The 72,089-nt window shown below is 33.6% G+C and overlaps 5 protein-coding genes across 6 annotated transcripts; all 5 read left to right on the top strand.

Moving 5' to 3' along the window:
* The first annotated feature begins 3,694 nt into the window (after positions 1 to 3,694).
* On the top strand, positions 3,695 to 6,278 carry LOC114409783 (two-component response regulator ARR6-like). The gene is made up of 5 exons (XM_028373369.1): positions 3,695 to 4,004; positions 4,110 to 4,186; positions 4,306 to 4,383; positions 4,537 to 4,607; positions 5,765 to 6,278. Exons 1-5 carry the CDS (start codon positions 3,866 to 3,868, stop codon positions 6,012 to 6,014), a joined length of 615 nt encoding a protein of 204 aa, XP_028229170.1. The 5' UTR covers positions 3,695 to 3,865; the 3' UTR covers positions 6,015 to 6,278.
* A 5,184-nt stretch (positions 6,279 to 11,462) lies between these two features.
* LOC114409782 (formin-like protein 4) lies at positions 11,463 to 14,322 on the top strand. The gene is made up of 2 exons (XM_028373368.1): positions 11,463 to 12,525; positions 12,788 to 14,322. The coding sequence occupies exons 1-2, from the start codon at positions 11,669 to 11,671 to the stop codon at positions 14,112 to 14,114; spliced, it is 2,184 nt and encodes a 727-aa protein (XP_028229169.1). The 5' UTR covers positions 11,463 to 11,668; the 3' UTR covers positions 14,115 to 14,322.
* An 8,920-nt stretch (positions 14,323 to 23,242) lies between these two features.
* On the top strand, positions 23,243 to 26,433 carry LOC114409780 (protein EDS1L-like). The gene is made up of 3 exons (XM_028373367.1): positions 23,243 to 23,845; positions 24,082 to 24,873; positions 25,487 to 26,433. The coding sequence occupies exons 1-3, from the start codon at positions 23,510 to 23,512 to the stop codon at positions 26,195 to 26,197; spliced, it is 1,839 nt and encodes a 612-aa protein (XP_028229168.1). The 5' UTR covers positions 23,243 to 23,509; the 3' UTR covers positions 26,198 to 26,433.
* Positions 26,434 to 49,833: 23,400 nt separating this feature from the next.
* LOC114410842 lies at positions 49,834 to 59,002 on the top strand. The gene is made up of 3 exons (XM_028374759.1): positions 49,834 to 49,896; positions 57,763 to 58,167; positions 58,247 to 59,002. Exons 1-3 carry the CDS (start codon positions 49,834 to 49,836, stop codon positions 58,922 to 58,924), a joined length of 1,146 nt encoding a protein of 381 aa, XP_028230560.1. The 3' UTR covers positions 58,925 to 59,002.
* A 6,276-nt stretch (positions 59,003 to 65,278) lies between these two features.
* LOC114409779 (TORTIFOLIA1-like protein 3) lies at positions 65,279 to 71,006 on the top strand. 2 transcript variants are annotated; one of them, XM_028373365.1, is made up of 5 exons: positions 65,279 to 66,305; positions 66,638 to 66,746; positions 67,016 to 67,566; positions 67,795 to 68,212; positions 70,223 to 71,006. In XM_028373365.1, the coding sequence occupies exons 1-4, from the start codon at positions 65,508 to 65,510 to the stop codon at positions 68,203 to 68,205; spliced, it is 1,869 nt and encodes a 622-aa protein (XP_028229166.1). In that variant the 5' UTR covers positions 65,279 to 65,507; the 3' UTR covers positions 68,206 to 68,212; positions 70,223 to 71,006. The 2 variants fall into 2 exon arrangements, with proteins under 2 accessions (XP_028229166.1, XP_028229167.1); XM_028373366.1 differs by having other exon boundaries at positions 65,280 to 66,305; positions 70,226 to 71,006.
* The last annotated feature ends 1,083 nt before the right edge of the window (positions 71,007 to 72,089 follow it).

Raw genomic sequence — 72,089 nt, 5'->3', positions numbered from 1 at the left:
AAAAAGGTTATACTTAATGTTAGTGAAAAATATTAGTGGCACCACCGTAACTTGATTTTTCATGATAGTTCCTAAAAGACTATCTTAAAACAATTATCATTCTAAGACGATTTTTAGACAAATAACCAAAAATAGTCTTAGAATATCTTTTTTTTAAAAAAAAATTAAAAGTTGAGAATTCTAAGACGATTTTCCCAAGAAACCGTCTTAGAATGTCTATAATCTAAGAAGGTTTTTCAAAGAATCGTCTTAAAATATTTTTTTTTAATTTTAAAAATTGAGAATTCTAAGACAGTTTTTCTAAAAATCATCTTAAAATGTAAACATTTTAAGATGACTTTTCAAAGAATAGTCTTAGTATATATATATATATATTAAATATGCTGCCATATAAACACACTCTAAATAAAAAAATGAGATTTAGTTACATAATGTTCTGAAGCATAAATAGTTATTCATGATTTTCATAACAATTAATTAAATTATTGAATAAAATAAAATTAAAAATTATTAAGTTCCATTGTTAAAGTATAAAGAATAAAATTTTCGTAAAAAAGTACTAGTATAAAGAATAAAATTTTCATAAAAATGGACTAGTATAAAGAATAATCACATAGAAAAGTATTAAGAATAAAACCTTATGACAAGTCTGAAATTTTTATTAATGAGCATGAAAGAACTTGGCTAATACACATGATAATAAGTGCTAGAGGCTCTAGAGAAAAAAAAACTTATAATCTTTGATGAGTGAAACTATAAGAAGAGCAAACTCATTTTCTACTCTTTCCTAAACTCTTGTTGAGTTTTTCTAACTTGTCTAGTGTACTTTTCTCTTGGGCAAAGATTTTTATTTATAGTGTTAAAGAGATATAAATTTGAGTTTTTTAAAATAGAGATTTGATTTCAAAATACCTCATATCTTCTTATTTTAAGACACTTTTTAGTTTAAGACAAAGATATTTTCCAAATAATCCCATGATTAATTGCAACAACTAATCATATGATTTGATCATGATAAGTGTCAATAGAATTTTAATTCTTATAAATGTGGACAACTTACACATTTAAGTAATGAATACTCTTTAACAAATAATATAATAATATTCTACTAAAATATTTATTTGATTAAATTAAATTCTATAATTTAATTATCAAATAAGTTATTTTCTTATGCAAAAATTGGAACACCCGTTTGTGTGTGATTTTATATGTTCAATGTTAAGCTAATAGTAAATTAATCGTTATTAATTCACTAATCAAGGTAAGCTTCCAACAACATTCCTTAACATTCAGATAACATGAAGTAACAATCTTTACTTTCAAGAACCAATAATAAGTAATATTATTTTCTTCCATCATTTACATCTCAATTAATATTAGGGTCAAACTCTAATAAGTTAACATATGCCTTAAGAAATTCATTTCTCCTCTCATTCAATTGTCTTAACCAAGGTCTTAGTAGAACTCAAACTCATTGCCTAGTATTCATATCCAATGTTCATTCAACTAGTATTCTAAGACATTAGGTGTTTGAAATTAAAATATAGTAAATATTTTTTTTACATAATAATGAATAACTTGTTATTAATATGATAATCTCAAACCAAAGAAAACTATTATATTTCTTCTTGAGAATTTTTTATTGACAATTTCAAGTAATGTTAACCATTAAAAATTATCAATTGAGTCAATTCAATGATCACATTCACATGTACATAATCTATATATGTAATTTAATAAATAAGATCTATTAATCTTTGTCAAATAAGGACAATTGCATATATATATTGATCTATCTAGATTATTGATGTTCTATTCACAATAATTCCATGACCAATAACAAATTAAAATCATAAACGACTTGTTTCTCATTATCATAATCTCTATTTTGATAATAAGTTCATAATTTTAATCAAGAACCTTATCAAATCAATTATTTTGTAGTTGAATATGATAATGAAATACTAGTAATACTTTATTATTAGAATTGTAATTGGTTATACGATGGATTAAGTCTTGGACATACACACTTATCCCTAATACCCCCCAAGACTGATATCTCCGAGGTCGATTGCTCCAAGGATGACATTTGTAGGTCGATCTCTCTTGGTCAGAATATTTGGAACCAACCTCTTTGGACTAACCACCTTAGTCTAACACTAAGTATCCCACAGACAACATGTGAGGAACACCCCTCCCGCGATATAGGGTTAGTTCCTATCTCCTTCCACAATACACAAAACTAACTCTGCATAATATGGAATCATCTATTAGCCTAAGTCGAGTATTTATATTCCTTTAAGAACCCTAGAACGGGGGTCACACACTTGAATGCTTGGACATGTCGTCTATATCGAAACAAACACAATCATGTTTTTGATTTTGGAATACAATTTTAAATTCTTTTTTGACTAATTCAATACATAAAATTTGTTCAATTAGTGTTCTTACCAAAATTTGAAACTTGGATACGTTAGGGCTAACACGGTTAATGTGGGGTCCCAGACCTTACACATCGACTTGGAGAGATGCCTTTGTCAAGAGGATATGAGTGGAGACCTACAAAACAAAAGACTTTACTACTCAAATAAGAATATGGGAATAGGTGCAAGTATGCTTAAGCTCGAGGGATGAGCAAATGTGTGTAGAGGATTAGGTGGAACTTGTATTTATAATAGTAGAGCATGACTGTCGGTCTTTGTTTGTAGGGACTGTTATAACCTTTGTAAATAATTCTTTGCTTGTAGATAATAGTCGAAAACTTATAAATAATGTTAGAAATAAACATTTATTTATAGATAAAAGATAGAAAATAAATGTACATTGTAGATAATATTTAACCTTATAGATAATTAATTACCTGTCAATAGATAAGGTTAGTCAAACATATTTAAATATTAAGAAGTTAAAAATGACTTGTTTATTGGGAAGTCCAATTGAAGACCGACTATTTGTGGGTCCTGAACAATATAATTAGATTTACATATATAAAACTATAAAATCTAACTTATGTTCAAATCAAAATAGGACATAAATACACATAAAAAAAATCTTTTTCTTTTCCTGCTGCAATGTAATGCAAATTTACAACTGCTGAGAAAGAGAAATTGCATGTGCTCAAAAGGCAAATAGTAAAAAGAGAAAAAAAAAAATTCAAACGTGTTGTATTGTGTTGTTAAAGTCGTATGCTTGTTCAAAAGTTAGAAAAAAGAAAAAGTATTGGATTGTTCTTAGTAGTTGGTTGGACTTCTCCTTAATCCCAAAAAAATAAGTAAGACAACCAAATCTCATTTTTTAAATAAAAGCATTCTCAAAAATATAATCTTAACCAACTAAAAAATCTGTCTCAATCATATTTAATAATTGAAAAAAATTAATACGTCAACGTAAATTCCACGAAATTGTAATAATAAACGTAGGAAGTAAAAAAGGTGATGATCGATCTAGGATCTAGGTACGCGTAATAGATGGTTCAAAATCTGAAGTCTGAACCGTGTGAAAGTCAAAGATGGCTCTCGGAAGGATGCAGAGAGAGCGAAGGTGGACCCAAAAAAGATACGTTTGGTCTTGTCTGACCATCAATAACGTTACTGTTTGTTAATTTTTAATAAATAAAATAAAAAAGAATGATTGTGACAGGAGAAGCGACAAGTGCAGGTGGGATAATCCTCTCTGCTTCATTTCCAAAAACAACAAACAAGATCTCTCTGATTTGGATCCTCCGAATCTCCCCTCTTTTCATTTTCACATTCTTCTTATTATTTATTCACCCTTTTCCCCTTCCTTCACCATTCATTTTCTTTTATGATACCATTCTTTTTTCTCTTTATCTCTTTCATCAATACTTCATCGTTTTCGTTAAGGGATGGCTTCTGCCGGCGATGTTTTCAGGCAGGGTTTGCCGGAAGTTTGTGCTGCCGGGAAGTTACACGTGCTTGCTGTTGATGACAGCCACGTGGACCGCAAGGTCATTGAACGGTTGCTCAAAATCTCGTCTTGCAAAGGTTAAGAGCCAAAGATGGAGACTTTGAGTGTCTTTTGTTTTGTTTTTTTTTTTTTTTTTTCTCTCTTGGGTTCTGATGGTTGTTCTTGGATATGGGTTTTGGCAGTGACGGTGGTGGAGAGTGGAAGCAGGGCTCTGCAGTATCTGGGGTTGGATGGAGAAAAAAGTTCCATTGGTCTTGATGTGAGCAAAATGCAAACTTGGCTTTTGAATTGTTAAAGGCACTTCTTTTTAGTGTTTTAAACAATAGGGCTTACTTGGAAGTGATGCTTATGTTGTTATTTTGATGACTGTTTCGGCAGAGTGTGAAGGTTAATTTGATAATGACGGATTATTCCATGCCCGGGATGACAGGATATGAATTGCTCAAGAAGATAAAGGTGAGAAATGAGACATGGTCGTTCTTGTTTTAATTTCTTGTCGAAGATGAATGTATTAGAAGAGAGAATTGTTAATGTTTTCCTGATTTCATAGTGGTGGTTTCCCCCCTTTTCTCCTTGATTTTTAATTCTTCTATCTGTTAATATCTGCAGGAGTCATCTGTTTTTAGAGAGGTTCCAGTGGTGGTTATGTCGTCTGAGAATATCTTGACCAGAATTGATAGGTAAGCTCTTGATTAAGATAAGATGCTGTTTGGTTCTTCTTTGGTTTTAGGAGATAGAAGCCTTTATTTTTCTGGCTGATTTCTTTGATAAAATTGCTTGATTTATGTGATGATATTTACTAGATTGTGATGATGTTTGTTGATTTGCCTATGCTAATGGCTTGGTGAGCTAAAATATCAGAAAGTTGATGAGTTACACATTGCTGCATCCGTATCTTGTTTTCCCGGACTTGATTCACATCTAGACTTGAATTGCATTGATGAAAGACATGAATATGTTTTTGGATATGATTAGATCACGTAGGGTTTGGACAAAATAGGTGTATTTTGGGATTAAAGTTGAGAGATCTTAAAAGTACTTTTAATTCAAAAGCAACAAATTTTTCCTTCATATGTTTATACATTGGAATTCACAAAAGTACTTTTGTAACTTTAATCCAAACATATATGAGATCACTGAGGGCTTGGAGTTTGGACACATCGATAGATCACATGGTGTTTAGTCATGCGAAAAAGGGAGGGAGAGTGGAGACAAGGATATCTGAGGAAATTATTTAAAGAGTCCAAGGGAATATTATGGTGAATAATTTTGATTTTATTAGAGGTCAATGATATTGTGTATCCTGTGTAGTTGATCTCACCTAATGGGATAAGGTTATTGATGTTGTGTTAGATCCCCATGCTTTCTCATTATAGGTTTGTTCTAGTAAAATTCATCTGTTAAGACTTGATTCATCAATAATCTCATCATGTTAGTCACATGCAGCGTTTTGGAAACATGTTACTTCCAACTTGCAATTGTGGCTACAAGGATTGAAACATGATGAAATCCAGATTTCCTCTTGCCTAATGGTCAACTGTTGTAAAGGATCCTGTTGGCATGGCAGCAATTATTGTCACTATAATTGCCACATAATTATACATCTAATCAATACTTCTATTCATCTACACATGAAATTATTGGCCAACACCGTTAGGTTGTGTTCAGTTGTTCACCCTCAGTGTTTCTATGGATTATAAAATTCATAGTTTGTTAATAATTACTTCAAGATTTGAACAAAGTTCTATACCGTATTCTTTATCTTTACCTCTCAAATTTGATAATTATTTTGACTTGTAGACCCAATTATTCATTGTTTGTTTTTACTGATTGGCAGTTGCTTGGAGGAAGGAGCAGAGGAGTTTCTGTTGAAACCTGTCAAGTTGTCAGATGTAAAACGCGTAACAGATTTCATAATGAGAGGTGAAGGGATGAAAGGAGTAAAAATATCTAAAAAAAGAAGCCGATCAGATGATTGCATTCCATCTCTATCAACTGCATTCTCATCAGTTTCTCATCCCTGTGATATATCATCACCTCCATCGCCATGTGTATTGCAACCGAAGAAATCTAGATTGAGCATATAGATTGAGCAGTGATGTATGTCTCCTCCATTTTTGCCAAACCATTGTTCATATTCAAAAGCCTCAGATGTAATTTGCGTTTTTACACTAAACATTGCTGACAACGAGTACTAGGATTAGGAATGAGGAAGAGGATGACAGAATCATTTTGTTCTTTAGTTCGGTGGCTTACATATTTTTTTTGTTCATTCTGATGCTGTACAGAGAAAGTTCATTAAATTAATGAAACCCTCTATTTTGAGGGGTCTTACCTCAAATATTTGTTTACTATGTCTCTTTATATTCACTTGACTAACATTCTGGATTGTGTGAAATTTTTGGACCCTCTACTTAGCCTATGTTTGGATGGGAGTTGAAATAGAAAAGTTAGAAACTGAAGTGAATTTTAACTGAAAAATATATTTTGTAATGAAAAGAGAGGAAAAAATATTAAATATAAGAGAAGGACAATTTTGCCCCTAGTAATGGAAGACCAACTTGACCAGAGTTGGCTTTGACAGACTGCACAAGAGAAGTAATGGAAGACAAAATAGAGAGCTCTGTACAGTCCAATTTGACTGCATTTTATACTGAAGAGAACCGTTTCAACTCTTCTTCCCTCTTTCTATTTAATTCCATGCCAATTCACTCCAAACAAACACTCTAGAGTTGTCATTTTTCTCTCATTTTTTTTATGTATTTTATTTGTTTGATTTATTCCCTTTTGGAGCTGCATAGACATTGTTGCCGTAGGGGTTTCACTTAAAGGTGCCTTATTTTATGCGAAATATTGATCACCATCCCAACTAGCATTCCCATGTTTAATGAATGTTTGCCTAAGTTGTGGTTAAGGGTCTGAGTCTAACTAATGGGGATTTGATTCTACATTTATCCCACACATTTAGGTAAATTTCATGTTAACCGTCTTAGCGCATGCATATTTGGACACTCATTAAGTGAAAAATCACTTCAATTTAATTTAAAAATGTGAAAGTTATAACTATTAATTCACGGTTAAACATGATAAATTACAAGGACAATGTGCATCTGAACACACCGCAGAAAAACTACGCCATCTTGTTTCAAAGTTAGGCGCATCCAATCATTTACTATGCATAATCAAACACCCATAAGCCTCTGCCTCTATCTTACCAAGCATTCTAATTTTTAATGTTCAACACAATTTTGTTTTCAACTTTGTCATATGAATAAGAAACACCATCTACTGGTTTGGAGTACATGATTTGTCCCTCAATTCTAGCTTTAAACATACTGCTTTCTGAATTCTCCTTAGGATATGGAAGCAATCGTACTTGAAATTATTTTGATGAAGAGCATATATAACTGAATCATCCGACAAGGCATTTACACCTCTCCCCCAATGTGTATAGGTAGTACAGTAAAAAAGCATGCAACAATCAGCAAGTGAACGTGAAATTGTCTAAAGTCACTCGAAAAATAAAAGGTTGTACATAGATTTGGATAGAACATCATATTTGCACGTCATGACTCATGCAGGTGTAACTAGCAGCATCCAGCGTGTAACATTCGATATGGGAGATCTTAATTGATTATTGATAATTAATAATTACTATTGACCTCAAATCCGCAAATATTGTTAGGGTGATCTGTATCTAAGATATTGTTTTCTGTATCTAAGGTATTGTGTGCTTAGATTCTTGATGACCTTTACAGTTTTATTCCTGTAAAAGACGTCTTAGTGAGTGAGTTAAAGAGAAAAAAATATATATAAACGACTTTTAACTTAGACTCTTAAATAATATAAAACTTTATAATTACATAAACAATTGTACTTGTAAATAATATAAAACTTTATAATTACCTAAACAATTGTACTTGTAGGTTGTTATATATCAAAGAGTAAATTATACCTCAATATTTAGATATATTAATAAATGTTAGCTCTATTTTAATGGGAATGAACATTTTTACAAGATATTCATAGTGTTTGGCATTTTCCTTTATTCCTTGGTGACGTGCTAGGAAGGTTACTTCTCAATTCTCTAAAAATTCTCAACTGAATCACCTACAGTTGTTTATCACAAATCCCGTTTCTGTTGAAACTTTCTAATGTAGTATCTGAATAAAACCAAAAATCTAAAAGCTGAGATGCCACTCTTGTCGAGTGAACATGGTCAAACTAGTTTTCTTTTCTCCACAATCATCAACAGAATTGGAGGAATAATAAAGATTATATTATAGTAGTATTCCAGGAAGTTCTTGTTGTCTCCAACAATGGGGTAATACCAATGTATTTTACTGTAGTTGTTATCAAGCCACAAGTTTTGCATTGATAACAAAGTTTCCAGTTCTCCTAGGCTTAGGGCCTAGAATTTTATATAGCAATTCTTTCTGTGTGTATTTGGGTTTAGGCCGAAAAATTGATTTTGAGTCTATAGTTAATTTTAGATAAATTTTTATATTTTTAATTTTAGGCTAAAAAAGATTTCAAAATTAATTTTAGATCTAGAATTAATTATTAGTTGAAACAATTTTAAGTAATTTTTTATTAAATAAAAAAATATATTAAATTTTAGATTTTATAATAAAAATATCTAAACATAAATTACGATTTATGTAATTTTAAAATTAATTTTCACCGAAATCAATTATATTTAAAATTAATTTATATCCAAACACATCCTATATGTCACAGAAATTATGTTATGTTCCTTTAATCATGTCACACGGCAGCTAGCAAGTGAGTCCAAATTCCGTGATCTTTCTCATTGTCCAGCGTGATTCTTGTAAAAAAAACAGTAACACCATAAATAATTACGTTGTATCTACCAAAGAGAGCATAGGACAACCATTACTAACCAGTTTGAGGCACACTACCAACCAAAAGTTATACAATAAATAAGCAGCATTCTATTTCGACCCCTTCAAGCTAAGATTCCGACATCCTTCCCTCAGTGCAATGCAACAACAGCTGGAGCAAGATTGAGCCTCACAAGTAGTAACCATATTTTCATAGACGGCAAGCAAGACACAACATAGGAGCATTTATTATGTCTATGATAAACGTCAATTAGTATGTGTGCCTAAATTGACAATTGCAATAAAATTGGAGGTGGGAGGGCACAACCACCGTCAACAGAGGGAGCATTTATCACTGCCCATAATTTTCTTAATAATAAAAAACACTGAACCGGTGGTTACACTCTTAAAACTTAAAAAAGCATTAATTGTTTTGCGATTTACCCATCCTAGACCCTGATTGAACTTTGATTCAGTAAAATTTTAAATTATTACTATATTGCATTATACTTCTTGTAAGATAGTGAACAATAATAGTACAAGTGACTAAGTGTTATCGTTGAGAGAAACGACTAGGACCGGTCCTTGGGTCTTGTAGCATTAAAGGATGTATTCTATGTCTCTACGATGTGTAACTTTGTCTTGAGTTTCTTATCAGCATCTCCAACGTCCTTACATGTTCCTTTTTTTTTTTAACATATTAAGTGAGTTTCAATATTATATATAGTTAGTTTTACATTCTGTTATCCCTTGAAATATTTTAAGTTAGCCCGGATGAATTGGAATGAATATTTAATCGAAAGGAATTTGTTGTGATTTCGGATACAGTGATGAGATTCGACCGATATAGAAGATAATTCGATCAATCCATTTCAGTTAATTGTTAATATTTCTTGCGGTAACATAATTATAAGTAATTCTTACGTTTTATTAATATTATTTTTATTATGTTATAATTAATGAAATTATGAAATAATAAAATTAAAAAAACCAAGAATATCATTTGTACTATTTTTTAAGAAATAAAATTTGAAAATTAAAAACATAACCAATTTTCTTGAACTAGAAATGATTTAAAATGATGAAAAATAGTTAAATCAAACTAGTAAAATAATACTTAATTTTGATGATTACGTTTCCGAAAATGCATGATTGAATTGTTACGGCAATTCCAACCTACGTTTCCAAAAACATAACTTTTGATGCTTCTGTAGTGAAGTGGCATTGGACTTCGTGCTACAACAAGTCCACCGTTAAAACAAACATGTGCTAAGTAGGCATCCAACGAGGATGACCGAAATAACACCATAAACCGAAGATAATTAGACTAACTTCTTAATGCATGAGTGTGGTTTGAAGTGGATCGACTGAGTTCATTTACAGTCTCCTAAATGCTAACCCTAAAAAGTGAAGGTTTATGTCATGTGCTAACTGAGATGTGGCTTGGTTGGAACTTAAAATGGTACAAAATCTGAACTTGAGGTGATATGCCGTATCTCAACCAAGTCCAAGGTGTTACTCGAATAAGATTTTCCAATAAAAGTAAAAATAATTAAGTTACAAATATCTTGTAAAATATACTTTTTGCTTCAAAATCACATACCGAATCAAACATTGTATATACGGCGTATAAAAGTTAATAAGAAAAGCATACTTACAAATTTTACATGACATAACATTTAAGAATACAACATATTGAAAAAGGGGGGCGGGTGAAGGCGCCGGGGAGACAAACCTTCTCGTGCTTTACTTAACCTAGTCCTCTCTAAGTGGTTTGTATATTGTAACTTCAAATTGAACTTGTATTTAACTCCAAAAACTATTTTTTGAACAAAAAAATTGATTCAAACTAATAAACCATTAACCTATAGGATTAACGTAGTGATGGAAGATTATATTAAATTTACACGTGAAAAACAGTCTATTTAACAGGATAATTTATATTTTATTTTTTCTGTTTGTAAAATTCTCTACCGTTGCGCGTTTGGTTTGTTTTTAACGTTTTCTTTGGCTTCTCTAATTAGTGGGTTGAACAAATTCAACAAATTACAAAATGGATATAAGAGTCTTCGATAAAACGGTAATAAAATCAACTTTTTTAGCCAACTAAACTTATTTTACTAGTTAAAAGAACTAGTTCAAGTAAGATAAACATGTTTGATAAAATGGAAATAAAATAAAATAAAAATTATCTTTATTTTGAAGATAGAAAATGATTTGAAATAAATTAAAATATTAAATTTTATAATTATTTGAAAAATATATTATTATCAAATTTCAAGTTATAGCCTAATAATTAATGTCATTCTGTATTTTTTTTTTACATTTATCAATTAAATTAATAACTATATGAATTTATTAAATACTTTCAATTAAGCTAATTTTTCTCATCTTTGAACTAACTTACCTCTTAATTTTGCCAAATGCACCCTATATGAATTTTTTAGTATAACTAACTAATTCTGTCCCTTCTTTTTCACCTTTGCTAACATCCAAATTTTGGCCGACTAATATATAGTTTCATTGGTAATGAACTTGGAATTGCCCTTTATGGCCAATTTAAGCTCCTACTGACATGGCACCTATGACAACTACCTCATTGAAAATATCAACAACCATGACCAAGAACATTGAAAACATACTACACAAGTGATATTTCGAGAGTTCCATTTTATTTTTCTTGTCATCTAACTGTTCAAATTTTTGTTATCCTTTGGACTTTCCTTCAGTCCTTCAACTGGATAATTCATAGTTGGCTGATGAACAAACTATTAGTTCAACCAGATAATTCATAGTTTGTTCTCCTTTTCACTTTCATTGCTAATCCATGCCCGTGATTAGCTAAAGATCATCAACAAAAACCTTTAGTCTGCAAATTCTCATCTCAAAATATATCAATGTCAGCACCTAGTCATGCAATTGTAAAGGCTGTGGCTGCCACAGCTGGTGCTATGTTACTTATTGCTGCGATATTTGTTTACCTTTTTTACAAACATGTTCTTGCTAGATACCACCAGAGACACAAAGTTGGTGCAAGTTTGCTTCGAGAATCAGGAGTGAACCTTGAGTATATAAACAAAGTTGGTGGCAATGTGAAGGGACTAATTGTTGAAGAAAATGGGGTTGATGTTCTTTATGTGATGGACACAGAAAGAAGGCCATTGATTACTGGTTTCTCTAACAGTATATTCAATCCAAGTTATGAACATGATGAGGAAGAAAAGAGAATAGATATAATGGTCCAAAGGTCCAAAGTATCCAAGCCTGAAATTCCACAGGCATGTGAATCTCCAAGTGTTGTTGGTCATGAGAATCAAGTTAAGCCAGTGTCACAAACATCATCAGTTTCAACATCACTAGCACCAAGACAAAACTTGCCACAATCACCTCAGCTAGCACCTCCACTTCAACCACTTCCACAATCTTCACCAATGATTCTTGAGAACAAGAAAACTCAACCATCATCACCACCACCTCCTCCTCCTCCTCCTCCTCCTCCTCCAACTCGCCCTCCGCCACCACCACCTGGTCCACCTCCACTTCCTAAAGCCAGTGGCTTCATTTCATCCCTGAAACCCCCACCCGCTCCCAAAGGGAAAACAAACATAAGAAGCACTAAAGAGGGTATGATAGGGGAGAGTTCAAGAGAGAAGGGTGTTGGTCAAACAAGGCTGAAGCCTCTACATTGGGATAAGATTGTAGCAAATGTTGATCATTCAACAGTGTGGGATCAGATCAATGATGGCTCTTTCAGGTATATCCTCCTCATTGTTAATTTGACTAGTATCTGTTTTCCAAGATTTTAAATTAAGGTCATAGTTTCGTTATAACTTTCGACATTACAATGCTGCTGATGTGGTTACAATTGCAGTCATGGTTTTGCAGTCATGATGAGTAAAAAAAATCTTGAACTTGTAGCCGAAATTGTAGTCATGAACCATTTTTTAAAACCTTGACTGTTTTTTTTATATCACTGCATTTTCAACTTGACAAGAAGTTCTTTCCCCCTTTTACAGGTTTGATGATGAACTAATTGAATCACTCTTTGGATATTCAAGCAGCTACAAAACCCAAGAAAGAAACAGAACACTTTCCACTTTGGCCAAGTCCAATTCCAATGCGCCAACTCAAATATTCATTCTTGAGCCAAGAAAATCTCAAAACACAGCAATTGTGCTAAGATCACTTGCCATTTCTCGCAAGGGAATCTTGGAAGCAGTTCTTGATGGTCAGGGACTAAGTGTTGAGACACTAGAAAGGCTCAGTAAAATAGCCCCCACCCAAGAAGAGGAAGCCAAAATCATCCAATTCAGTGGCAACCCGGATCAGCTCGCCGATGCTGAGTCTTTCCTATACTACATTCTTAAATCAGTTCCTACAGCATTCAACCGTTTGAAAGCCATGCTTTTCAGGTCGAGTTACGATTGCGAAGTTCTGCAGCTCAAGGAACACCTACAAACACTTGAAATGGGTTGCAAGGAGCTGAGAACTAGTGGCCTGTTTTTGAAACTCCTTGAGGCCATTCTCAAAGCCGGGAACCGGATGAATGCCGGAACTTCAAGAGGCAATGCACAAGGTTTCAACCTGAGTTCTCTTAGAAAACTTTCTGATGTGAAAAGCACAGATGGGAAGACTAGTTTGCTTCACTTCATAGTGGAACAAGTGGTTCAATCAGAAGGAAAAAGACAAGCAATCTATCAAAAGCACAAACTTCACATAAGCAATGGTGAAACAAGCAATGTGAATAGACCTTATTCATATAGCCTCATACAACAAGAGGCAGAAAAAGAATATGTAATGCTTGGTTTGCAAGTGTTAGGTGGGCTAAGTGAAGAGTTGTCTGAAGCAAAGAAAGCAGCTAGTATTGAGTATCATAATTTCATCACTATGTGTTCAACTCTCAATGCTCATGTTAGTGAAATTAGACAGATTATAACTTGCTGTGGCAACACTAGAAGTGGCGAATTTATCAATGAAATGAAAGGGTTCCTAGAGGAATGTGAGGGAGAACTTGAGGTGGTGAAAGAGGAGCAGACAAGGATCATGGAGCTTGTGAAGAAAACAAACGAGTACTATCTAGCAGGAGCATCCAAAGACAACATGGTAAATCCTTTTCAACTGTTTGTTATTGTAAAAAGTTTTGTTGACATGGTAGATCAGGCTTGCATAGAACTAAAAAACAAGGTAGAAAAGAAGAATATTGTGGGAGGAGAGGCTGTGTCAACAACACCACCTTTGTCACCATCAAAGAGGACGCCACTCAGATTCCCTAACTTTGATTTGTATTTTCTGTCAAATGTGTCAGAATCTACATCTTCTAGCCAATCAGAAGATGATTTCTGAAGCTGGGTTTGAGTTTATTTCAATTTGGTTCCGCAAAATGTTCCCTCATCGATCATAGATTTGGTATATAAAATCTTTAACTTTGATGGATTTCGAAGGTGTACAAAAGATATGACTATGAATATACTCTAATAAGCTTGTTAGAATGGTGATCTGGTTCAATTGAAATTAAGGGTACTAGTTTTGAGTCAGAAAATTGTTGCAGACATTATGGAGTAATGAACTTTAATATATTTCTTCCTTTTATATGAGATTTAGATATGTTTTTTTATATAAGATAATATACTCATTTTTTTAGTTTATTATCTAATATATATATATATATATATATATATATATATATATTACAACATTTTCAATTTTTTATTTTTACTATTTGCCTTTTAGTTAAAAAATATTAAAACGTAATATTCTATTAGCATGTCACAATATTACTTAACGAATGATGTGACATTTTATTATTTTGTTACATCATTTTTTGATCGATCAAAATTAATAATAAATACTAAAAATAAAGGTTTAAAAATCATAGTAAAATAAAAAAATACATTTTAGGTAGTAAAAATAAATTAAATCTTTATATAATTGTATTTCTCGATGTTTCCAGCATTTTGCTAGTATGAAATAGCCTAAACATTGTGATAATTATTAACTTGTGTTAATTGGCCGTACATAAATGAATTTAAATGAAACATAAAACATGGCTTGAGTAACTCACCTCATTCTTTTCCTCTGGTTGGTTCCGATATCAAAATCTCACCTTAAGCATGGTAAAAATAAACAAATGATTGTTGTGAGAAATAAATGAATCATCTCAAATTAAATTTTCTGTTGACATTATTACACACAATTTTTCTCTCTTCATAGATATTTGCAATTTTTTGATAAGGGTCTACCAATTTAATGCTACCTATATACTGTAATGTTTATATTTATATGGAAAAATATAGATACAAAATTTTCACATCATATCCATTTCATAATATTAAATATTTTTTCATTTGCTTATATATTCTCATTTTCTTGCAAGGAAATACGATTATAACCATATAAGAGAAATTTGCTACGGGCACAGGTCAAGCTGCCCCTGCAATAAAAAAATGACCAAAAAGTAGGAATAAACTATGGAGTAATAAGGTTGTTAAAGGCTTTGGTAGATTAGATTATTAATTAATGGGGAAAGTTTTATCCAACAACCGTTGAAGTTATCAGTGGTGACTGGTTCAGCGAAGAATAAATTAATAATCCCTAATGTGAATTCCGTATTATTAGGCTCGTATGGGTGATAAAATGGGCTGACTTGCCCCTGTTACGAATCCATCAAAAATGGATTAGATGGGCCAGTTTCGCATTTCAGAAAAGGATTATTGTGCCAACCCGCTCCTTTGAGTGTTGCTAGGTTATTGCTGGTGCATCCAGCATTCTAAAAAAATGATAAAATTATTTTTGTTTGATTTTCTTCTTTCGGATCAAGTTGATCCGTAAGTTGATCCGGAAGAGAAAAAATAAAAATTTTGTTAATTATACAAGATATTTATTTCATTAATTATAATATAATTAAATATATTTATTTATTTTATTAATTATAATATATTTATAAATATTGATTTATTATAAATAATTAATGCTAATCAATCATAATCATAATTCATGCTAATCAATCAATCATAATCATAATTCATGCTAATCAATCATAATTCCCTAAAAGAGGATATAAATAATTTCAGAGCTAGCAATTTTCAGAATCAATCAATCATGCTAATCAATCAATCATAATCATAATTCATGTTAATCAATCAATTATGCTAATCAATCATAATTCATGTACAACAGGTTTATTTGAAAGACCATTGTCCCTTGCCGCCTCCAGCGTTGTTGTGGTCAAATAATTGTTATTCTCAGGCAAAGCAATGGACAATTCCATATATTAGTAGAATGCAACAATACACAAGCTTGATGTCATTCAAAATACACTATGTAGACCTAAATGAAGACTAAACATGCATTGTTTATGTAATTGTATTCATTATGCGATATAATTTGTTGTAACCCGTTACTAACCAATTAATATTATTAAGTACTCGTTTGGTTAAGCAAGGAAATTGTTGGTCCAACAAAAATTATTTACGCGGGCAACATACATCATTGTCATAATTCACAACACATAATGACATGCATGCGTATTACAGTTTGAGCGCGACAACACATTGGCTGACTTGACTACACATTCTGAAACTAGCAGTCGCTCGACAACACATTGGCTGACTTGACTACACATTGCCGACAACACATTGGCTGACTTGACTACACATTCACGCGTGTCTATTTTTTTGTAAACAAAGTTAAGCAATCGCTCGGTCACAACCATCTATATATATGGCAGACTAGGCTACTAAATCACACATTATCTTGCTTTCAAATAGTCTCCCAACTGATACACAAAGTATGACATTTTTAGGAGAAATTAGCAGTCAGACGATTGTCAACTCAAGGTTGGCTTTCATTTTTCCAAATGGATCGATTATTCACAATGATGCTGGGGTTTACTTCCAAACTTCAACTCCGGTGCCCATTCGAGTACCAAATAGCTGTGATTTTGCAAGCCTAAAAACCAGAATACACAATACCCTTCAGCTATCCGACAAACAATTTTTGGATGAAATTCACTACTGGAAGTCATTCACCGATATAGGTAACCAAATTCGTTTTAATGTGTAATGATGAATTTTCTTGTGTTGGTCCGATTGAGTTATTATGCACTGTTGGAAGAACACCAGATGGAATAATAAACTTACTTGAATGCACTATGCCCCGTACTCATGACACGATCCTGTATTACAATGGGAAATGGAACATGCCACCGCAGAACAAATTTGTTGGATGCGCGTTCACAGGAAAAAATCCTAAGAAATTTCAAATTCCTTCAACATGTATCATCGATGAACTGAAAAATTTAATCAAGCAAGTTGCACCTAAAGGGATTCCCCCTCATGGAATTCACGAATCACAAATGGTAAGACGATTATTTTTCCGCCAACCAGCTCGCTTTGAGTATTCAGACACGGTTATAAAATATGAAATAAATGAGCTGATGACCAACGAAGAACTGCTGAAGGTGTTAGTACAATCTAACTACGGGAAAAAATATGGACCAATAGAAATTTTAGCTGTCTTTACTAAATATGTTGTGAAAATCGAAGAAGAGGTCACTGGGACGTCGCTAAACAACTGAATGTGATGTTTATTTTTTTGCTTTTTCGTTGATGTAACATTTATCTGTTTACAGTGTGTTTAATTCCCATAATAAAGTTGAATATGTTGTTTCAATGGTCCAAAAAATTAATTGTTAGAAGGGTCGATTTCCTATTTTTTTGGATTTTCAGGCTTTGTTTTTAGGTGTTAGTTGACGGAACCGGGGAACGAGACTATTTTTTTTTGGTTCTTTGACGTCCAAACATGAGAAATGACCGCCCTCCATTGTCTCACGCCACTGACACACCCACGCAAAAAAATCCCAAACATGGGTACTTGAACATGGATTTTTTTTAAAGTCATCCTTGTAGTATCTTATATGGTGTAAATTATGATCGAATCATAATTTATTATATATCATAATTACTTTAAAAATCTTACTAACACATAATTATGAATTATGAATTATGAATAATTTTAAAAACATTTATTTTTTATGTAATTTTTACAAACAAAACTCATGATTTTAGGTTCACTTTTTTAAAAAATAAATTTAAAACACTCCTAAACTTCGCTTAACGACCACAAACAATCGGAATAATAAACTATATTATAAAATAATAAACGGTGCAAAACACGTCAACTATTAAACAAAAAACTGTAATAATTACAAATATTTATGTCAACTACAACACAAAAAATAAATATAATGATCAATGGTCCGTGCGGCGTCTCTGACGAGCCCTGACAGTTCCATCAGCACTGAGTCCCCCTCTCGCGATCGTCAGACAGTCCTGCATAATGTCATATAACTCTGTGCTTGCAGTGACTATCCTAAGGTTGAGCACACGCTCCAACCTCTGTGCAATCGCCTCATATCCCTCGTAATCATCCTGTCAAAGTCATTAAAAACATTTATTATGAAATTTAAAATAAATAACAACTCATAAAACATTAAACGCGCAAATAATCTTACCACATGTGGAGGGGGGTCAAATGCTACTGGAACCTGGGGGCTGGGCGACTGTATGTAGTCCTCAGGGTCTGCAGCTGGTGCATCCCTCCGTTGGTCACCTGCCTGGGTCGGTATCATGAATGGGTGAGATATGCGGAAAAACCACTCCATGTAATCCGCAGATACCTACCCAGGCACTAGACAAAGCTGACCCGCAGGTAGTAAGTGATCTGCAAACTGCATCCACCTGTCATTTATCTGATCATGTGACAATCGTGCACTAACAGGCGGTAGAGGTATGCTCTGGATGTAACCGAACTGGCGTACCACCCTCTCCGGTCGAGCTGTGACGACCATATGACCCCATCTCAACTGACCCTGGAAAGATGAAATCTCCTGAAACGACCTAACCCCCCGATGCTCTGTGTACGGCAACCAGGACACATCTGTGACGGTCAAACCATCACAACGTGCCCTGTAGGATGCTCCTGTGATTCCCTTCATGTGCGCCTTCGACGTCAACCACCGGGAAGCACGTGGGGACGTCTCCTGGTATGTATCGTCAGTCACGCACTGGTGCACACTAGGGAAGTGCTCATAGATCCAGCACTACACAATAATTGAGGTTAACATAACATAAAAACATGTTTGAATCATAATCGAACGTAACATATTAATAAACACAAAATTTACCTGAAGTAGCGTCAAGTACCCCGCAAGCTATCGGATGGTGGTCCTACAAGCCTCATCTAACTGGTCATAGATATGAACCAGCGCGGCAACTCCCCAAGCGTAACCACCACTATGAGCGAGGTCCCGGAAAGCGTCAAGGTTAACCACATGCACGTATGTTGCACTCTTATTAGCAAAAAGAGTGCAACCGACAAGGTGCAGCAGATAAGCGCGAGCTGCGACAATCAACCGCCGGGCCTGAAATCTCGTCTCATAAATGTCTCGAACCCATCCTAAACGTACATATGCTCCACGTGTGAGTGCTGTCTTGGCTCTAGCCTCCTTGGCAGACACCTCTAGCAACTCCGTCAGCAAAAATCTGGCCTCCTCTGTAGAAAGAGCGTGGAAACTGTGTAAGGCGCCAGTGATGGGCAAATGTAGGATTGACGACACATCATCCAATGTGATCGTCAGCTCTCCTACAGGAAGGTGGAAGGTGCTAGTCTCACCGTGCCACCTCTCCACAAATGCGGATATCAGTCCAGGATTGCCAGTAATAACTGAACAATCGATCAATGGACTTAATCCTGTGACAGCCACCAGGCCTTCAATCTCAGGCACTGGCCTCCCAATCAGTGTCATCTTCCTCCCATGTGACACTAACTTCAAATCAGGACGTTCCTGATTTGAAGTACAAATTATACAATTATTAAAAAAATTAATCACAAACAAATAAATCAACAATGATAAATAATTAACAAATTAAAATACCTGTCCACTCCAAACAGCATGTGCAACATGCTCGGCAAATGATGTGAGCACTGACGGGTCACGTGGACCACCAGGGAATCCCTCAGCAGCATCATCACTATCTGACCCCTCACCACTATTAGCACCCTGTGCGTCCTCACGCATCTCAGGTGCCTCCGAAGCCTGCTCAGGAACATCGTCAGTCATGTCAGCGACGTCCTCAGCCATATCACGTCCCTCCGTAGTCATCTGATGAACGCGTAACCTACGGGCTAAGGCAGTAGGCCTACGCCTCTCAGGAACATCAGCAGCATCCTGGTCAGCAGGTCTATCTCTGCCTACAACTCTACCTATGACACGACCTAAACCTCGTGTTTTGGCCATGATCTGCAAATCATGTCGAACATGTATTTTTTTCGGTCAAAATATATACAATTTTCTTTATAAAAAAAACTTTATTTATAAACAAATAAAACTAACTTAAATCAAATTATTTTAAAACATACACAACATAATTTTAAAAAAAATTAAACAACTTCATTTAAAAAAAAACACAACTAATGTAAAAAAAATTAATTAGTAAACATCCACGACTTAATTTTAAAAAAATAAGAAACTTCATTTCTAAAAAAAACACAACTAAATTATTTAGTAAACATCCACAACTTAATTTTAAAAAAAAAATAAACAACTTCATTTATAAAAAAAAAACAACTAATATAAAAATAATTCATTACTAAACATCCACAACTTAATTTTAAAAAAAAAAATTCATTTATAAAAAACCACAACTAATGTAAAAAAAAATTAATTAATAAACATCCACAACTTAATTTAAAAAAAATTTAAAAAAATTCATTTATAAAAAAACACAACTCAATTATTTAGTAAACATCCACAACTTAATGTTTAAAAAAAATAAACAACTTCAATTATAAAAAAAAACATAACTAATATAAAAATAATTAATTACTAAACATCCACAACTTAATTTAAAAAAAAATAAACAACTTCATTTATAAAAAAAACACAACTAATATAAAAATAATTAATTACTAAACATCCACAACTTAATTTAAAAAAAAAACTTCATTTCTAAAAAACCACAACTAATATACAAATAATTAATTATTAAACATACACAACTTAATTTTAAAAAAAAATTAAACAACTTCATTTATAAAAAAATACTTCATTTATAATAAAATAAACAACTTTATTTATAATAAAATAAAAAAGTTTATTTATAGACAAAAAAACACAACTAATTTCAAAATATATAATTAGTAAACATACACAACTTAAATTATATATAACAATAAAACAAAAATGGGAAAAAAAAATTCCAAGCATACACAACTTTATTTATAAAAATTAACTACTTCATTTATAAAAAATACATAAGTAATTTAAAATTAAATAATTAGTAAAGTACTCAACTAAAATGATATAAAAAATAAACTGAAACAATTAACAAAAACAATATTTAAAAAAAAAAAACTTCCGGAAGAAGTGGTTTTTTCGAAAATATTCCGGAAAAAGGGCTCTTCCGGAAAGTGCTTCTGGAACCACCGAAAGGTCATCCGGAAGAACCCTTCTTCCGGAATGTTTTCGGACCAACCACTTCTTCCGGAAACTTTTCGGAATAGGTGTTCCGGGAGCTTTCCGGAAGACCAGTACTTCCGGAAGACGTTTCAGTGGTTCCGGAACAACTATTCTTCCGGAAATCTTCCGGAAGACCTTCTTCCGGAAGTTCCGGAAGAACCCCTAACGGGTCTCCCGGAAGGCGCCACCGTCACCAAGCTGTCGCCATTTTTTCCAGCGTCTTCTATCCTAAGGTTCCGTCTTCTACCTTAAGGTTCCACTAACCTAAGGTTACACTAACCTACCCTAATGTAGTGCATAACAAAACCAAAGCTAAGAAGAAGGCCACCTACCTCGAATGCAAATGGGTCCAAGGGCTGCCGGAGAAGCCTCGCGGAGAAGAAGCTCGTCGGGGAAGAGAGAAGAGAAGAAGCTTTTGCGGAAGAGACTCAGTGAAAAGAGAGAATGCTTCCGAAAGAGGGAAAAAAATGCTTTTTATTTTTTTAAATGAAGGGCAAAATTGACCTTTCAATGAATTGCTGGGTGCACCAGAAATATTGATGGGTGCACCTAGCATATCCCTTCATGATTCAATGTATTCAGATTTCTTACTTGGCCCATTAAACATCCACGAGTTTAGTTGATGATTTAGGATATTTAAATTACCATCGCCATATCTCATATCCTTAATGAAGTCATTATTTTATATAATACTACATTTAGAAAAAAAAAAGTGGATTATGAGACATCGCGATGTAAACTGTATAGTCAATTTTGTAAAGTAAATTGCAGAATATAAGTTTTTATTTTTGTGAAAGTAGTTTGAATATTTTTTAAAATATTCTAATATCATAATTTTCATTTAAAATTTTATTTGTATTCTTGAGATAAAATATTGTTAAGATATTTGTTTGTAAAATATATAAAAAAAATTCATCTTCAAAAATAAAATGTTGAAAGATTAAGTTAATATTGATTAGGTTTAAGTAAGTTTATACATTATTTTCTATTAATTGATGTTTTTCTTCAAATAAGAGATTAAATTATTACTGTAGTTTAACCATGATATATTATTTTTAATAATTTTGATATTTTCATTTTTTTATTACCATTCTAAGAGTATCTTAGTTTAAGTATTTACTCTATTTTTAATTTAAAAATGGCTATAAAAAATTTAAGTGATTATATTAACATTTATATAATGGTTCAATTTTATCCAAATAAGATTGTCTCCAACGAAGAATAGCCATGGTTTGAAACCAAAATAATATAATTTTTGTATCAAAATGTTAATTTTTTTTTCTTTTGAATGAAAACATTTAAGTATTATCAAATTATTGTTACTAGATTTTTAAATATATGAATTTTTGGCAATTGCAATTTATGGGAGTGAATCTTAATTGTCTTTTATATACATGTATCTTTTAGAAGAATAAAATAATCAATTATTTGATAATTTATTTATGTTTAATACATGGAAAGACATTGTTTATTTAATAATTTCTAAATTAATTATAATGAAAAATTAAAATAGTTAATTAATCTTTTTATTATTTTTATATTTAAATATAAATAATCATTCAAAATTATAGAAAATATCTGTTCATGCCATAAAAAATTTAACGGTGCATCGCATTAGATAGATTTTAACTTAAATGAATGTGATAATTAATATAAATTAATATAAAAGAAGATAAAATCTAGAATAGAAAAAATTGTCAAATCAATTTTATTTTAGCTTAAATATAAATCAAATTACATGAGAAATAAATAAACAAAGATACCAAATATTTTAGACATTACTCACTAATATTAATATTTAAGGTCAGAATTCAAACATCAAATCATTTAATCAGGAACACAGATTACTATCAATGTTAACATAGCGGAAACGCCCTTAATTTTGAGAATAAAATATATACTCTGGTTAGCAAGTTCCGCGTAAAAGAGCAAAGTCACCCGTAGCTTCCTGACGCTTGCTTCACTTTTATTGGTGATACGAATTTGAACCAACTTTAGTGTAGACTTTTATCGTCACTTCGATAATATAATTCCATTCCCATTTAAAAAGAAACCATCAAAGCAAGAACAAAGCTATGTGAAACTACAAGGTCTTGGTCAATTCAGTAGTAATTCAATATGTCCTAGTTAGTTCCCCCTTTATATAATACCAAGATGCAGAAGTTCTGAAAATTAACCAAACTCAAAAATTTCCAAAACTTTATAGAATTAGAGGGACAACATGGCTGGAGGGTTGCTTGGAGATAACCTTGGATTGAAGGAAGATGTGATCAAGAGGGTGTGTGGTTTGGCCTCCAAAGCTCACAATCACAAGTCAACGGACAAGCTCTACTTTTACGATAAGGTTCGGACTTCTTCGGGGACATACCATGTTTTCAGCTTCTCGGGATCTTGGGATCCCGCTGAATGGTTTTTTAGCAAACCCTTTGGCGGATCCAAGATAGATCCTACCCAATTTCCTTCACTCAGAAGTATTGGTAACGATGAACCTGCTTTGGTGAACGAAGGCTTCGCAAAGAGATTCGATCGCGTATTGAAAACTAGCTTTAAAGCCGAGGTATGTAACTAAACTAACTGTCAACCTTGAATAGATGTTAGTTAGAAGACGTTGTTTGTAGTACTTTCTTTGGATCAATTCCACGTGTTGCAATTTGATGTTTTGAACTCCTCGTGACTAATAAGACAGTTTGTTGTTCAATTTTCTTTTTCTGGTAGTTTCTTTCAGTTATCGTGATGGTTTCTATTTTTGGTTAATTACGCTGACTTAAGCAAATAAACCGTCAAATTGTGTAGGTGAATAAGGCTATTGGAGATGGGAAGCAAGTAGTGTTTACGGGGCACTCCTCTGGTGCTGCAATAGCCATTCTTGCTACCTTTTGGGCATTGGAAGAGTATCTTAACCCTACAAAAATCCAAAAACCCACGCCACCCTTTTGTGTCACTTTTGGGTCTCCCTTAATTGGCAATCATATATTCTCTCACGCTTCAAGGAGAGAAAATTGGTCTCGCTATTTCATACACTTTGTTTTGAGATATGACATAGTGCCAAGGATTTTGCTTTCTCGCTTGGCTTCTATTAAGCAAACTTTTGGTTCTGTTCTCCAATTCTTGAATCCCAATTCCAAAACTTCCACCCAGGATCCAACAAGGGCTAGTTTAATTTCTGAATTTTACAAAACTGTGATGACAAACGCAGCGAGTGTTACAAGCCATGCTGCGTGTATTCTCATGGGAAGCACAAGTTTGTTACTTGGGACAGTGGCGAATTTTGTTGAGTTGAGCCCTTATAGGCCCTTTGGAACATTTATTTTCTGCAACGGAAATGGACAATTGATTGTGGTGAAAAACTCAGATGCTGTTTTGCAACTCTTGTTCCACACTGCTCAGATGAGCGATTTGGCAGAACTTCCAGAAGTTGCCAATGTTAGCATATTGCAACACCAGGCCTATGAGGCTGAATTGGATGATAGCTTGGGAATGCAGAATGTAGTGTACTTGGAGCAACTAGAGCAACTTCCGTTGTCTGCTGATGGTTCTAATAGCGATGTTGCAACAATCAGTGCAGCCTTGGATGGCCTTGGACTGGTAATCATTCTTTGTTTGTTCTTTTATATATGCATGTGATAAGATCAAATGACAGCAGGTGACAAACTTAGTAATATGATGCTTCAATAAATTTTTTTGTTAGAAGTTAAATTATATCATTCCAACCATTAAATCATATGATCATCTATACCAAAGGCATGCAATCTGTTAGTATAAATTTACTTATACTTTAAATATCATATTATACGTAAAAATAAAGTAGTATATATGATGAAATAGTAATTCTTTTTTAGAAATATTTTCAACGCAAATAGTTGAATTGATAAAAGCGTCACACTTACTATATGATATTTTTTATCACTGTGATATTGGTGTGGAATATTCATAAACTTTACTAATAATTAGTTTGTGCCTAACAATTTTGTCAATCATCTTTAATGAGATTTTTTCTTTCAATCACCTTTTCATATGCAAAACTCAAATGAATTTGAGAGAATTTGAGATCTTGCTTAGGAGATCTGAACCCAATTTCACTTAAGCCAATGACATGTTGATGCAGTGTGGCTTGATCCTAAGCATACCATTGTTATATTTCATAAATTAGGTTGTAAGACTTAGCTAATAAGTGATGATTTATTGGCCTACATTTCAGAGCACAAGAGCAAGGCTGTGTCTACGAGCAGCTGGTGAGTTGGAAAAGCAGAAGCTAAAAAATGAGGAGAAAATCAAGAAGGAGATTCAGGAGAAAGCCGTGCCAAGCATGACGAAGCTTCAAAATTACAAAACAACATGTGAGATGCACAAGGGGAAGGGCTATTACGATGCCTTCAAGGTGCAAAATGAGGAAAACGACTTCCAAGCAAATGTGAAGAGGCTTGTGTTAGCAGGGGTATGGGATGAAGTGATTGAGATGCTAAAGAGGTATGAACTCCCAGACGAGTTTGAAGGGAATTCAAAATGGATTGAACATGGAACTGAATTTCGTCGCCTTGTGGAGCCTCTAGACATTGCAAACTATCACCGCCACTTGAAGAATGAGGACACAGGACCTTACATGATAAGGGCCAGGCCAAAACGGTATAGGTACACTCAAAGATGGTTGGAGCATGCTAAAAGGGTGCCAAAACCTGCTCCTATCACTGAATCAACCTTTTGGGCTGAAGTAGAAGAGCTTTATAGCTGGATTAACAGCAAGAGGCATCTTGATGATGAAGTAAAGCAAAGGGTTGTGCAGCTTCAGAAAGACCTTAAAAAGTGGACTGATGATGAGAAGGTACTAACCAAGGATACGTTCTTGAAGGATCCTAACTTTATTAGGTGGTGGGATATTCTACCTCAGGAACTCAGGGTCACTTCCTTCTAGTCTTGTTACTGCTGTGGAAGGATAGTGAATTGGTGTTTTTTTCCACTCTAAATTAATGGAGAAGCTATAGAAATTTCGGCATGCAGGTGCAGTGTTGGCTACTTCGGTGTTGTAACTTTGTATTCCCAATGTTTATGATTCCCAAGTTTTGTATGACTTGTGAGTGAGAACCACAAATCATTCAGACTGTTGAACTAAATAAATTTGTTTAATCTAGGGTCTGTATTAGTGGGTTACTCAGTGTGTTTTTTAAAGCCAACTCAGCATATGGTTAACTTTAAAATAAAAATTAATAGTAATAAAATATGTAAAAAAGTATAAAAAACAGAAATAGTTATGATTTTTAATTAAAATTTGATTATACATTTAAATTTATTCTAGTGTGGTATTTAAAATATGCATTATTTAGATATTTGGTTGGGATAATATTACTTGAATTGATAGCATGTTTAGAGCGCCGTCAATAAGAGGTGTCTGGGGTTCTTAAAGTTAAGTAACAATTAAAAATATTATTAGAGCAAATGGGTTTTACAGATTTTTATAGAAGTTGCTTAAAAAGCATCTACAAGTAAGGTTGATTAACCAGTAAAAAATAAATTTTAACTCAATAAGAATTTGTGCATGAGTGGAAGTGGAAAGCTAAATAGGACCCACTAAAAATAAATAAAGAATACAAATTGAGTTTTATCATGGAGTAAAAATTAGCTAGTGTTCTTAAATTTTATGTAGCAATAAGGGAAGAATAATTAAGAATTCAAATTAAACTCCTGCATTGAGGATGTTGTTAGAGTGTTGAAATTAACATTAAAGCCAATCCAAGATGAGACAATTTTTTTTCCTTCAACGGTATTAGAAAATATGTATTCCAAACTGTGTTGTCAATAATAAACCAAACACATTTGCTTTTTTGTTTTCTATCTTTCACAATTTGCCTGTCACAAATATATATGCAAGAATGTGCATATGATATTATGTTATTTCAATATATTGTCCTTATAAAACTTATTTGGTTCAAGCCAATTTTAATTACTCATCTAATGTTTCCTAATATTTGGAACAATAACTGATCAAGGCCTCATAATAAGTTGAGTTACAATATTCGGAAAGTGGAAATTTCTCAAAGGATATTTAAATATACTAATAATAAAACTAACATTGAATTAGTCTTTTATCTTTTTTTTATTACCGTAACTATCATGATTATAATTAGTTTTTTGTCATTGATGTGAAGCATTTAATGACTATGTGAATGACTAAATTAATTGAAAAATCCAGTTATCTACCTTTAATTTTCTTTTCAAACGTACAATACACATTAGTAAAAGAGAACAAATTACAGTTAAAAGTCATAAATATAATTTTAAAAGTGCATTAATTAATACCAATATAGTTATTTTCATGATGGAAGTATAATAATCGATTTTTTTACAAATATAATAATCGATTATGAAGAACTAAAATTTATGCATTTAACCCGTTATTGAATTTTTTTGCTGAATAACCCTTTATTGAGTCAATGAAAATCATTGATTTTAAAATAAATCTATAGAATTTGCGTCCTTTATTGTGACTGAATGTTTGTAACTATTTATCATTTTTTTTTACTATTATTACAATATATTTGAGAAAAAATTATTATTTTTTTACTTATAAAAGACAACGGAGGAGTATGTTTGAATGAATTTAATTATATTATTTACTTTTATAAATCAGTTCTCTCCCTCGGATCTTTCTGATATATTTTCAACCAAAGAATGTGAAAAGTATAGTACTCGTCTAAACTCCCTTATTTAAACTAATATGGTGCATAAATGTATTATTTAAAGTAAATATTTGTTTCTGATGAAAAAAGTAAAGATTTCTTTTTATTTTTTTTATATATATAGTTATTTAAAGTAGGGGTGGGTAAGCGGGCTCGGGTTCATGGATTGATCCGTGGGGCCCACAGTCCGCACGGATAATGAATCAATTTTTTTAAACAATTTATGATTACACTATATTTTGGGTCCGTCCCGCTTACTAAGTCCAAATATACATTTTTAGTTAAAAAACCAAAAGTGTCCGACATTGCTGTGCATATTAAATAAGACAAAAACTTAGATGAAATTTCTTTACTAGAATAACTTTTGAGTGCTATCTATGTTGTTTTTTTTAATTAGAACTAATAAAGTTTTATCTTGAAAACATGTATAATCTTTTAGTATAAATTTTTATCACACAAATTACTAAGTACAACTTCGATTTTAATTGAAAAATAATTCAAACATTAATTAAGAACATGTACTGTAAGACATGTATCAACAACATTTTGTAACACACAAAGTCAAACTTTAAGACTCATTCATATAGTGTATGTGATACAACATTTATTTCCATTCAATTAAAAAATCATTTGTTATTGGAGATGTTTAAGTTTCATATTTTAGATTTATTATTTGGATTTTCTTTTATTAAGATATTATTTATTTTATTGATGTAATTGACTAATTGTTGAAATTTTATTTATATTTGTGTTAAATTTAATTTGATTGTGTTGCATTTTTGTTGAAATTATAATTTTTTTAAAATTAGGTCCGCGGATCGACCTGTTTGACCTACGGGATTCGCGGAGCGAGGACGAACCAATTTATTAAGTCCGTGTAAGAATATGGGGCAGACTGACCCGATCCACTGTCAATATAAACTTAAGCAGACATACCTTTAGGGGGATGGACCGATCCGCTTATCCACCCTTCTAATTTAAAGTTATGCTTATGATTCTTAAATTGCATATATGTTAGTAGTTAATCAAAAGGTATTATAGAAGAGAGTAATCTTCTATTTTCTTATAAAAATGCATTTAATAGCTATTATATAAGTAGAATGATGAATTAAAACTTAAAATTTGCCCATGAATGTATCACCAAATTGCACATATGATTCTGTGATTCAAAATAATGCCTAAAATGTCGAGCAATGACAATCTGGTAACATTATAGATCGAGCATATGTTAATACTTGTATAGTATATAGTCAAATTTATAATCTATGTGTTTTTATATAAGCAAAGATAATTTATTGAAACTCCCGTTGAGTGGATCAAGGTTGAGTTTTGTATTTGACAGCATGTATGCTTGAGCTCTCATTCGTCTCTTTAAAGTGAAGTGAATATAAGATGTTATATAAGTAATCTTTATATTGGAAAGCTTTCCTTAATTTAACCTAAGACACTATCCCCTCCTTCTAAATTTGTTGAGAATTAAAATCATAAAAAAAACAGGATTAAAATTATGAATCAAGAATTGAATGCGTAAATATCTTTTTAATTTTTATAATTTAACATTTTTTTTCTTTTCAATCCTTATAAATTATGTTTATTTTATTTTTTATCATTATGATGTTTTAGATTTAAAAAAATCACTATTTAAAATATTATCTAAAGTATTTTAAGAATAAAAAATAAATAAACATAATTTGTAAAGATTAAAAAATAATTTTACAACAACAAAAAATAAAGAATACTAAATTATAAAGACAAAAAATATATTTAAACCATAATTTAAAAAAATCAAAATTACAATTTGTTTTAGATTATTCAATTGGAATGATCCCTCAGCAAAGCACCAGATGCCAAAACAAATTTGGATCATAAAGAATAAGATGCCAAACATAGACGTGAGATGGCAAGGAATGACGAGATCTATAAGCACTTAAAGAGTTTTAAGACATGTTCGGATGAGTCTTTGAGATCCACCTCATTTAAAATTTTTTTTAACTTTTTTTTATTTTAAAAAAAATAAAATTCCAATCCCCGTATGACAGTATTGTACTCAGTGGATGAGTCCCCCTGCACTGCAAAACTTATCTACAATAACTCACTGATCAAGACAAAACTAACATTGAGGCTTGGTGCGTGTGACTATCTATCCATATTGTTTTGAATTTGTCATTTTTGCAGAAACAGATTGCAACCTCAGAAAAAAGCCATTTAACATTTTACCGCAGCATTAGTTTACTGTCGATACCGAAAGCAAGCTGTACCACGATGAGCTGCTAATAATGCCCAATGCAAGTAGGCAGTAGCCAGTAGGATTTGATAATCAACATAAATTGTAAGCATTTTTCTTCTCATGGATTAAATCTTTATTATAGCGTCAAGATAAAAACCGCATTCACCAAGATCTATACTTTTCAGTGCATCGATATGGATATAACTAACAATAATAAAGGGAATATGTTGTCCATTTGATTTTCATTTTTCAAACGATTTTACTCTAAAATTGTTGTTACACATTTCAATATTCTTTTTCAACTTCCCACGTCAGTTAATTAAAAAACCTACACCAATTACATATGCAATAAATCCAAATTCAAAGAAGAAAAAAATAGGGAAAAAAGAAGTATAGCATTGCCTAACTTTCTGCCTGTATAATGTACTAAAGGAAAAAAAATGTTTTCAAACATAGTGAAAATTCAATTTTTATCTCTCTAAAGTTTTTTTTATCTTGTTTTGGTTCCTCAAAATATAACATGTGATATTTTCCATCCACTTGTTTAACTCCATTAACTTGGCATAGACATGAGTAACTAAGTTTCACATCAGCCTTGTACATACATGGATATTTTAGGCAACATGACATATGAGTAACTGCCATGTAGCAAATGTTTTTTAGTCTTTATTTGAAGGGTTACATATATTTAGTTCCTACAATTTTTTTTTTACTTTTTATTTTTACTCTTTAATAAAAATTTGATCAGTTTTAGTTTCTAATGTTTTTGTCTCTTAACGTTTTTAATCTCCCTAATTTAAGTATTGCATTAATGGATGATGTGGTAATTGTTGCGGGTCCCACGTGTGAAATTTTGTGACACACTATTAGAAGAGCGCCTTTTCACGACGGTTAAAATCGACTTTCTAAGTCAATTTTGAATCGTCTTTGAAATGCATGTCCTAGAAAGACCAATAATGTACAACGACAGTTCTGCAATTGTCTTAGAAAGGGAAATATTCTAAGATGGTTTTGTCTTCAAACCTATCTTAGAATGCCCGACATTCTATGATAGTTTTTGGGTCCTAATCATCTTAGAATGTTGTGCATTCTAAGACGGTCATGTCACCAAACCCGTCTTAGAATGTGAAGCATTCTACGACGATTTTGGGTCATAACTGTCTTAGAATGTTTCACCTTCTAAGACGGTTTTGTCTCCAAACCTGATATAACCGTTGTAGAATGGTTAATTTTTTTTTCTTTCCTAGTTTTTTTACAATAACTCACATCAATGTTTCATGAAAATTGAAATACATTAAGGCTAAATCTTTTACAGATGATGCATTTTTCCAAATGTAACATTAAATCTCAAAAAACAGCTAAAACAATTAATGAAACAATTCATTAATGAAGCATATAACTTGTAAAAAAGCATTCATGGCCATTATAAACTCCTATATATTAGGCATGTATTGCAGATCAAATATTTGTCTGCACCACTGCCTAACCTTTTCTATTTGCCCAGCTTTGGTGTTGAGAAACACATTTTAGGTGCATCAATCAAACAGTGAAGGTGATGGCCATGTAAGTTATGATCCCTTAGGCCTCATCATCATCATCATCATCAATTTTATCATCATCTGTTGAAGTCAAAGCCCCTTTCCCTGTAAATGTAGGTGAAGAAAGTTTAATGTTGTCACAGTATTAAATTAAGGACAAGATTTCTAAAGCATCTTAAAATTATGAAAACATTAGGGCACAAGATATAAAGAAGCAAGTGAAGCAGAGAGTGTGTTGGTGTCATCATGCAACATAAACAAATGATCATAAACTAAAAATATAGAGATTGTCATTGATTCTATAAAACTAGCCATTATGTTAGAAAGCTATAGGAAATACAATGGCTCTGCAGTCTAGATATCAATATCATTATTTTAATATTAAACATCAGAAAACTAATTAAGGGGTGGGTCTTGCAGGTGTTTGAGGCCCAAAATAGGTGTTGTTATTTTGCACTTATGGATCACCGTGTATCTTACCCTTAGATTGAATTAAGAGAGATAAAGGTTGTTTGGCTTGTATTGAAAGGTAAGCAATTGAAGGTTAGAGGCTGCAAGAGTGTGGAAAAACAGACTAGTCTTGGGAACTCCCTAGTGAAGGTGAAACTTGCTCTAACGGAAGAAGTTTAGTTGGTTGTGAAGAAGCTCACAAAATCGACTCCAATGCAACTTAAGTTTCGAGGCTCTTACCTTGTTTTTGGGAATTGCAAGCTAAGTTGGGTTAATTAGTATGTAGCGTTTCTCACCCTTCTTATATATATTCAACAATTCAACAATCAATCATCATGCCTAATTGCTTGTTGTTGTCAAGGGAGAAACAAGATTGTCATCATGATTTTAGATATACAAAAATTTGCAATTATGGGCAAGTGTACAGCGTAACACAAGTATCCCAATCTTATACTGCAGTGACCAAAGTCTAAATAGCTTGAAATACAGGCACCACACACCCATGCAACAAAAACAAATGTTGGAAAATAGTATTTGTCTACACGTGTCGATGCAAATAGAGGGGAATAACTATTTTGACACACATCATAGAATGATATTATGATAAAACTACTAATTAACCTTACCTCCTTTGTAGAAATACACAATTACTGGTTTTCCTTTGAAGTTGGAGAGGCTCACATTCTTCCCATTCTGATCTTTCAGCATAAAATTCGGTGGCTTTGAACATTTATTCACCTGTCAAGCAATATATATTATACACACACACACAAAGGAAGAGAAATTTGATGGGTTGTAAGAACTAAGAAGTTACGAAGATACATGCTAAATACATTCAGAAAGTGGATGAAAAGTAAAATGTACCACCTTTCCCACTTTGGTGGCTTCCTTAAACGCCCTGAGAACATAATCATGTCAAAATTTACTTGTTGAAAAAAAGTACATACAAATCACACATATGAAGATGATTTTAAAGATTATTATTAAAGTAGGGCATACTTGATGTCTTTCATGATTTGTTGAAGTTGCTCTTGCTTTGTCCTTGAAGGGTGTATGGTGAATTTGGCCAAGTCAAGTGGCCAATCTTGTCTTTGGTGGCTTCCTTAAACACCCTGAGAACATAATCATGTCAAAAGTTACTTGTTGAAAAAAAAATACATACAAATCACACATATGAAGATGATTTTAAAGATTATTATTAAAGTAGGGCATACTTGATGTCTTTCATGATTTGTTGAAGTTGCTCTTGTTTTGTCCTTGAAGTGTGTATGGTGAATTTGGCCAAGTCAAGTGGCCAATCTTGTCTTTGGTGGCTTCCTTAAACACCCTGAGAACATAATCATGCCAAAAGTTACTTGTTGAAAAAAAATACATACAAATCACACATATGAAGATGATTTTAAAGATTATTATTAAAGTAGGGCATACTTGATGTCTTTCATGATTTGTTGAAGTTGCTCTTGCTTTGTCCTTGAAGGGTGTATGGTGAATTTGGCCAAGTCAAGTGGCCAATCTTGTCATTGGAGCAGTGACTTATGATTCCAAACAACTTAATTTCAAGCCCGGACTGTCTCACAACAGTCTGAATTCCCTCCCAAATCACAACATACAGTCTCCCTCTCAACCGAAGCATTTTTTATAGGCAACATGCCTTGTTCCTCTAATTATCTCTGTGTGTAACTAAGTTAACTATCAAATTATTCTATCAAACTAACTATAGGGATTAGCAATGAATCTCGGGCTTCACCTTGAAATTCAATCATATTTCTTTCTTATGTTTTTTTTTCCAGGTAATATAAAATCAAAAACACATTGTTTTTGGAAGGAACGAAGAATAGGCAATAGCTCATACCCTGTTCAGTGTAAAACCAATTTTGAATTGGAGACCAGATTTTTTGGCAATAAAGAAATTGGGTTAGCACATTTCCAAGTGGAATTATTTTGAGGGACTAAGGAATGATATGCCAAGCATAAATTTGGCAGGGATCAGAATTTATCATTCAATTGTCATTCACAATTCAGAACATGCTGCACCAAATGAGAGAGAGGCTTTGTTATCTGACCATTTCAAAGTTTGTGAGTGTGTCACCATGAACCAAGGATATAGTGTGTGCTAAAAGAGCACCACAACCACAACCTATACATTTGACAAAAGGCAACCAGCAACAAACGGAAAACACAAGCTAAATTGTAACAGAATCAAGAGATAGTGGCAGGACTAATAAGTAATAAGGTTTTAATACTGTTGTAGCTCCACAGACAGTGGAGTCTTTGAAAAACTTGCAACTCCACAAAAACTTGAGCTCAAGCAAGTTATCAGGCGGAATAGATGCCTCATTCTCCAACCTTACATATTTGGAGATTTTGTAAGTTTTTTCTATTAATTTTTACATAAATCTGTATTTCAACATCAATACCTAATCACTCTATAGGAGGAACATTAAAGAGGTTGTCAAAAGGTTAAGTTGTAAAAAAAAAACTATTTTGCTGCAGGGATTTGTCAAACAATGAATTGATAAGGGAGGTGCTAGAATTTTTTGCAAAACCAACACAATTAAAGATTATGTAAGTTGTGATTTGTTTAAGCATTGCCACAAGATCTTTTTTTCATGTCACATTTTTGTTAATATATTTAACACATTAAACCATGTTTGCAGTAATTTGTCGAGGAATATGCTCACATGTTTCATTCCTAATAATCTAAAGGAAAAGTCATCAAACAACTCTTGGCAATTGAGGTTTGCTCCTAGGTTATAACTACACACAACTTTGTTGGAATAAAATAAACAATCCTAAAGATGAACATAATTGAAGAGTTTGTTAAATCCCTTACCAACATTTGTTCTTCACCCTCATTGTTTCATGCTTTTTAAAACATCCTTTGTTATTTGACTAGTATTTAGAATTAGAAACAATAAGCAGCTAGCTAGCCACTAGCAACACCAAAATTATGAGAATTTTAGAATTTGTTATTCTTTCTTATTTATCAGTTCTTCTGTTTAAAAATCACTAATACTCTTCATGATTATATAGTTTTTCACCCCATTCTAGAATTCTTCTATTATCATCTATCTTATGATAATTAACTGACACTTGCCTACATTCCAGACTGAATGGAAACCTCTATCCCTATCAAACAGGGGCAAGCAAGAGCAACAACCAAAAGTTTATTATTCCATTAGTTGCATCTATAACTACATTTGTTGCAATGGTCATCATAATATCTATCATAGTTATGTTGATATGGAGACTTAGAAAAAATGGAAAAGGTAACCCCTAGAATAATTTTTATTATATTACGTGTCTAGCTTAGGTCATTATTTATTTATTATATTAAGATATTGTTGTCATTTTCTTCCTTTGGAGTCTTGGCATTAGTCTTTGTAACCATTAACACAATTTCGCCAATTAATTTCATGCTTTATGAATTAATAGATCATAGGTTGATTCATTAATTAACTAGCATTCTATGTTATTTTATGATAATCTACGAGAGTTATTTGCTATAGAGATACCCTATTGGTGTCTGCATGCTTTTTTTGATACAACAAAGAACTGAGTATGCATGTTAGCCTTTGAACTCTGGACCCTAAACTTCAGTACTAATCTTTGAATGCCTCAAGTAATGTAAGTTTATTGGATACCAAACTCTATTCAACATATAGAGATGAAAAGAGAGACAAGTGTAGCTATGATAAATGATATGATATATGATCGATAGAAAGAGAAAAATAATTAGTATTAATGAAGTGTTTGATATATAAAACTATCTAAATTTGGTGACTATTGTTATTATACTCATCAGTGCAGGGCTTGCTGTCATTTCTAATTGCCTTAGACATAGTAACAATAAGTTTGCAATTAATAAAGTTTCATCTATACAAAATTCAGATGTAATATATATCAAATCTACCTTAACACGGACACAATTGCATTTTGCTACTTGTATTCAAATTGCTACTATGTTTTCCATCAAAGAACTTGTTTTTGAAACTTTAAAAAATCATTAACATAGACACAAGTGTCATTTCTAATTGCCTTAGGTAGCTCTCTAACTTTTTTGTTTTAAATATATTTGCCAACTTTTTCTATTTTAGAGAAGCCTGTAACTACTTATTTATTGAAAGTTTAAATGGCCAGCTAAATGTTTCTTGTCATGGTTGATCTATTCTTTGTTGTACGGATCTCAAAATCATGACCACAAATATAAACTAAAGATACAAAAGCACTTGATTATGAAAATGTACTGCAACAAATGGTCCAGTCCAACATGAACAAAATCAAATAAAATCTCAACATAAACTAAAGAAACATTTTCATTGTTTTAATAAACTTAAAACCTTATAATTCACAGCATATGCAAATAACTACGAAAGAAAATAACATAGTTTTAGTTTCAAAAATTAGGTTTTACTTTCTTATAAACTCCTCATGTTAGATTATTATACACGTGAGATAACTACAAAAAGATATCTCATTAATTATATATTGATAACCTAACATAGAAGATGTATGAAAACTTGAGTAAATTCAAAGGTATCGTCCAGAAGGCCAATATTTTTCTTTCTTCTTAATATTCCAGTAGGACTTGCTCTAACTATGCACCCATTTGCAACTTCTTAAACTACTAAAAGTTGTAGGATGCTGACACCTATAAATCACAACTTTCAAGGCAACAAACCCAGAAATAGCTTGTGCTTTGTCCTTGCATATCTATATATCAAAAGAATAAATGTCTAGTCAAGTTATAAATATGGGAAAACAAATTCAGTTATATGTCATGTGTTAACCACAATTCAGAAATATTACCGGATCAAGAGAACGTTCAACATTAGCACAAATTAGTGATAATGGAAATAATATAAGAAAAACAATGGAAATAATATAGTATGGAACATCAATGGGTATGGTGCTTCTAAATTCAATACTCATAAGAAATTTGGACAAAAAATGTACTAAGAAACATGGTCCATAACCAAGTTTCATATTAAAGGAATGGTCATATCTATAAGAACCTTCTAAAATAAATTGGCATCGCACTTATGGCCTACCTGAGAAAGTCTGAAAGGACAGCTTCGACTTTCCTCTATGACCATACTTAAGTAAATATGCACCTTTCTTGTTAGATACAATTGCCTGAACAAAGAGACAACCCAAATTTTCAGTGTTGAAAAAAAAAAACCGGTTGTGTAGGAGATAAGGTCAACAAACCATACAAAAGATTGGACAAATACAGAAACTAAATCAAAACATCAATTACATTAGCTATGTCAAGACAAACTACATTAATGTGTACACATAATTTGCACCCTTCACATACATGGAACAAAATACTATGCAGGGGCATCAGATAAGAAACAACTTTAAAAGGATTAAAGAAATATGAAAACCCTTAAGAATGCATTTTTAAGTATGAACCTCAGAGACTGACAAGTGATCTTCTGATTGCAATCATCACCAGAATGCATATAAGAAATGAATTATTAGGTAACACCCAATGTTCCTGTCAAGTTCCTAGTCTATATGAGAAGTGGAACACGTCCTGTTAATTAATTAATACTTACTGCAATGACCTTACTAGAAATCATATGAATTGTTCCATTTAAACTTCTCAAGCTAAATTGAAAACCACTATTAATTAAATGGGCATTGCAGTGAGAAACAAAACATGTAAGGGAGTTGATGCCATTCACTCACCATATTAAAACCGCAACTAGTCGTGAACCATGCCCATGCTCAAACTAAAGATAAAACTAGATAACATGGGTCTCCTACAAATTTCAAAGAATCTGGTTAAACAAAACTTCATCGCATGAAAATACAAGTTACCCTAATGGCACTAAGGTGTGTAGCAATGCGTATAATGCGAGCAACTCAAAGTCCACGAAATAGTGTATGTTGACATTGCTCATAGAATCTTAATGTCAAATAAACCATTCGAGGTAGGTTCCCAAATACTAAGCGTTCTAAAACCTAATCAAGGCACCCAAACATGCCCTTATTTCATCTTACCTATAAGGGAGCAACAAATATACACCGTGATGAATGGCGTGACTCACGGAGGGGGCGAGAGCTTCCTGTCGTGACGACCTCGAAGGAGTTGCAATGGAGAGGTGAGGGAAGGAGCTGCGGTTGCGCAAGCGTAATGTGCATGGAGTTAATTAATTAATGTTCCCAATAATGATGACGGTCTTAAACAAAAAACCGTCATTGTCTCTTATCATTTTATTTACAATTTTGCCACTAATGTATATTATAAGACGGTTCCTTATAATCGTCTTAAAACGATCGAAGTAAAATACAAATTTAACCCTCTTAATTACAAAAACGCTTCTGTCTCACATTTGAAGACAGTTCCAGATAATCATCTTAGAATATGCGTCATAAAATCATAATTTTTTAGTAGTGACGGTCCAAAAAAATCATAATTTTTTGGAATAGCTAACAGAACTAGGATTCAGTTTACTTATGTGTTTCTAAATGGAACCATGTTTCCATTTAGAGGACACGGATTGGGACGGATCTATGTTTCCGAGCAGAATCATCATTCCATTTCAAATGGTGTCAGGTATATGTTTCTGCTTTGCAAACTGTTCAAACTTTTGTGCTGCCTAAACAATGGAAGATGCGAGGTTGGCTCAATTTAAGGTTACTAATATTTTTGGCAATTTTTAACAAAGATATTTTAGAATGATGAAAAATATATTTTCCCTGTTATATATAAATGTATATCAATGCAGGTTGGTCCATTAGTAAATGAAAGATAAATTAAATTTTGATAAAAAAAATATTTTAAATAAAAGAGTTATATATTAAATATTTTCTTCAACATATATGACCGTTTCACTTTATAAAAATTAATAATAAATATTATTTGTATTAGTATACCTAAAACTTAAGTTTTAGGAGCTTACCTTTGAATCGGCCCAATATGCATGCATATGCAACTACTCAACAGGCACCAATTCAAAATTGGAGACTAGTAGTCCTTTTACTTCAATTTTGTGTGGATGATTGTAATTGCAAATTCGCAATCATCAAATGTATCACCTGACCAAAGATTTCTGCTATCTAGATCTTGGTTCAAGACGGATCTAATCAGTTCAAAACTTCAAATACGTTCTTTATTTAAGAGTTAGACATGCATGTCCATCACACGGTAGAATCAGGGTCGGTTGAAGGCCCAAGTAGTCTAAGTAATGGGCTTTAGGCTAAAAAAAAGGGAGTTGCTACGTGCACCAAGCATTATTGCTGGGGTACCCAACAAACAGTGAAGTGGCGAAACTGCCCTTCAGGAATTCTTCTTCCGGAAGACACTTTTTCCGGAAACATTCCGGAATACCCTTTTTCCGGAAACTTTCCGGAAGAACCTTCTTCCGGAAGAAGAATTTGTGATTTCCGGAAGTACTCAGAAACTCCTTCCGGAAGAACGTCATCCGGAATGTTTCCGGAAGAAGCTTCTTCCGGAAGATATCCTTTTACTTCCAGAAGAAGGGTCTTCCGGAAGTTAGTTTTTTTATAAAAAATGTTTTATTTTGTAATAATTTACTTTTAATGAATAAACTAAGTTATAAAATAATTAATATTATTATACATAAATAATTAAATAATTAGTGAACGTAATTATGACTAATATTTATAATTTGTTTTTTACGCGCATGTAAAATATTAATATATTAATTTGTATGACAATTTAGTATAATTTAAACCATAAAAATTAATTAATTCATAAATTTTATTAAAAATATAAATTTTTTATTATGATAACATTTAATTTCTATTACAAAAGTTAATATATAATAAAAAAATGATTATTATTTTAATGCATATATAATGACGATTTTGCCCCTGTGTAATTTTCTTTAAATTTACGCGTTGCACGGTTGGATTTCACGCTTTCGTTACTCAGTTTTTTTACTGCTTCTTCCTTCTCTGCTTTCTTTCGGTGGTTTTGGTTGTTGTTGCTTTCGGTTGCTTTCGGTGGTGGTCCCTTGCGCTTTCCATTGGTGGTCCCGTGAAGTATTTGAAGATTTGGTGGTCCCAGTGAAGCAGGTGTTAGTTAGTCGTTGTTCTTCCTATTTCGTCGGAGGTACGCATTTATGAGTATTTTTTTTCGTTTTTCGGCTAGTTTTTAGAGAAGAAAAATAGTAAAAAGCTGTATCCGAAAGAAATTTTAGGCACAGCAGGAGGAAGTTCCGGAATGAGAATGTTAGTAACTTCCGGAAGAAGTGCTTCCGGAAGTTACTAAGGTCCATTCCGGAAGAAGGTCTTCCGGAAGTGTTTTCCGGAATCACTTCTTCCGGAATAGGCCTTAGTAACTTCTGAAAGAAGCCCATTCCGGAAAAAGGGCTTCCGGAAGTGTTTTCCGGAAGCACTTCTTCTGGAATAGGCCTTGGTAACTTCCGGAAGACCTTCTTCCGGAATGTTGAATTATTAGCAAATTTTTTTATTTCTGTTTTAAAATTATATATATATATATGTTGTGGATTATTGGTTTAATTAGGTATAATGGTATAATATTAAATGATTTAGGTAACTTAATTGTATTTTGTTGTAGTAGAAAAATGTTTTATTAGTTGTTTATTATAGTGATAAGTTTAGTTTAAGTAAATAATATAGTTATAAATTTAGAATATATTTGTATTAATTGTTAGTATGTTTGTTAGTTAATAAGTAGTCAATTTATGGATGTGGTTATATGATAATTTGAATATACTTGTGTATGATGCATATGTGCTGTTAATATTTTTGTTATTTAAGGTGTAGTAAATTTTTGGATGTGGTTATATGATAATTTGAATGTACTTGTGTATGATGCATATGTCCTTAAGATGGACGAAGATCAATGGAGGTATGACTTTGCGATGTCACAAGAAGTTCATATGGATTATGATTATGATAATCAAGAAGAATGTGGGGTGAATGAACCACATGTGGATTGTTCAAATGCTTTTAATACGTCTCAGGTAATCATAGATAATTTGAGTCATTTGGTTGAATTGATGTTTTGTATGAAAATTAAAATGTTAGGGTTGCGTTGTAGGTATTCGCTACTCGAGATGATGTTTTGCAATGGGCTTGAACAGTTGCCTATGAAAATGGATTTGTTGCAGTGATTATGAGGTCTGACATAGAGACCGGTAGCAAAGGAAGAAGTTCATTTGTCTTAATTGGGTGTGAAAGGAGTGGTACGTACAAGTGTAGAAATAAAGAATTCGTTAGAAAAGACAATGGGAGTAGGAAATGTGGTTGTCCCTTCAGAATTCGTGGGCAACCAGTGCATGGAGGGGAAGGTTGGATGGTGAAGTTGATCTGTGGGATTCACAATCGTGAATTGGCGAAGTCCTTAGTTGGACATCCATACGCCGGAAGATTGACTAAGGAAGAAAAGAAAATTATTGCTGGTATGACAAAGTCGATGGTGAAACCGAAAAACATATTGCTAACGTTGAAGGAACACAATGCCGACAGTTGCACCACGATAAAGCAAATTTATAATGCAAGAAGTGCATATCGTTCTTCAATAAGAGGAGTTGATATCGAAATGCAGCATCTGATGAAGCTTCTCGAACATGATCAATACATTCATTGGCATAGATTGAAGGATGAAGTTGTGGTGCGTGATCTGTTTTGGTGTCACCCAGATGCAGTAAAGTTATGCAATGCATGTCATCTGGTGTTTTTTTATAGACAATACCTATAAAACAAACAGGTATGGACTCCCACTACTTGACTTTGTTGGAGTAACACCAACGGCGATGACATTCTCTGCTGGGTTTGCATATCTGGAGGCTGAGCGTGTTAATAATATTGTATGGGCTTTGGAACGATTTCGAGGCCTATTTTTAAGAAACGATCGCCTCTTTCTTGTTATTGTCACTGACAGAGACCTAGCACTGATGAATGCAGTGAAAACTGTGTTTCCCGAGTCTACTAATTTGTTGTGCAGGTTTCATATCGATAAGAATGTGAAGGTGAAGTGCAAATCTTTAATTGGGCAAAAAAATGCGTGGGACTATGTAATGGATAACTGGGGTACTTTGGTTGATTGTCCGTCCGAACACCAGTTCCATGAGTCACATCAGAAGTTTCAAGTTGTTTGTTCGCCTTGGCCGATGCTCATTGACTATGTTAACGACACATGGATTATCCCTCACAAGGAAAAATTTATTACAGCATGGACGAATAAGGTCATGCACCTAGGCAACACAACAACAATCAGGTATTAAGAACTGATTTTATTTGTTAATAAGGATTAATATTAAATGGTATTTAATTGTTGTATATTTTCATGTTTGTTGTGTATTTTAAATGTAGGGTTGAATTAGCTCATTGGGCTCTCAAAAGAGTACTACAAAATAGCGTTGGAGACCTATGTAGTGTTTGGGATGCCATGAACAACATGATCACGCTGCAACACGTCGAAATTAAAGCATCATTTGAAACCAGTACGCATGTGGTTGGACATGTATATAAAAAAACCTTATACAAGAGGCTTCTTGGGATGGTTTCAAGGGATGCTTTAAATCAGATTGCTTCTGAGGTTGACCGCCTACGTTATCTCGACAATAATCTCTCTTCTTGTGGTTGTGTGATGAGAAGCACGCACGACCTTCCTTGTGCATGTGAGCTTTCTAGGTATACTGCTGGCAGCATCCCATTGGAGTCAATCCATCTTTTCTGGAGGAGACTTTGCTTTTCAGACCAAGGGTTATGTGAGACGGAAGTCACCATCAAGGAAGAGATAGAGATCATATCTAAAAGGTTTGATGAACTTGATGTGGCTGGCAAAGTAACTCTGAAGAGTAAACTTCGAGAAATTGCATACCCTGATCATAACTCTATGTGCCCTCCTCGGTCAAAGGTCAACACTAAGGTGCACCGAAGAAACCGATGAAAAGAAGTCAAAGATCCACAAAGCGTGATCCGTCTTACTGGGAGTATGTTGATGCTTTTCATTTTGTTCAAAGCAGCAACTCTCCAGTGAAATGAAGTGCATCATGTTCTCAACCGCCTCAGCCAACAAGGATCATCCCGATGTTGGATCAATTTGCATCATTCTTTCAAGGTTTCATTCGTGACGTTGTGGATGTGAAAGCGGACGGTAACTGTGAATATCGGTCCATTGCCGCTTTATTAGGTATGGGGGAAGATTCGTGGCTGTTAGTGCATAATGAATTGATTAAAGAACTTGGCAGGTGGTCGCATGAGTACATGAACCTCTTCGGTGGCACAGAGAGATTTGAACAATTAAAGTTGTCCCTACTTGTTGATGGCTTTTCAAAGGTATGTTTTTAGGTTAATTTTTTTAATAACAATGTTTAAATTACTTACATGTGTATGTTTGGTTCATTCAGGTTAGTGTGGACAAGTGGATGGATATAACGGACATGGGATATGTGATTGCTTCACGGTATAACGTAATCCTTGTATCGTTGTCCCGAAAACAAAGCATGACATTTTTCCCTCTTAGAAGTCAACCACCACCTAATTCTTCTAGCCACCACATCATATGTGTCGGTCACGTGTTTGGAAATCATTTTGTTCAGGTACATTGAATATAGTTAGTATAACAATTATGCAATGACTTTGCTGGTTCGTTTGGCACGGTCAGCGCATGATATAATGTTTGTTCATGTACAACAGGTTTATTTGAAAGACCATTGTCCCTTGCCGCCTCCAGCGTTGTTGTGGTCAAGCAATTGTTATTATCAGGCAAAGCAGTGGGCAATTCCATATATTAGTAGAATGCAGCAATACACAAGCTTGATGTCATTCAAAACACACTATGTAGACCTAAATGAAGACTAAACATGCATTGTTTATGTAATTATATTCATTATGCGATATAATTTGTTGTAACCCGTTACTAACCAATTAATATTATTAAGTACTCGTTTGGTTAAGCAAGGAAATTGTTGGTCCAACAAAAATCATTTACGCGTGCAGCATACATCATTGTCATAATTGACAACACATAATGACATGCATGTGTATTACAGTTTGAGCGCGACAACACATTGGCTGACTTGACTACACATTCTGAAACTAGCAGTCGCTCGACAACACATTAGCTGACTTGACTACACATTGGCGACAACACATTGGCTGACTTGGCTACACATTTACGTGTGTCTATTTTTTTGTAAACAAAGTTAAACAATGGCTCGGTCACAACCATCTATATATATGGCAGACTAGGCTACTAAATCACACATTATCTTGCTTTCAAATAGTCTCCCAACTGATACACAAACTATGGCATTTTTAGGAGAAACTAGCAGTCAGACGATTGTCAACTCAAGGTTGGCTTTCATTTTTCCAAATGAATCGATTATTCACAATGATACTGGGGTTTACTTCCAAACTTCAACTCCGGTGCCCATTCGAGTACCAAATAGCTGTGATTTTGCAAGCCTAAAAACCAGAAAACATAATACCCTTCAGCTATCCGACAAACAATTTTTGGATGAAATTCATTACCGGAAGCCATTCACCGATACAGGTAACCAAATTTGCTTTGAGTGTATGAAATTGATAAATGATGACGATGTCAACACAATGTTAATGTGTAATGATCAATTTTCTTGCGTTGGTCCGATTGAGTTATTATGCACCGTTGGAAGAACACCAGATGGAATAATAAACTTACTTGAACGCATTATGCCTCGTACTCATGACGCGATCCTGTATTACAACGGGAAATGGAACATGCCACCGCAGAACAAATTTGTTGGATGCGCGTTCACAGGAAAAAATCCTAAGAAATTTCAAATTCCTTCAACATGTACCATCGATGAACTGAAGAATTTAATCAAGCAAGTTGCACCTAAAGGGATTCCCCCTCTTGGAATTCACGAATCACAAACAGTAAGTCGATTGTTTTTCCGCCAACCAGCTCGCTTTGAGTATTCAGATACGGTTATAAAATATGAAATAAATGAGCTGATGACCAACGAAGAACTGCTGAAGGTGTTAGTACAATCTAACTACTGGAAAAAATATGGACCAATAGAAATTTTAGTTGTCTTTACTAAATATGTTGTGAAAATCGAAGACGAGGTCACTGGTACGCCGCTAAACAACTGAATGTGATGTTTATTTTTTTGCTTTTTCGTTGATGTAACCTTTATTTGTTTATGGCGTGTTTAATTCCCATAATAAAGTTGAATGTGTTGTTTCAGTGGTCCAAAAAATTAATTGTTAAAAAAGTCGATTTCTCATTTTTTTTGGATTTTTAGGCTTTGTTTTTACGTGTTAGTTGACAGAACCGGGGAACAGGACTATTTTTTTTGGGTTCTTTGACGTCCAAACATGAGAAATGGCCGCCCTCCATTGTCTCACGGCACTGGCACATCCACGCAAAAAAATCCCAAACATGGGTACTTGAACATGGAAAAGGTTCGATTTTCTTTTTTTTTATTTTTTATTTCCAGGCTTTGTTTTTACGTGTTAGTTGACGGAACCGGGGAACGGGACTATTTTTTTTGGGTTCTTTGATGTCCAAACATGAGAAATGGCTGTCCTCCATTGTCTCACGGCACTGGCACACCCACGCAAAAAAATCCCAAACATGGGTACTTGAACATGGAAAAGGGTCGATTTCCTTTTTTTTTATTTTCAGGCTTTGTTTTTATGTGTTAGTTGACGGAACCGGGGAACGGGACTTTTTTTTTTGGGTTCTTTGACATCCAAACATGAGAAATGGCCGCCCTTCATTGTCTCACGGCACTGGCACACCCACGCAAAAAAATCCCAAACATGGGTACTTGAACATGGAAAAGGGTCGATTTCCTATTTTTTTTTTATTTTCAGGCTTTGTTTTTACGTGTTAGTTGACGGAACCGGGGAACGAGACTATTTTTTTTGGGTTCTTTGACGTCCAAAAATGAGAAATGGCCGCCCTCCATTGTCTCACGGCACTGGCACACCCACGCAAAAAAATCCCAAACATGGGTACTTGAACATGAATTTTTTTTTAAAGTCATCCTTGTAGTATCTTATATGGCGATTTCATTGTCATGTAAATTTTTTTTTAATATTTATTTTTTGGTACGACCTTTTATATTAATGGTGTAAATTATGATCAAACCATAATTTATTATATATCATAATTACTTTAAAAATCTTACTAACACATAATTATGAATGATTTTAAAAATATTTATTTTTTATGTAATTCTTACAAACAAAACTCATGATTCTAGGTTCACTTTTTTTAAAAATAAATTTAAAACACTCGTAAACTTCGCTTAAGGACCACAAACGATCGGAATAATAAACTATATTATAAAATAATAAAATGTGCAAAACACGTCAACTATATTAAACAAAAACTGTAATAATTACAAATATTCATGTCAACTACAACACAAAAAATAAATACAATGATCAATGGTCCGTGCGGCGTCTCTGACGAGCCCTGAATGTCCCATCAGCACTGGGTCCCCCTCTCCCGATCGTCAGGCAGTCCTGCATAATGTCATATAACTCTGTGCCTGCAGTGACTATCCTAAGGTTGAGCACACGCTCCAACCTCTGTGCAATCGCCTCATATCCCTCGTAATCATCCTGTCAAAGTCATTAAAAACATTTATTATGAAATTTAAAATAAATAACAACTCATAAAACATTAAACGCGCAAATAATCTTACCACATGTGGAGGGGGGTCAAATGCTACTGGAACCTGGGGGCTGGGCGGCTGTATGTAGTCCTCAGGGTCTGCAGCTGGTGCATCCCTCGGCTGGTCACCTGCCTGGGTTGGTATCATGAATGGGTGAGATATGCGGAAAAACCACTCCATGTAATCCGCAGATACCTGCCCAAGCACTAGACAAAGCTGACCCGCAGGTAGTAAGTGATCCGCAAACTGCATCCACCTGTCATCTATCTGATCGTGTGACAATCGTGCACTAACAGGCGGCGGAGGGATGCTCTGGATGTAACCGAACTGGCGTACCACCCTCTCCGGTCGAGCTGTGACGACCATAGGACCCCATCTCAACTGACCCTGGAAAGATGAAATCTCCTGAAACGCCCTAACCCCCCGATGCTCCGTGTGGCAACCAGGACACATCTGTTACGGTCAAACCATCACAACGTGCCCTGTAGGGTGCTCCTGTGATTCCCTTCATGTGCGCCTTCGACGTCAACCACCGGGAAGCACGTGGGGACGTCTCCTGGTATGTATCGTCAGTCACGCACTGGTGCACACTAGGGAAGTGCTCATAGATCCAGCACTACACAATAATTGAGGTTAACATAACATAAAAACATGTTTAAATCATAATCGAACGTAACATATTAATAAACACAAAATTTACCTGAAGTAGCGTCAAGTACCCCGCAAGCTGTCGGATGGTGGTCCTACAAGCCTCATCTAACTGGTCATAGATATGAACCAGCGTGGCAACTCCCCAAGCGTAACCACCACTATGAGCGAGGTCCCGGAAAGCGTCAAGGTGAACCACATGCACGTATGTTGCACTCTTATTAGCAAAAAGAGTGCAACCGACAAGGTGCAGCAGATAAGCGCGAGTTGCGACAATCCACCGTCGGGCCTGACATCTCGTCTCATAAATGTCTCGAACCCATCCTAATCGTACATATGCTCCACGTGTGAGTGCTATCTCGGCTCTGGCCTCCTCGGCAGACACTTCCAGCAACTCCGTCAGCAAAAATCTGGCCTCCTCCGTAGAAAGAGCGTGGAAACTGTGCAAGGCGCCAGTGATGGAAAAATGTAGGATTGACGACACACCATCCAATGTGATCGTCAGCTCTCCTACAGGAAGGTGGAAGGTGCTAGTCTCACTGTGTCACCTCTCCACAAATGCAGATATAAGTCTAGGATCGCCAGTAATAACTGAATAATCTATCAGTGGACTTAATCCTGTGGCAGCCACCAGGCCTTCAATCTCAGGCACTGACCTCCCAATCAGTGTCACCTTCCTCCCATGTGACATTAACTTCAAATCAGGACGTTCCTGATTTGAAGTACAAATTATACAATTATTAAAAAAAATTAATCACAAACAAATAAATCAACAATCATAAATAATTAACAAATTAAAATACCTGTCCACTCCAAACGGCATGTGGAACATGTTCGGCAAATGATGTGAGCACTGACGGGTCACATGGACCACCAGGGAATCCCTCAGCAGCATCAACACCATCTGACCCCTCACCACTATCAGCACCCTGTGCGTCCGCACGCATCTCAGGTGCCTCCGCAGCCTGCTCAGGGACATCGTTAGTCATGTCAGCGACGTCCTCAACCATATCACGTCCCTCCGTAGTCATCTGATGAACGCGTAGCCTACGGGCTGAGGCAGTAGGCCTACGCCTCTCGGGAACATCAGCAGCATCCTGGTCAGCAGGTCTATCTTTGCCTACAACTCTACCTATGACACGACCTAAACCTCGTGTTTTGGCCATGATCTGCAAATCATGTCGAACACGTATTTTTTTCGGTCAAAATATACACAATTTTCTTTATAAAAAAAAACAACTTTATTTATAAACAAATAAAACTAACTTAAATCAAATAATTTTCTTTATAAAAAAATAAGAAACTTCATTTCTAAAAAAACACAACTACATTATTTAGTAAACATCCACAACTTAATTTTAAAAAAAATAAACAACTTCATTTATAAAAAAAAACACAACTAATATAAAAATAATTCATTACTAAACATCCACAACTTAATTTTTTTTTTAAAAAAACTTCATTTATAATAAACCACAACTAATGTAAAAACAAATTCATTAGTAAACATCCACAACTTAATTTAAATAACAATTTAAAAAACTTCATTTGTAAAAAAAACACAACTAATGTGAAAATAATTAATTAGTAAGCATCCACAACTTAGTTTAAAAAAACAACTTCATTTATAAAAATATCCACAACATAATTTTTAAAAAAAATAAACAACTTCATTTATAAAATAAACACAACTAATGTAAAAAAAATTAATTAGTAAACATCCACAATTTATAAAAAAAATACTTCATTCATAATTAAAAAATAAACAACTAATTAATTATAAAAAATTAGTATTTTTATAAAATTTCCAAAACACACACAACTTTATTTATAAAAATAAACAACTTCATTTATAAAGAAAAAACACTAATTTTAAAAAAATAAACAATAAACAAAAACAAACACAACTACTTTTATAAACAAAAAAATAAATAATTTACAAATTAATATTTAGTAAAAATACACAATTTAAATTATAAAAAAAACATGACATCAAAAACCCAATCCTCATTTTTCATAAAATCTCAAAAACAAAATAACCAAAATAAATACAATAATTCATTTTAAAAAAAAAACAAAACAATTTTTGTTTAAAAAAAAACACACTTTCCGGAAGAAGTGATTCTTCCGTAATTGTTCCAGAAGAACACTTCTTCCGGAAGGTTCTTTCGGAACAGGTTTTTTCGGAACTTCCGGAAGAACCCCTAATGGGTCTTCCGGAAGACTCCGCCGTGAGCCATTTTCCCCATTTTTTCCGGCGTCTCCTGCTCTCGTCTTCTACCCTAAGGTTCCGCTAACCTAAGGTTCTTCTAACCTACCCTAAATGCTACAACTACAGTGCATAATAAAAGCAAAGGGAAGGTTAGGGACACCTACCTCGAACGGAAATGGCGTTCAACCGAAAGAAGCAGCAGCTGGGCTCGCGGTGGAGGAGAAGGCTCGCGGAAGAGGTAAGCAAAGGAAGAAAAGCAGAAGCAAGAAGAAGAGGCTGAGTGATTCCGGGAGAGGAGAGGGAAAGCTATTTAAATGTTTTAAACTTTTTTAATGAAGGGTAAAATGGTAGTTTCAATAAATTGTTGGGTGCACCAGCAATATTGCTGGGTGCACCTAGCATATCCCAAAAAAAAAAGGTCTTAAAATTTTTTTAGTACTAATATATCTAAAAAAAAATTATTGTAAAATTATATTTAAAAATAAATTTTAATTAAAATATTATAAGTAATTGTTAATCTTTTTATTGGCTTCACCAATTTTGTATTACAAAAAATCTGAAAATTTAATTTTAAATAAAATAATAATAATTTTAATAAATTATTTTATAAATAAATAAAAAATATCATTCTTAAATTTATTTTAGGCTTCTTAAATCCGTAAGCCACTGGGTAGAATATAGTTTGCTGGTAGGGAAACAAATTAAAACAAATCATGTGCGAATCTTAATGATTATGAAACCGGGTTTTTACGTCACTAGTTGTATATTCCGTAGTCGGCACCTTAATTACTTTTGAATTTTGGGTTCATTTTTATTAATTAAATTAATAGCCCTTAACGTGATTGAGTTGAATAATTCGTGTGAGACGCGTTTAATTTGCTACATGTTTTATCATTTCATAACCAAATTTAAAAACTAGCAAACTAATATTAACTTAATTAATTCACCCAAAAGTAAAATTCAAACTAGCAAGGAAGTAAATTTAATTTCATCACCGACTTATTTCCATAATTAAATTTTCTTGTCTACACATGATCATTTGCTAAGCAAAACCATATTAATGATTCAAACCGTGGTTGTCCCTTTCGGTCCAACCGACAGTTGTAAATCCCAATTGGGACCAAATTAATTTGCCGAATCGCTTTTCAATTTGTCATACTGTACCAACTCAAGAAATTTCCAATCCAATGCATATATAAGGGGAAAAAATGAACTCCTAGCTACAATGCTGGCCTTTTTCTATTCTTTATCCACTTCTTTTATTTACCCTAGTTAAAAAAAGGTGATGAAGTGCATATGCATGCCACACTTTTCATTATTCATATTTATTTTATATGAATGATAGCCACAACTAACAAAAATACTTGGATTGTCTTTTTCAGAGCTAGGCCTGCTTTTGCCGTCGATGGATGCGCTTTACAACTATTTGTATGTTTAAAGAAGAAAGGTTGGTGTGGAGGTTGAGACCCACTATGAGTAGAGTAGGTTCAACATTGAATCATAGTATCACCTTGATAACTCTATGTCGCTTAAGTACAATATATAGTATGATATATCCACACCATTATGATAAGACACAGCTAATTAATTTGACTACTAATGACAATGGTTATGCAAATAAAGGATGTAGGCCCACACGAATGCCAAATCTCACTTACCTAAGACAACAATAATATACCGAATTACCATGCTCATCTTAATTATAGTTTGTTAAGCCGGTACATTGCTCTTATATTGTCTGATTAATGATACCAGAACTAAGATCTTGATTGATATACTATTGATTCACCATTAATATGTACTTTCTCCCGTTCAACATTGAATTGTGATTTTTATTAAATTTAAATTATTTTTAAAAAATAACAACATTATCATCATCATCTAATGAAGAATAAAGGAAACAAATATCATATCTTCTTAAGATAAATTAGACATAGTTTCAAATCTGGTAAAACAAACAAAATTTTTCAAAAACAAAATTACAAGTATTTATCATTGTCACTTCTAGTTCATTAACTCAAGTTCTACATCAAGCTATTACAATCAATATTCTTTATCATACCAAGGAACAGTGGGCTCTAACACAAATTAGAATATTTATTTGTTTGATTGCATAATGACTAACACTTAATCGTCTTACAGACGAATAGACACATTCAACACTTAATCTTTTCTCTCACAATAATCAAAGTGTTTTGAAAATTTTTCTAAACTTTACAAGAATTTACACAAGGAGCTTTTTATGGAAAGAGTTTGAATAATGAGCACTCCAATTTATACTTCATGTCTTCAAAACTTTTGGTATTTATAGGCCTCCTTCAATCAAGTATTCGTTGTCTCTAAACAGACATATTTTCTCTTTTAAACTTGTGTATGAAGAACGTGGTTGTTGGGGTATACACATACTTCTTCATGCTAAGAAATAACTTTTGTTGTTGGCGTGTTAAACATTAGAGTGGGAAATCACTTCCTTTTTCGTCAGAATAGATATGTGCAACACAACTCTTCTTTTGATGACAATTGAAGAATTTTAAAACTTAACTTCATTTATTCTTCATAGAAATCAATGTATTCTAGGAGATTGTATCTACAAAATAGATCTCAAACACAAAATATTAAATGAAATCTTACATATAATTTTTAATGTCACAACAAATCATAATTCCATCTTACTATTATCTAAAACATTAGACTCAGACTTCGTGAAACATATATATAAGACATAATTTTTAACCTTTATTTTTATTTACATCTAATCAAAATAATTAGGAGTCATGATTCTTTTTAAAACACAAATGTCTTCTAACTTAACATATTTTTCTTCTTCTTATATTTGAGACCAAAAGGTGTCCCTATCCCTATGTAAGACTCTTTCAACTAATTCACACTCTTTAAGAAAGACAGTTAATTTAATTAATCACATTAAATTTGTCAATAATTTATACTACTCTTCCAAGATCATCCTTCATTTCTCTCTCCACTTAATTATTTTTCACTTAACTAATTAATATGGCTTCTTCTATTTTTTAATCCTAATAAGAGATAATATAATTCATTAAAGATATTATATGAAATAAATAATTAATGTATCAAATAAGTAAAAAAGTCTTATAAAAGAGATAAATAATAATTAAAAAAGGTCTATACATAAGTATATAGGTATTATGTGATTAATGATACTAGAACTAAGATCTTAATTGATAACCCTATCTGAGTTTTAATTTCTTCTTTGCCATGGAGTTACATCCAAATGTCTAAGTATGATATATCGATGTTGATAAATATATTAGTTTAAATATTGATTACACTTGCCATTGTTCATTTCTGTTCCTAAAGTAGCGTATACTTTCTAGGAAAAAGAAGTCTATGACATAGGATTCTGATAAACGACTTTCCCTTTAATTATGAGTGGAATATAAATTAACTTTCGAAAGTTCTTATTCATTTGTTTAAATTGGTTAATAGGCATTTTAATTCATGTTTTAATCTGAAGACTAGCATTCAAAGACAAAAATACGTTCAGATGTTCATTCTTTATTTGCTGGTTATTTCTACTCCGTAATTATTATAAATTTGGACAAAATTTAAGTATTATTCTTTAAATATTTATAGTTTTATATTAATTTGATAATTTATTTCTTTTCAATAAATGATATTAAAATAAATTTTTAGTTTTAATTAAAATATAAATTACAAACACCACAATCTATACACCCCTAAATTTTTTCTGTTAGCATGATGCGGAAAATCCTTTCGACCACTTGAAGTAATTAATACTTCACCCTTGGTGCCGACATAAGAAAAAGCAATGATACAAGCCTGTGTAGTAAAATAAAAACTCTCAGCACTGAGTGAACATGGTAACTTTTGCATGGCAACGCACTAACATCCCCACGTGACACTTTAATAACAGTGTTAGACCTAAATGTCAGCCATTACCCATGATTAATGAATCCATCCGTCAAGAACTTTTTTATTTTAACGAAAACATTCCTGTGATTATTTTAAGTACGTACTGTATATTATTTTTATCTGTTATTTTAAAAATTTGTTTGTATTTATTCATCATTTTAAAATCTAAATGTAATTTTATTTATTAAGTTTAATTGTAATTTCATTCCTACACCTTAATCTATTTACTATCTTCGTTATTTATTTATTTATTTTTGAATTTTTTTTTGTGTAGATGGCACCCATTCTTCGTAGAAACAAGTTCGAGTGTTCCAGTTGAATAAAATTTTTATTTTTATTTGAAATTTATTAAGTATTTAGCTTTTAGTTTCCAAATTAAGTGAATTAGATTTTGTTAAATTTTATTTAAAATCTTTAAACTATTAATTTTTTTATTTAAATATTTTGATGTTTATGATGCATTTGATATACTAGTACAAATTAATTTTAATTTATTTAAAAAACTTCAATTTATTTTATTTTCTTATTCTTTATAAACATTGAAGATATTTATTTCAATAGAACCAAAATTCATTTAATTTTGGTTAAATTAATCATTTGATCACCTATAGTTTCACAATTCGTACTTTTTAGTTTTTATAATTTGAAAGTAGTTTTTTTAGTTCATATAATTTATATTTTAATTTTTTTAATTAATCTCTATAGTTAGAAAATAATATTTTTAGTCCTTATGGTTTATTTTTTAATTCTCTGTTAATTCCTATAGTTTGAAAGTGATCATTTTAGTTTTTATAATTTATATTTTAATTACCTTTTAGTCCTTATTACAAAAAATATATAAAAATAATTTGCTACGAATTAGTTATAAATTATCAATTATTTTTTATTACAAATTATCTTACGATAAATTAGTTACGAATTACTTACTAATATTTTTATAATTAATTGTAATTTATAATATTACTGATATTTTGATGATAAAAACTAAAAAAAATTATAATATAAAATATAAAAACTAAAAAAATCACTATAAAAATTAAAAAAGAATTGAAGTATAAGTTATAAAAATTAAAAAAATTAATTTCAAACTAGTGAATTAAAATGTCAACGATAATAACTAAAAAAATCACTTTAAAATTATAAAATTAAAAATTACACATAATAAAATTACAGCAACCAATTCATTAATTAAACCTTTAATTTTAATCACTTGTCTCAACCCAATTTTGCATTAATTATCTACTTTAGACTCACTAAAGTAATAGTACTCCGGCAAATTTCCCCAGAAGGGGTGCCTTTACAAATTATTTCCCCAAAAGGGGTCGTTTTCAAAAATTTAACGTGGGGGGGTTCTTTTATACGTAATCTGCATGGGCTGTTCTGTAAATCGCCACATGCAATGGCGACTTTGCTCTGTGAGTCCCACGTGGCCTGCAAACCGCCATTGGTATTGGCAATTCAGGTGCAGTGCAAATCGCCAGTGTCTTTGGCGAGTCCGTCGTTGCTGTGCAGTGCAAATCGCCAGTGTCTTTGGCGAGTCCGTCGTTGCTTTGGGAAATCGCTAGTTTGACTAGCGGGTTGGGTTCAGACCTAGCTTAGGGTAGCGGTGCAGCTACGGTGGTGCTGCAGGGTGGTGCAGGAAGCGCAGAAGGCCAAATCGCAAGTAATGGTGGCGATTTGGCTATTCAAAATTTTTTTTATAAAGCAATGCAGGAGCAGGTGCCTTCGTTTTTCTTCACTGCACTGCATTGCTTCTTGCTTGTGTTGCCATTGTTCTTTGCTTCCAGTGAACCATATTATTTTTCTGTTGCTACGTTTGTATTATTGGTAAGTATGGTTTTAACTGAATTTTTTTTTTTTTTGTGATATATGTTTAAGTATAATTGATAAATTTTTTGTATATTGTAGGTGAAGTTTTTGTTCTTGTTCTTGTTTGGCCTACACTTTTTGGTTGCTTGTCATAAAACGTATTTGAGGTAAGTTAATTTATTTTTATGTTGTTTTGTATATACTTTTATGTTATATACATATATGTTCAATTAATTGTAGTTGAGATATTAATGTCATTTAGGTTAGATTTTTGTAAGTTGTAAGTTATTAGCTGTGTTATATATATATATATATATATATTAGGTTAGTTTTAGTTAATTTATAAATATTAATTTAAGAATATTAGTTAGGTTAATATACATATGTTAAGTTAGTATTAATTGTGCTTTAGGTTAGTTTAGGTTAGTTTTTGATAATATTATTTTGTTTAGATTTTATAAATTAGTATGGTATTATTTGTCTTATATATGTGTAGATTTTGCTTAGTATATATATAGTACGTTTGTTTAGTTTAGGTGATAATAAAATTATTTGTGTTATACATACGTTGTAGTTAATTTGTTAATATGAATTGGTTTAAGTTTTTTTAATTGATATGTTATTATTATTTGATTTAGATTTTTTACATTTGTATGATATTATTTAGGTTTATATTTTTTAATTTTTCTTGGAATATATTATACGTTGTTAATAATATATATATATATATATATATATATATATATATATTGTTTAAAGTTTTGTTTCCATTGTATTTTTTGGAATTTTTTAAATTTATTTGTCTAATATATGTAATTTAATTTTAATTTTATTAATCGGAAAATAAATTGGTAATTTATTTAAATTTATTTAAATTTATGTATGTATTTAAATTTTTAATTTTTTTATTTGTATAGTATTTTAGTAATTTTTGAAATTATTTTAATTTATTTGTGTAATATATGTAATTTAATTTTAATTTTATTAATCGGAAAAGAAATTGGTAATTTATTTAAATTTATGTATGTATTTAAATTTTTAATTTTTTTATTTGTATAGTATTTTAGTTAGTATTTAATTATTTTTATGTAATTTAATTTATAATTTTTTTAGAATGTTAATGTTATTCAGTTTAAAGATTTTTAATTTTGTATTGTATTTTGTTATTCAAATTTATGTATTTTGTTATTTAGTGACATTTTAATTAATTTGTTGTAAGTCGAATAAATTTTTTTGTTGTTAAATTTTTGTTGTCAATTTTTTTTAATATATTTTTTTTACAGTATCGATGGCATCTTCATCGTCGTCTTCATGAGGCATACAAATTAAGTCTGGTCCAATAGAAGGAGACGTTTTATGGATGCAACCCAAACATGTTTCAGAACATGTTTGGAATGGGGAACCAGACAGAAAATTGCATATTCGACGAACGGTCCCCATTTATCAAGGTCAAGAAGAGATACCAGAGGAAATTATTCCTCTGCTTCGACAATCTGGCTTTTACTGGATAATGAAGATGGGCTACCTCAAAATAAATTCGTCATTAATTACTGCCTTAATTGAAAGATGGAGGCCCGAGACCCATACATTTCACATGAGATGCAGAGAGTGTACGATTACTCTTCAAGACGTCTCTGTATTATTAGGTCTGCCTGTTGATGGGGCACCATTAATTGGTCAGACTAATCTTGATTGGGGCGAATTGTGTGAAGAATTGTTGGGCGTCAGACCACAGGAGGGTGAACTACAAGGCAGTGTGGTAAAATTAAGTTGGCTCGCTCACCATTTTTCAGAAATAAATATCCATGATGGTAACGTAGAATATCTACAAAGATTTACCCGTGCATGGATCCTCAGATTCATAGGAGGTGTTCTATTTGTTGATAAAAGCAGCAGTAAAGTTTCCCTAAGGTACCTTCAATTTTTACGGGACTTTGAACAGTGCCGCACGTATGCATGGGGACCTGCCGTGCTTGCTTATTTATATAGAGAGATGTGCAGCGCCACCGATTACAAAATTAAATCAATCGGAGGTATGTGCATCTTAATCCAAATGTGGGCATGGGAACGATGCACGACTTTGGCCCCAAAGAGGACTCCTCCTGTACTAGAAAATAAACCACTGGGGCACAGGTTAGTTGTTTAAAAAAAAATTCATTTGAAAATAATCAATAATGTAACGCGTCGGCAGTAATTATTTCAATTTTTTTGTAGGTGGCTGCGACGTGGAAACCAACATATTGGCAATGATGATCTAATAGTTTTCCGTCGCAAATTGGATATCATGAAACGACATGAGGTAAGAAGATCATTATGTATTCGTTAAATAATAAATAAAATGTCATGTTTAAGTCAAAACTAACAATTGTCTTATTGTATGCAGTTTCTGTGGGAGCCTTACACAGCAACTGTTTTGTCGATGTTGCCTCCCATTTGTTTGGTTGGTACTGTGGCGTGGTGCGCAGTGGTGCCACTCATTTGTTTCCATGTTGTAGAGTGGCACCAACCCGATAGAGTGTTGCGACAATTTGGAATGCAACAACCTATTCCGGAGCCTCCTTTGCAACCACAGAGTATCCATGGGCTAACGCTGAAAGGCAAAATGGATGAAAATTGGTTCCAGCTGTTGGCCCCATTTATCAGTCAGTGGCATAATCGAGCTGAGTTTAAGGTCGACGTCTATCCTCGACAGGAGGGCCTATTGAGTTTTAACTCGGATTACATGGTCTGGTATAGGCGAAAAACAAAGATGTTTGTCGACCAAAACAATGCAAAGACAGCTACATTGGTATTTATTTATTTTTAAATATTTAACTTCAATTTTTTTTAAAGCATCGACATTAATTTGCTGACCCTAGTAATTGCAGGGTGAAGTTGCGGAGACTTTGCAGTATATGGTGTCACCACAAGGGCGTAACACATGGACAGTGGATGATCTCGTGCCTTATGTGGAGAAGCTGACGATTTTATCCGAAGAGCAAGAGAGGATCACTGAGCCTGTGGCACATGGTCCAGCATCAGAGCGTCGCTTTCCGCCACAACAGTTTGACATGCTTCCATCCAGTGTGGAAACTCGAGGTTTTGACAGACGAAGGGAGATTGTTCAAGCGGAAGATTTTTCCCAACAAATGGAGCAGCGTGGCCATGGAATGTACTACACGCCACCAACATTTTCTCAGTATCCTTCGCAGATGTATCAGTATCCTTTTGAAGGTCATGATACTGATATGTCTGCAAGCTCACATTCGTATGGTGGTGTTGCGGAAACACACCCTCATTTTTCATGGCCGACCATGACCCCTTCGCAGCAACATGATGCCCCAATGGCAACACCTAATGCCCCATTAGCTCCGCAATGGAATGTACCCGGAGCAATACCTGATATGGGTGATTTATTAGGTGTTGATTTGCGTCACGAGTTTTCTGCTGAGGCTGAGCAACAAGGGCGGCGACAGCGGGCAAGAAGAAATCCTGATCGTGAAGCCCGAAGGTGGGATCGACCATGTGGCACAGGCTCACGCCATCACGGACACCATAATGACTGATTTTTATGTCTCTATTTAAAATTTGTGTTGTATCTTTGTAATTTGAATTTCAGACTTAATTTATGGTATCTCATAGTACTTGTTATGGAATGTGTTATGGAATTTCGTTTTTAATGACTATTTGTTATGGAATCACGATCGCGGACACCATAATGACTATTTTTATGTTGCGCATCAAACTAGAATAATAAATAAACTCGTAAAGAAAAATTAAAGTAGACAAATGAAAATAAGTAATGGTACTAACTAATGACAAACACCATTTTCAACTTCTAAATGAAAAATTAAAGTAGGTTTACTGTTTAGGAGTTAGAGTTAGGGTTAGGGTTTATGAGTTATTGGTTAGGGTTATGAGTTAGTCTTAGCACGTAGGGTTTAGGGTTATGAGTTAGTTGTAGTGTTATGAGTTAGGGTTAGAGTTTAGGGTTTAGTTTTATGAGTTGGTGTTAGGGGTATGGTTTAGGGGTAGGGTTTATTAGTTAGTTTAGGACTTAGGGTTTAGCGGTTATGAGTTAGGGTTAGGGTTATGAGATATGTTTAGGGTTTATGAGTTAGGGTTTATGACTGGGGTTCAGGGGTTATGGGCTAGTTTTAGGACTTAGGGTTTGTGAGTTAGGTTTAGGGGCTATGGGTTAGGTTTAGGACTTAGGGTTTATGAGTGGGGTTTAGGGGTTATGGGTTAGGTTTAGGACTTAGGGTTTGTGAGTTAGGTTTAGGGGCTATGGGTTAGGTTTTTGAGTTAGGGTTTTTGAGTTAGGATTTATGAGTGGGGTTCAGGGGTTATGTGTTAGTTTTAGGATTTAGGGTTTGTGAGTTAGGTTTAGGGGTTATGGGTTAAGTAATCATAATGACTATTTTTTTGTCGCGCATCAAACTAGAATAATAAATAATATCATAAAGAAAAATTAAAGTAGATAAATCAAAATAAGTCATGTATGCTTATGGTTTTAACTAACGAATTCATTGAACCCCACAAATAAGTCATGTACAAAAGGCAAAATGTTTTTAACTACTGAATTCATTGAACCCCAAAAATAAAATACATTGAACAAAACGGAAACAAATACAAGTCACGAGACTAACATACATAAATCAAGGATTTGAACAACTCCCACGCTCAGATTGCATTGGACAGCGACGCCTGTTATGCCCTTCGGCTCCACATCTACTGCATTTTGTTCGGTGCTCAGATGGTTCGACCCAATCCATCTCATTTCTTATCCTTGTTGATTTTGGCCGACCTTTCGCACGAATTGTTGTTGGGTCAGGGATAAGTGTCCATGCGTCATCAGAAGGAGGAATAGCCGCTTCATTCCCAAGAGGCCACCATTGTGCGGAGTAAGCTTTTGAGATGTGCTCGTTTGTATAAACAACATCTATGTATTGGTAGTAGTTCATGCTCACATAACCACAAGCTGCAATAATGTGTGAACATGGATAGTGAAGCGCAGAATACCTTCCGCATTGACAATGACGACCATTCAAGTTTACTGCCCACTTTTGTCCGCCACGTTGCGTTATAGGGTTGAAGCTCTCCTCTACTTCAAACCTTGTGGAGTGGATATCATATACGCGAACGATGTGCGTACAAGCTTGTTCTTGATTTTTCCTCAGTTCTTTAACAAGCTTTGAACAATATACTTGGCCTTCATTTAACTGTCTTTGGGCTTGGCGGCCACGCTCAACAAAGTACTTTCGACACCTACTGTACGTTGATTTCACCAATGCTGTTATGGGAATGTTGTGACAATCCTTTAAAACCTTATTGATACATTCTGAGAGGTTTGTTGTCATGTGGCCATATCGACGTCCTTCTCTATCGTAAGCCATCGTCCATTTTTCCTTTGAGATGCGATCAATCCATGTTGCTATGGCTGGACTCAGTTCACGAAATTTTTCTAAATTTTGATCAAAAATGTGCTTGCAAGGAGTGTAGGCTGCATAAAATTAGTTATGAATAACAATTTTAAGTATAAATGAAAGTAAAATAAATGTGACCATCAAATATGAAATCTTACCCAATTTCTTCAACATTTCTTTTTGTTTGGCATTATTGAATTTTCGATTGAAGTTGCTTGCTATGTGTCGCACGCAGTAGACATGGTAACCGTGGGGAGGTTGCCAGCCAAGTGCTTCGTTAGCGACAGCGGACTTTATACTCGCGTGTCGATCAGATATAAGACAAATACCATTTTTATCTGTGACATGTTCACGCAAGTGTGCCAAAAACCATGACCACGCTGTCAACGTCTCACCTTCGACCACGGCGAATGCTAGAGGAAGGACACCCCCATTTCCATCTTGTGATGTGGCCATTAAGAGGGTCCCACGGTATTTGCCATACAAATGTGTGCCGTCAACTTGTATGATTGGCTTACAGTACTTGAAAGCCTCTTTACATTGGCCAAAAGTCCAGAAAACTCTATGAAATTGGCGGTGTTCGCGACTAACCGTATTTCCAACGATAAAATCGTCATGTAATATTTGAAAATACGATCCTGGAGAATGATTTTGCATGTGTGTTAGCCACGACGAAAGTTTCGCATATGACTCATCCCAATCGCCATATTCAATAGCAATGGCTTTCTGTTTCGCCAACCAAGCTTTTTTGTACGACACCTTGTACGCAAATTGACTGTTAATCCTCTCTTGAATCAATGAAATTTTTATCGATGGATCTTCTCTGATCATGCCTGTCAATAGAATAACAAAATTTAAATGACAATTAAGGCTAAACAATAACATAATATGAACATAAAATACGTACCTACTACACAAGTGGCAATTAAATCTGAATCAAGTTTCTCGTGATCTTGGGTCATGGTCATATTGAGACAAGTGTGTGGTCCACCCCATTGAGTGACTTTCCATGAATCAGTCTTTTTAGATAGAATTGCCCTCATGTAGAAAGGGCAAGGACAATCTGCATTTCTATTCAAGCAACAAACCACATACTTGTCCCATTTGGTTTCAACCACTTTGAAACTTTGATGCACCCTCATAACATATTGTTTGACCGCATTCTTCACCGCATCTTTACTATCAAATTCCATGCCAACATATAATTCTTGGCCAACATTAAAAGTGGATGGCATCTCCAAACCACAAATGTCCTCCTCATCAGGATGGCTCCAGTTGATATTATTATAATGCAAAGCATCATTCCAAAATGGATTCTGAATTCCTTGTACACCTTATAGTCCAAAAAAAATTCAAATCATACTTATTTGGCATTAAATACAATTGTCGTGAAATAATAAATATATTGACTGAAGTATTTTTTAAGACAAAATCATACCTTCTGCTGGGTGAACAATTCTTACTGGTGGAATCATCTCGGGGACTTCATTGTCTGTATCTGATATACCGTCAACACTGTCATCTTCGTCTAACGAATCTTCAACGTATGAGTTAGACACAAGATAATCATCGTCATCATGATCATCATCTTCGTCAAGATTTAAATTGCTCATATTTGTTGGCGGTTGTGTGTCATCATTAGATACATAATTTCCACATGATGTAAGAGAATTTGCAGAATGAAACATTGAACCACCAGCCACATCCTTTTCTATGTACAATTCTAGAACTGACATTTCTTGTTGTTGTTTAAAACTTTCCAGCATCGTTTCAACGTCTTCGTCATCGCAAATTTGCAAGGCAATATATTTTCCTGACACTAAAAATCTACAACTAATAGCAGAAATAATTTCATTATTTTCTAACTTTACCTTGTCTCCAATTTTTTTCTTCAAAGCATTGAAACTAATTCCACGTTTAATCTGAATCGCTTTTTTACTGCCTTCAAATATTACACCATCATTATCTTCATATACCCTTCCATTGAAATACAACACGGTTATAACCGAATTCATCGTGTACCTACAAAAACAATATTTTAATTAATTATTCATAATAAATTCAAAATAGTAAAATATAAATATAAGAAATAAAAAAATTATAATACTATATATTTTACTACAAACTAATAAATAAAGAAAAATTACTTAAAAAAAATTACTTCAAAGCTAAAATCTAGTTTTAATTAAAAATTACTTTAAAAAATTATAATACAAATTATTTTACTGCAAACTAACAAATAAAAAAAATTACTTAAAAAAAATTACTTGAAAGCTGAAATCTAGTTTTAATTAAAAATTACTTTAAAAAATTACGATACAAATTATTTTACTGCAAACTAAGAAATAAAAAAAATTCTTCAAAAAAAATACTTTAAAGTTGAAATCTACTTTTAATTAAAAATTACTTAAAAAAATTACGATACAAATTATTTTACTGCAAACTAAGAAATAAAAAAAGAATTCTTCAAAAAAATTACTTTAAAGCTGAAATCTACTTTTAATTAAAAATTACTTAAAAAAATTATCATACACATTATTTTACTGGAAACTAAGAAATAAAAAAAGTTACTTAAAAAAATTACTTGAAAGCTGAAATTTACTTTTAGTTAAAAATTACTTCAAAAAAATTATCATACAAATTATTTTACTTGAAACTAAGAAATAAAAAAAATTACTTAAAAAAATAACTTGAAAGCTGAAATCTAGTTTTAATTAAAAATTAATAAAAAAAATTATGATACAAATTATTTTACTGCAAACTAAAAAATAAAATAAATAACTTAAAAAAATTTCTTTAAAGCAAAAATCTACTTCTAATTAAAGATTACTTAATAAAAACTACAAAATAAAATATAAATCTAATTTAATTATAAAATTAATAAAAACTATACATTCAAACTGCTATAAATAATTACTTACATAAAATTATAACACAAATTATTAATTTCGAAAATGAAACATATTATTTTGACTTTCAAAAAATGAACGTATTATCAATTATAATTTTTTGTATATATATATATATAAGAACATGTCATTTTTACTTTCAAAAATGGAACATATTATTTTTTAACTAATAATATAAATAATTTACACCGATCATGTTTTCATATTTATTTTATTAAAAAAACTTTAGTAACCTATAAATAAAGTAGTATGTTTAAATTTAACATAATTTCAAAATGCACGTTTTTATTCTAGGCAGACATAACCTATATTAATGATACTAAAATTTGTTGTATGGTAAGTATTATTGTTTTCTTTTTTCCTCCTTGTAAATAACACAATAAATGAATTTATTATGAAAATTTTAAAATAATGCAAACCAAACATGAATAGTAACTGTGTCAAGTTGAGCGCAAAATAAAACAAGGGCATCTCCAAGTTATGCACATAAATCCCTAAACATTCATAGTTTTGGAAAAAAAAATTATAACACAAATTATAGCCTCATTCAAATATTTAAAATTAAACAAGCAAATACAAAATTTTATACAGAATTCCTAAACACTCACAATTTAAAAAACTAAAATCTCAATACACAGCAACCTTGAGATGAATTTCACGTATATAAAACCCTTAAATTTAAGTACACAGCAACGTTGAAGAAGCAAATAAGTGCAATTCCAAAACAATCACAATTTTAAAAACTGAGATCTGGGCACGCAGCAACGTTGAGATGAATGATGAATTCAGGGTATATATAGGCCCTAAATCGCCACCAGGAGTGGCTAATTGTTGTGCCCTAACTCGCTGGTGGAAATTGCAACTCCCTTACCTGAAAAACGTGCCTTCCGAAAAAGCTGCCTCCCTCTGAAAAGTGAAACTGAAACCTGCAAAAGCAAAACCGCCAGTCAAACTGGCGGTTTACTTACCTGTGACCGGACTCGCCAAAGACACTGGCGATTTGCACTGCACCTGAATTGCCAATACCAATGGCGGTTTGCAGGCCACGTGGGACTCACAGAGCAAAGTCGCCATTGCATGTGGCGATTTGCAGAACAGCCCATGCAGATTACGTATAAAAGAACCCCCCACGTTAAATTTTTGAAAACGACCCCTTTTGAGGAAATAATTTGTAAAGGCACCCCTTCTGGGGAAATTTGCCATAGTACTCCCATGCTGCCATTTTTCCCAATCCCATGAGCCCTAGGACATTTACTTACTCCCACTCATATTTAATCCTTTTATGGTGTTGGGTCGCTACCACTGTTAGCAGTCAAGAAGCCATATATACGCGTGGCATCATTTAGAAACTTCCCTTAAAAGTTAAAACCCAACTTCCTCCAACCCCAGTTTAGCCACAAACAAACCACATACTCCTTTTTTAGGAATAAAACACGATCACGATAGTAGTATCACTACATAATTGTTACATTTTAGTAAAAAAAAAATAAAAATTCTTCAATAGTATCCCTTACTCTTCATACATCTTCTTAACTTAGAGTAGTTTTAACTTAAAATCAAAAAAGAAAGAAAAAAAAGAGAGAAACGGCAATTCTGTTGTCGTTTTAGCTGTACAGACGCAAACCTCGAGAAAACGACACGTCGTTCTCCTTCCCCCCATAATGATTGCGGTTTCCCAGTGTGGCAGTTAAAAAGCCAAGAGGGCGTTGTCTCATTGAATGTGCGTCCATACCGCGAAACCAACCGCTCACCGTCGCTCCGGCAATGTGGCCGGAAATCCAATAATCTCCGCCGTTTGACTTCTACCTCCGACAATGCCTCGCGCCACAACAACCCAATCGCAGAACATAAAGCAGAGGGTACTCACGTGCCTAACAAAGCTCTCAGATCGCGACACACAAGTCGCAGGAGCCAACGAGCTCGAGTCCATCGCGCGCACCCTGGACCCGCACTCTGTTCCAGTCTTCCTCTCGTGCATCCACTCCACCGACGCCTCCGACAAAACCCCCGTTCGCAAGCAATGCGTGCACCTCGTGGCCACGCTCTCCCACGCCCACGGCGACGCGCTCTCCCCCTTCCTCTCCAAAATCCTCGCCTGCCTTGTCCGCCGCCTCCGCGACCCGGACTCCTCGATCCGGGCCGCGTGCGCCGACTCCGTCGGCGCACTCTCGGCGCGCGTCACGAGGCAACCGTTCGCCGCGGCGTTCCTGAAGCCGCTGGCGGAGGCGCTGTTCACTGAGCAGGACCCGAGCTCGCAGGCTGGAGCCGCTCTCTGTCTGGCCTCCGCGATTGAAGCGGCTCCGGATCCGGACCCGGCCAGGCTGGCCAGGTTGCTCCCGAGGCTCGAGAGGCTGATCAAGAGCAAGGTGTTTAGGGCCAAGCCAGCGCTGCTGGCGCTCGTTGGAAGCGTTGTCGAGGCGCGCGGCGCGACGAGCGGCGCCGCGTTGAGGAGTTTGGTTCCTTGTCTTCTGGAGGCGCTGGGGAGTGAGGACTGGGCCACTAGGAAGGGCGCGGCGGAGGCGTTGAAGAAGCTCGCGAGCGTGGAGAGGGACCTCTTGGCGGAGTTCAAGGGTGGATGCTTGAAAGTGTTTGAAGATCGCCGATTTGATAAGGTGTTTAGAAGATTTTACTGGTTTGCTTCTTTTGTTCTTTGTCTATTTATGGTAAAATTTGGAAAGGAGGTTTTAAATAGAAGTTGTGTTTAGCAACTAGCACGTGGATCAACTGTCGCGAAGTTATTTCAGTTTAATTATTACCGAGCTTGATTAGGATTCCCTCTGGTGAAAGATACCTGATGAAAAAGATTAAGTTGTGTTTTTGTTTGTGTTGCGGTTACTGAAATTGTGAGCAAATGTGGTAGCAATTGTGGTGATGATTTCGCGATATTGTGTGTTCTGGAACATTGTTTAGAAGTGAATTGAGTTTGTGTCTTGTTTGTGTATAGGTAAAGTTGGTTCGGGAGGTTATGAATCAGATGTTGGAGGCATGGAAGCATATTCCTGATGTTTCAGATGAGTTCTCTCCACCTCCTCAATTGCAGTTGTCTTCAAAAGGTATTGATCTATCTATATCTAGTGTTTGTTTGTATTTGTTGCCACTGTGAGTCTGTGATCGAAAAGTGTCAGATCACTTTTTGAGTATTGAATTATGAAACTCTGATCGAGTTGTTTTTCCTGTATAGTTTTGAAAAGGAAATATGGTAAATAAAGGTTGTGGTTGTTGTAGGGTTACTTGATCTAAAGGATTTTTTTCTACATTTTTTTTGTGGTCATAGATTGTTGTTGTCATGGGTTTCTGGTTTTGGGTTGTCTTTTTGATTCAGAGAATGCAAGTGATGGGCGCTATCCTCCTGTCTCTCAAAATTCATGCAGTCCAGGTTCTGTAATGAGTAAATTGAGGAAGAAATCGAGCCCAGCTAGCAAATCAACTCCACCAGATAGATCTGCTGTTAGGAATGCAAAAAAGAGTGCATTAAGTGGCGATAGGATGGGTTCAGGTGTTTTGCAGAAACTGAACCATAACCATTGGGATGTTCGAATTGCTGTGTCAAATGTTCCTGATCGTGGTGAACGCCGGCAGAAGGATGAAGATGTTTTGGAAAGAAGCAAAAAGGATAAAAGCAGATTTTTTAAGCAGGAAACAAAACGGGCTCTATTTGATAAAAATTCTGATGACAAGATGCATAAATCTGGTGGGTCCAAAGCTGGATCTCGTGTGGTTCCTTGTTCTGAAGAGAGTCAAGACTCAGGTCCTGTCTGTAATGTAACTAAGGATCTCCATAGGAATGACAAAGAGAGTGAAGAATTATCTTTGATTCGTGCTCAATTAGTTCAAATTGAAAAGCAGCAGTCAAGTCTGCTTGATCTTGTACAGGTTTGTTCCATATGCTTAAAAACACTTTATCCCAGTCAGTTTTTAAATCTGTTTAGCTCAACTTAAGTTAGTTTGCAATATTTTTGAAAAGAATGCTTACTGGTTATTGGTTAATATCCATGCTGTGTTTAAAATTCCTCCTTTTTTGTATGTGTACATATATGTAGAGTATGCCAACTCTCGAATGATGGGCATGTCTGACAATATCCACCATATATTTTTTTGCAGAAATTCATGGGGAACTCTGAAAATGGAATGCATACTTTAGAGACTCGTGTGCATGGCCTGGAGTTAGCATTGGATGAGATCTCTTATGATTTGGCTGTATCAAGTGGAAGGATATCTAAATCTGATGCTCCTAAGAATACTTGTTGCCTGCTACCTGGTGCTGAATTTTTAAGCACCAAATTCTGGAAGAAAACACAGGGCCGGTATTCATCGTACCGATTCTCTAGAACTGGTAGCACTCCATTACTAGCTTCCAGTCATTACAGAGCTAACAGGAATGCCAAATCTAATAGGTTGGCAAGCCATAGATTTAGGGTCCATGGTGATGGAAGCTTCATGACTAATCCTCTGGCAGAGATTAAAATTAATTCAAGGGAGATTTCAGGCTCTGCAAGATCAGAGCTAGCTTGAAAAGCAGGTTTGCTTTCTAAAATCAGTAGTTTATAACCCCCATCTATTAGGCACAGTGACCTTATGGGTGTTGGGGAATACTACATCCCTTATTCACGTGCTTGCATAAATCGTAATAAGAAAAGGAATCACACAAACATCCATAAAGTTTAGCTTGGTTTGGCCCAATACACTTGGGTCCATGGATGAGAAGTCAAATTTACTACTAAAACAAGATTACGAGATAATGTTTGCAAGGAACTTTCAATTTCCTTAATGTACAGCTATATGCCTATATCATTTCCTCAATACAATCATCCCCTCCTTATCCTTACATCTCAACAACCTTGTGAAGGTCTAGCCGTTAAATTTTTTTTATTAGGCAATATCATATTCTCATTTTCATGCCTCAGATAATTTCCTTATACAGCATAACACAAGAATTTGATTGACTTGTTACTTCCTTTAGAACTTGCACGCCAAATTTAGAGGGAAACATGGCCAATATTCATCTTCCTGACTCTCTATCTGGTGGTGGCACACCATAACTACATGTCATTCACTATAGATGGCAGGAATGCTGAAACTAAGCACACAAGCTTCATCACTAAATCTCAGATTAATACTAATTCAAGTGGGATTTCATTCCTTTCGAGGACAGAACCTATTTAAAAAGTAGGTTTGCTTACTTCATATAGCAATCTATATGGCTTGGTATTGGGAAATATCACAATTCATATGTCAGGAATCTTTGTCACCTAGAGAAAATTGAGAAAGATTTTCTAAGAAAATAGTAGAGAATAGAGAGTAGAGAGTTGGGGAACAGAGATAATAGGCTCTGTATTACTGCAACCAAAACTACAAAGGGTTTACAAAGGAGCACTCTCCTTTCACACCAGGATGATTCCTTGTCACAACAATGTAAACTGCTCAATACCCCTAACCAACCTTGAAAGGCTTATTTATCCTTTCTCTCTCTAACTGTCCTAACAATATTCTGTTAAGACTCCCTCCTATCTACTATTAACAGTTCTATTAGTGGGCCTTTTGGCCTTTCTTCCTCCTATGAAACACTAGGAATGGTTTTGGGCCAATCTGTGGTTGGTTTTGATCGTCTTTCCTAACATCATATCTCTATATTCACATGCTTACTATAGTAATTAAGGAAAAGCATCTCAAGAGATATGTGAAACTCTAAGGGTGTGTTTGGTTTGTATTTTCATTTTCTGTTTTTATTTTCTGAAAACTGTTTTCATTTTCAAAAGATTAGAATTCTGAAAACATATTTGGTTTGACTTCTTGTTTTCTACTTGAAAGAAATAAAAACACTGAAAATGCGTTTTCAAAAGAAAATGTATTTTTAGATTTGCTTAAAATTACATTCTTTGCCACCGCGTTTTCATTTTATCCAAAATGAGATTCCTGGTTTCAACTGAAAACAAGATTTTATTGTTTTCTGTTTTTGGTTCGTTTGGAAAAATATTTTCACTGAAAATGTTTTCAAAAATCCAACCAAACGCATTTCCATCACCATTTTTTATTTCCAGTGAAAATGAAAACAGAAAACAGTCAAACCAAACACCCCCTAAATTTCCTCTATCGCAGTACTCTCTTCTTGTTATTCTTCTCAAAACCTTGTGAAGTGGTAGCTTTGGATCTCTTATAAGAGATTCTTTCTTGCCTTCTTGTAATGATGCCTCGAATAATTCAATGCAATGATAGCGCATAGTAATTTGCTTGAATATCTTTACACCCTTTATATTAATTGAAGTCTCTTCTAATTTCTTATTAGAAGCAAATCTCTCAATTTTCCCACATATCATCAGATATTTTAATAATTATAATGTTTGAGTCTACTTATAAATAGGAAACTATCAATAACAATATTTAAATAATTTTTTTAATTTACCAAAAAATATTGCAATATTTGAGATTAGTGAAACTGACGAATACAACCCGTTTGCTTTTTCCCTTGTGTTCTAGTTACTCTGTTCTACATCTAATGCTAACTGCCTCTTTATCTTTTCTTACTTTATAGCAGATGAAAGTTTCATCTTCTGGTTATCAACTTGCTTGGTGGAAAAATCCCTCTTCCGGAGAAGTTTGAAAATGATGTAATCAGAATATATACTTTTTATGCCATGAAATATCGTATATTTGGAAAATACCCAGTAGTACTCTACTCTCTTGGAAGAAGGAGAAGCCGGCTATCATACATTCGTGGTCATGTTCAGAATTTTATCCGTTATGCTAAGGTGATTGTAGGGAAGGAGCATATTGGAGTGAGTTTAGGGCTAAATATTACTAATTTCAGTAGAGGGTGAATCTGTACATAGGAGAAACAATGTAACAGGCTGCTTACTTTGTGTTTGGAAATACGTTTGGAAGGACAATAAATCACATCAAATGGGTTAAAGATGCAAAATCTACAACTAGAAAACTTCAATCCGGATGTGTAAAATTGCATCATGTATGGCTGCAAACGCATGATCTGCTGATGATTAAGGGCATGTTTGTTTCTCTATTGCATCAGGTCCAATCTGCATCACATAGAAGCTAATACTAGTAGCTTTTGCATGTTAGATGTGCTTTCACAGATAAAGATGCAAAATCTACAACTAGAAAACTTCAATCCGGATGTGTAAAATTGCATCATGTGTGGCTGCAAACCCATGATCTGCTGATGATTAAGGGCATGTTTGTTTCTTCATTGCATCGGGTCCAATCTGCATCACATAGAAGCTAATACAAGTAGCTTTTGCATGTTAGATGTGGTTTCGCAGATAAAGATGCAAACTCTATAACTAGAAAACTTAAATCCAGATGTGTAAAATTGCATCATGTATGGCTGCAAACCCATGATCTGCTGATGATCAAGGGCATGCTTGTTTCTCCATTGCATCAGGTCCAATCTGCATCGCATAGAAGCTAATACAAGTAAAAACATGTTTCCAATCCTTGCATATTATGTGCAAGTGAGACAGAAATGTTGATCGTATTGGTCTAATGTGTAAGCTGAGGTTTTTTTTACCCATTAGGGATATTTTTATATATTTATTACTAAAATCATATAGATTTATGAACCCAAGAAAGAGGCTAAAATGAACCCCCCAAAAATGGTACAGTTGAAATATTTTCTAAAATAGAGTAAATCAAGACTTCTAAAGTGAAGTAGTAACGCGACTCAATACTTATTATTAAAATCGTAAGAATGATCAGACCACAACTTTATTTTTCATTTTTATAAATTATGAGGTCATCCACGACTCCCTTTTGTTTTTCCATCACCACTTCATGTATAGATATTGGATGGATATCTACGAGTGAAAAAAAATATGATTTTCAAATGCAAAAGGCCTCCTTCTAACCAAAGGAAAACGCATTTTCTCTTCCCTTCCCTTTTCACTAACCTATGACTGACCTGTTATTGAATTTTCTACTCTTTCAGTTTGATATCCTGTAGGATGCACTGTTATTGAATTTTTTAAAGTTTGTCCCCAGCTTCCATAAAATCAGTATGTTTGTTCCAGGTCTGAAATTGTTTTGTAGAATAAATGATTATGTCTGTGCACAGTAGGGGTGGAAAATGGAAGGATAGGCTCAATCCTATTTCATATCTCAATGAATCTCATTTTGATTCATTTAATGGATTGGATTCAATCTAATCCATTTGATAAAAAAATTCATCTGATCTATTCATTAATGTTTTTCATAGATGAATATACATCCAATTCATATACACAAAAAAATCTATAATTTAAAACTAAATTATTTTTAGTTTAAAAATAATATATTTTAAAAAATTCACAATAATTTCTAAAATAATAACAACCCCAACAAACGTCGATCGAGGTTGTTTTTGGCTGACCTCAATCGAGGCTAATTTTTGGCAGGCATTGGTTGAG

The sequence above is a fragment of the Glycine soja genome, chromosome 4, assembly GCF_004193775.1.
Source record: "Glycine soja cultivar W05 chromosome 4, ASM419377v2, whole genome shotgun sequence".
Taxonomy (NCBI): Eukaryota; Viridiplantae; Streptophyta; class Magnoliopsida; order Fabales; family Fabaceae; genus Glycine; species Glycine soja.
The sequence above is the reverse complement of the archived record's forward strand: the minus strand, read 5'-3'. Positions and strand labels throughout refer to the sequence as shown.

Excerpts from the sequence above, each read along its gene's own strand:
- LOC114409780 (XM_028373367.1), top strand. The coding sequence starts at position 23,510 with ATGGCTGGAGGGTTGCTTGGAGATAACCTTGGATTGAAGGAAGATGTG. Across the intron at positions 23,846-24,081 it reads AAACTAGCTTTAAAGCCGAG|GTGAATAAGGCTATTGGAGA; the intron begins GTATGTAACTAA and ends CAAATTGTGTAG. Across the intron at positions 24,874-25,486 it reads CCTTGGATGGCCTTGGACTG|AGCACAAGAGCAAGGCTGTG; the intron begins GTAATCATTCTT and ends CCTACATTTCAG.
- LOC114409782 (XM_028373368.1), top strand. The coding sequence starts at position 11,669 with ATGTCAGCACCTAGTCATGCAATTGTAAAGGCTGTGGCTGCCACAGCT. Across the intron at positions 12,526-12,787 it reads ATCAATGATGGCTCTTTCAG|GTTTGATGATGAACTAATTG; the intron begins GTATATCCTCCT and ends CCCCTTTTACAG.
- LOC114409783 (XM_028373369.1), top strand. The coding sequence starts at position 3,866 with ATGGCTTCTGCCGGCGATGTTTTCAGGCAGGGTTTGCCGGAAGTTTGT. Across the intron at positions 4,005-4,109 it reads CAAAATCTCGTCTTGCAAAG|TGACGGTGGTGGAGAGTGGA; the intron begins GTTAAGAGCCAA and ends GGGTTTTGGCAG. Across the intron at positions 4,384-4,536 it reads AATTGCTCAAGAAGATAAAG|GAGTCATCTGTTTTTAGAGA; the intron begins GTGAGAAATGAG and ends TAATATCTGCAG.
- LOC114410842 (XM_028374759.1), top strand. The coding sequence starts at position 49,834 with ATGGCGTTCAACCGAAAGAAGCAGCAGCTGGGCTCGCGGTGGAGGAGA. Across the intron at positions 49,897-57,762 it reads GGAGAAGGCTCGCGGAAGAG|TTTCTGTGGGAGCCTTACAC; the intron begins GTAAGCAAAGGA and ends TATTGTATGCAG. Across the intron at positions 58,168-58,246 it reads ATGCAAAGACAGCTACATTG|GGTGAAGTTGCGGAGACTTT; the intron begins GTATTTATTTAT and ends TAGTAATTGCAG.
- LOC114409779 (XM_028373365.1), top strand. The coding sequence starts at position 65,508 with ATGCCTCGCGCCACAACAACCCAATCGCAGAACATAAAGCAGAGGGTA. Across the intron at positions 66,747-67,015 it reads ATTGCAGTTGTCTTCAAAAG|AGAATGCAAGTGATGGGCGC; the intron begins GTATTGATCTAT and ends TTTTTGATTCAG. Across the intron at positions 67,567-67,794 it reads GTCTGCTTGATCTTGTACAG|AAATTCATGGGGAACTCTGA; the intron begins GTTTGTTCCATA and ends ATTTTTTTGCAG.